Source organism: Myodes glareolus, chromosome 16, assembly GCF_982192425.1.
Source record: "Myodes glareolus chromosome 16, mMyoGla1.1, whole genome shotgun sequence".
NCBI classification, from domain to species: domain Eukaryota; kingdom Metazoa; phylum Chordata; class Mammalia; order Rodentia; family Cricetidae; genus Myodes; species Myodes glareolus.
Window position 1 is genome coordinate 20732934 of NC_142041.1, and position 72089 is coordinate 20805022.

Sequence of the window (72089 nt, forward strand, 5' to 3'; positions counted from 1 at the left end):
GCCGTCCATCACCCGGGGAAGTCAGGGTAGGAACTCAAGGTAGGAACCAGGAAACAAGAACGGAAGCAGAGGCCAAACAGGGATGCTGCTGACAGCTTGCTCTGCATGGTTTGCTCAGCCTGCTTTCTTCTACAACCCTGGACCACCTGCCCACGGTGAACTAGGCTCTCCTACATCAATCATCAACGGAGAAAACCCAACTACAGGATTGCCCGCAATGCACTCCGGTAGGGGCAGTTTCTAAATTGAAGTTCCCTCCTAGATAACCCTAGCTGGTGCTTTCTATTGCTGTAATGAAACACCTTGATAGAAAGCAACTTAGGGACCAGAAGGTTTATTTGCCTTACAACACGCCCCTTTCACTGTCCGTCCTGAAAGGAAGACAAGACAGGAACCTGGAGGCAGGGCCGGGAACAAAGTTCATGGAGAATGCTGCTTCCTAGCATTCTATGGGGCTCTCCTCACTCTGCTTTTTTTATACCAGCCAGGACTACCTGCCCAAGGATGGGGTGGTGCGGCCTAGAGTGGGGTGCCTCCTCCCACTTCAATCACTAGTCAAGAAAATGCCCTTAGGGATGTGCCCACAGCCAGATCAATTTGGTGCAGGTTCCCTCTTCCCAGATAATGCTGGCTTGTGTTAAACTGACAAGAAAACCAACTAGCACAATGGTGGACTGTACCATTCGGAGCCAGAGCGAACTGAACCCCCTCTCCCATAAGTTGCTGTTGTCTGGATAGTTGATCAGAGCAACAATAAAGTAACTGGAACACACGGCTTATGGAGATGGAACAACTTGCTCAAGAGTTTACAGCTAAATGAACAGCTCCTTGGTGGTCAGAACATTCATCCCTTCGTTTCAGGGGCTTGGAAAAGGAAAGCCGCTCACCTATTTTATTCTTTTATTTACTATGAAAGGGGAGGGTCACAGAAGGCTTCAAGGATATAATTAATTTGTTACTTAAAATCCTTTATCATTGATTTTTGGGGGGAGGGAGCCAAAAAAAATCCAGGCATGAGATACGGTAAAAGAGATGACTCAGCAGGTAGAGCAGACTGCGCATGCCTGAGAAACCAAGTTCACGTCCCCAGTACCCATGTGAGACTTAAACACAGCGGCACACATCTGTAGTCCTAGGTCATCCTGTACGGGGCTCTGGCCGTGGGAAGCGTCAATGCATTGGAGGAGAGGGAGAGCCTGTGAAGCTGGGGAGAGAGAAGGAATAGCTGGCTAGCCGGCCTCGAGACTGAAGCGGAACCGGTGGGAAGGCGTGTCCAGAGGAACAAACGTCTGAAAGGCTAGTCCTGTTTTTCTGACCCTTGAAATACACCCAGATCGGGGCTGGAGAGATGACTCAGCGGTTAAGAGCAATCACTTCCAGAGGACCCGGGTTCAGTCCCCAGCACCCACATGACAGTTCACACCAGTCTGTAACCCCAAGATCTCACACCCTCACTCAGACACACATGCACACAAAACACAAATAAATATTTAAAAAAAAAAAAGAGCGAGCGAGAGAGAAACACACACAGAAAGACTGCGATTTGCATTGTATGAGTGTGGGGATGGGGGATGGGGTGCACAGTCTGAGCCCACAGCGAGGCCTAGTTCCGACTTCCTGGCTTGTTGCAAGCCCAGTAGTATTGCTGGATGCATGGAGATGCAGGAAAGAGCAGCAAGTGTCGGGTTCGCTTTCCTCAGCCTCCTCCCACCCCTGCCCAACAGCTGCGTCTCCCTGAAGAATCAAGAGTCTAGAGAGCGCTATTGCTCCAGCTGGAACACAGCCCTGGGCTGCGCCAGGGATGGATAAAGGGAATGAGGGGCTTTCAGTGGGATCACAGGCCTGACGGGGGATCTGGTCGTGAGCTCTTGCCCACTCCACCAAACGGAAGACCCACCCCCTGGCTGCATGCGATCTGAGTCACTGTGGGTGAGTTTTAAACGCGAGCGAAGAACAGGTTAGCTCTCTCAAATTGACAGCCAGCTTACGGCAATATAAACAAGAGAGCTGTGAGGAAGCCAGCCAGCGTCCCTTAGACTCCAGATCTCATTAGCCCTCTGTGTGCTCTTCCCTCCGGGCATGTGTCAGGGCAGAGGTCTAAGACCATCTCAAAGACTAAAAGGAAGACCCACTGCCTCCTTGACCCCCACTCCTCTCCACAGATCAGCATGAAGTGGAGGCCAGGAGCCAGGGGTTCTAATTAGGACAGCCAGTGCACACAGCTGGCTCGCTCTTTCAACTTGGGTTTCCTTACGCAAGCCAGGGCGGTCTTCAGCTTGCAGCGCTGTAGGTCCAGTTCCACCACCCTTCCACAGTAGAGTCTGGGCAACCAGGCTGCTGTGTGCCAGGTCTTCAGGACAGCATCCTTCCTCTAACTGATAACCCCCGCTCTTCCAAGACTCCAGAGCAGTCAGCTCTCCCTCACCTGTCTGGGCCTTCCCTATGCTCCTCACCTGAGAGTCTGCGAAGCTCCCCCTCACCACAAGGGGGCGAGACAGGGCAAAATAAATAGTTTTTCTCCCCTTTTCCAGGTGGTTGTTTTAACTTATTAAAAAAAAAACAACTATCTTTTCTCATTTTACATGCCAGATCCATTTCTCACCCCTCCCCCCCTCCTGCTCCCTCTACCTCCCCGCTCCCGCCCCGTTCCTTCCCCCCATCCACTCCTTAGAGAGAGTAAGTCTTCCCTTAGGAAGTCAACTAAGTCTAGGCATTGCTTTGAGGCAGGACCAAGGTTCTCCCCACTATATCTACGCTGAGCAAGGTATCCCTCCATAGAGAATGGGCTCCAAAAAGCCAGTACCAGCAGAAGGGATAAATCGTGGTCTCACTGTCAGTGGCTCCACAGTCTGCCCCTGCCATACAACTGTCAGCCACACTCAGAGGGCCTAGTTTGGCTCGATGCTGGTTCCCTCGCTGTCCGGTCATTGTTAGTGGGCTCCCATTAGCTCAGGTAAGCTGTTTCAGTGGGTGTCCCCATCATGGTCTTGATCTCTTTGCTTATATTCTCACTCCTATTCTTCAATTGGACTTTAGGGGCTCAGCCCAAAGCTCCACTGTGGTTCTCTGAATCTGCTTCCATCAATTGCTGGATGAAAGTTCTATGGTGACATTTAAGATAGTCAGTCTGACTACAGGGCAAGGCCAGTTCAGGGACCCTCTCCGCTACTCCTTAGGGTCTTAGCTGGGGTCATCCTTGGGGATTCCTGGAAATTTTTCTACTGCTACGTTTCTTGCTAGCCCCATAATGGCTGCCTCGATCAAGATGTCTCTTTTCTTGTTCTCCATCTCTGTCCTTCCTCCATCTTGACCATCACATTCCCTCAAGTTCTCCTCTCCTTCCCCTTCTCCCCCTCTTCCTCTCCTTCCACTTTCCCTTCTACCCCAACCCCCATGCTCCCAATTTTCTCAGGAGATCTTGTCTATTTTCCCTTCCTGGGGATTCTATGTATGTTTCTCTTAGGGTTCTCCCTGTTACTTAGCTTCTCTGGGGTCATGGACTATGACTCCCTATACTTTGCTTTACAGCCGGTATTCATCTAAGAGTGAGTACATACCATGCTCATCTTTCCGGGTCTGGGTTACCTCACTCAGGATCGTTTTTTCTAGTTCCATTTATTTGCAAGCAGATTTCAAGATGTCATTGATTTTACTACTGAGCAGTACCACATTTTCTTTATCCATTCTCCAGTTGAGGAGCATCTAGGTTGTTTCCAGGTTCTGACTATTATGAACAATGCTACTATGAACATAGTTGAACAAATATCCTTGTAGCGAGATGGTTCCACCGTTAATGCTAGGCTCACAACCAAAAACATGAGTTCGGTTCCCAGCATCCAGATGGTTTTCATCAGCACTGAGGGTGGTTTAGCCCTCTTCAGCGTCAGACGAACCAACCCAACACAGTAGCCATTCAAAGGCTTCAAGTCACAATCCATGGGGTCCTCAGCACCCCACCCCCACCCCGTGTAACCGAAAAGGCAAGTTTTCATTTTCTACTTTGACACAGTGTCCCTAAAACCAACCATGGAAATAAAGAACTGTGATCAGAGGTGTGGCTGTCCCTCATAGCAGCAAGGGAGCAACCCTCTACCAGCACTAGACACCAAAGTCCCCACGGAGCCTTCAGTATTCAAGTGGGATCTTAGGGGCGCATAGGAAGGAGTTCATCAGAGAAAGGACCTCAGGAGCATTTCTGGGCGGGAGTGGTTAGTATGTATAAACATGGTGGAGCGTACAAAGACCTGGATGAATAAGCCCGGGCCAGCGTGAAAGTATGCACTGGATCAGGTTTGTGATGAAGGTTGAAAGTCAAGCAGTGAGCGGGCATGTGGCTAGGCAGAGAGAAAGCTTGCTTACCTGCACACAGCCCTGGGCTTGATCCCATGGACCACGTTAGCTGAGAGTGGCGGTGCACACCTGCGACCCCAGCCATTGGGAGGCTGAGGCAGAAAACCCTGAGTTCAAGGTCATCACTCGTACACAGTAAGTTAAAGAGAGGACACAGCGATGGAGACTTGCAGAACCCAGCAGTGCGTCCTAGGGACAGAGATGACCTCCACCAGGAGGGAGACAGATTTAGTGGCCCATCTTAAAAAGGCCACCAATGAGACACTGCCTTATCTATTGCAACACGATGTCTCCTTGCTTTTAGTGAACCATGATCTATCGCATGGACCAGAATTCAGATCAGATCATGGATGGCAAATGAGATTTTTTTTGTTGATCCTGGTTTAAGTAAAATTAGCTTGTGTCACAGGCAATATGATCTAAATTTTAAAAAATTCCAGGTCTATAAATACTGCCTTTCTAGAGCTGTTTGGACTTAATTACCAATGTCCAACTTTTCACAAGGATGGGAAATGCCACCTCAGAACCTGTGGAAGCTTGGATTTTAGTTACATAGCTACTTATATGGATCTGGAAGGTTCTCGCCAGTATCTCAGAAGCAAGACTTGTTTCAATTTGTGTTTATTAGACAAAAGAGACTATGGTTAACTTTTTTTTAAGTGTCTGCATTGCCTTGATTATGCCAATTTAATTAGAATCCTACATGCATCCAACCCCCCCACCCCCACCCAGGAACACAGGCATTGAAAGGTGCTGCCTTTCCTTACTGCAGTACATTCCAATATGGTGTGTACGGTACCAAGGAAAGAATATTTAACACTTGTCCAAAAAGAAAATGACTAGGAGTGGGGGAGCCTAGCGGAACATTTTTGAGGTTTTCCTGCAGGTGGGAAAGGAGGGTCCTGTAGCAGGGAGCATCCCAGGGGCTTCCAGAATCCCATCTTCCAGCAGACTTCTGAAGACAAGAGGTAACATTTCATTTTTCTGGGTCATTTAAGTCTGAAATGGAAAAGTCATCACCTGCCATGGCAACTCTCAAACTTCTGGGTCCTAGAGCTCTCCTGCCCTTAAAATTCACCGAGAAACACGAGGTTTTCGTTTGTGTCAGTTTTCTTACCTATATTAAACAACAAAAAGTGTTGGTTTTTTGTTTTGGTTTTTGGAGACAGTTTCTCTGTGGCTTTGGAGCCTTTCCTGGAACTAGCTCTTGTAGACCAGGCTGGCCTCAAACGCACAGAGATCCGCCAGCCTCTGCCTCCTGAGTGCTAGGATTAAAGGCCTGCACCACCACCGCCCGGCTATTTCTTTGTTTTGAAACAGAATCCAGGCTGACTTGGAATTCCTAGTTTTTAAATTTAATTCTTAAAATTTAAAAATACCTTTTAATATATTTTAAAGTACCTTTTAATAAAAAGTAACAACTTTTGCAGGGGCTAGAGAGATGCCTCAGTGGTTAAGAGTGAACACGACTCTTACAGAGGACCCAAGACTGGTTCCCAGTACCCATTTTTGTGACGGCTCATAAGATCTCACACTTCTGGTTTTCTCAGGCACCTACAATCCAATAAACTAACCTCTTTACAAACAATTTTCAAATAATGGGAGTGAAGAACGGCATTCATTGTATTCGAGCTATCTCTCACCCTCCTAGCTCCAAGGATGGCTGAGGCTCACTTCTCTGAGTCTGCTCAGAGAACTGTGACATCACCTCACTAACCTCTGAGTTATATGCTAAACTATGAGTGGCTCTAAAGACAGCTCAGAGCCTTGGTGTTCTGACGCTGGCCCTGTGGACGCCCCTAAGAGGAGTCCTCACTTCCTCCTCTGTAGGAGCCACTGTCCAGCAGTAGCTGAAGAAGCAACAGAAAGTGTAAAGACATGCCAGAGAGCTGGAGGCTGAGCTCAGAGCGTGCAAGGGACAAGAACTACAGGACAGCAGTGATGCAAGGGATCAGAAGCCAGTCCACTTTTGTTTGCCCCCAGCTCTGCCATGTGGTAGCTATGAAGCTTTGCCCTGGCTCACCTCAATGTGTCTGTCCGTAAAATGGTAACATTACTGCCTATAAGCAAAGCACTAAGCACAAGGGCCTAGATTTGTAACCATCAGGAACCTTTCGTGTGGTCAGAATGAGACCTCATGATGACAGTGTTTTAGTGGTGAAAGGCTATCGGTCTGTGGTGGCCTGTATTTGCTTTTGGAACAGGAGTGAGAGGTTGACCCAAATGCATGGAAATCTTGAAAACCCTGCCATTACCATACACCTACCAAGAATCTATGGCCTCTGTGCAATGTGACTGTTCAGCTAGCAAGGCCAAATTGAAGCTACATTAATAGAGACATGATTCCCAGAACAAGGAAGGTGAGAGCTTCTGCACTCAGACCTGCCCTGGGTATTCATCAGAATGGGGAAGGGGTCCTACAAACTCAGCTCTACTGGACCAAGTTCTGGTTTTTCAACATGGGAATTTGACCAGCAGATAGCAAGTAGTCACAGAGAGACACCAGCACTTTCCCAAAACCTCATTTCTCTTAATTTGCATGTATGGAGGAATGGGGGTGCGGACGTCCATGACTGTACACACATGTGGAATTCGGAAGACAGCTGGAAGGTGACCATTCTCTCCTTCCACCATGTGGGTTCTTGAGATTGAACTCGGGCTCAGCAGCAAGCTCTCCTGCCACCTGGCATTGCTCCTCTGGTTCTGTGCAGAGCAGTCTGCAAAGCCATCAGAGGGCATGCGGAGAAGACAGAGGCAGGGCCAGCCAGTCTGCTGGGTTCTCCAAGTTCCACGTGGTGGCAGCTGAGACTGGTGGTGCGGCTCAGCCAAGAGCTCTGTACTGAGACTGGTTACCTCCTCATGGAGGCAGCAAGCATCTCAGCCCTACTACCACCTTAACGGGCTGATTTCTCAGACCCCACTCTTCCAATAGAGCTTAGGTAGAAAAGGCGAGGAGTCCAAGGCCACAGCACAGGCAAAAGAGGCCATACCAGACACTGCCATCCAGGATTGTACTGTAGAACTCTAAGACAACTCTGAGGCCTCTCAGCCTCAGTGCTTTCCCCCCTCCCCTGGGAACCAGGAATCTAACAATTACCCACACACGTACTGAAATGTTAAAAACTCACCATCTCCCTGAGTCTTTGTAAATGTTCTCCAGATAAAACTCAGTTATTAAAATTGGGGCAAGATAACCCTTTAGATGTTAGTTAACTCAGTTCTCGATGTTTTGACTCAGTCCCTGGGAAGGAGTCAAAGTAACCCACAGATGTTCCCTCTTACCTCACCTGATCTGGCAATCGTTCTCCAGCCAATTATTGGTAATAGTCCTTTGAATAAGCCAATCCCAATAGTTGGAAAACAACCCCCAGAATCCCCCCTTGTTTCTGTGGCTTTTTGTTTAAAAGTAGCCTGTACCAGCTATTTGGGGGTCTTTCTGGCTTCTCAAATGCTGAAAGACCCTGTGGCAACAGAATTAATTAAATCCTCATGCTTTTACTTCAACTATGGTGTGAGAGTGGTTTCTTGGGGCAATTCCTCCTTGGTGATTGGACTCCAGGGTCCAACAGTATGAAGTCTCCTCTGTGTGTTCTTGACTGACTCGGTCAACGCTCCATTGAAAGGCATAGCATGGACTCCACAGCAATACCCAGGCCTCCCTCTTCTATTACTGCGTATTAATGAGCTGAACAATAAAGCTTTGGAGTCAGGGTTTACTTCTATGGTAGGCACTGCCATATGGCATTGTCACGGGAGAGGTGGGGGCCCTGGTGGAAATGATAGGAGGGTCAGGGAAGAGCTCCCTAAAGGGGTCATTTGACATATTTAGGTATAAAGAGGTGGGTGCCACTCTGAATCAAAGTGACTGGCTATGAACCAGAGAGTAGATTCTGAGGACTGACTCTTCCTCAGGCGGCAGTCACGGTGGAACAGGAGGATCTGGTGCAGCGAGAGATTCACCAGGACTGGACAAATCGGGAGTATGTTGAGACCATCACCAGCAGCATCAAGAAAATCTAGGACTTTCTCAACTCTTTCGCCATGTCTTGTCATTTAATACCCACAACACTAAATGAGAAACTGACAGCCCTTGAACAGAGAATCTGGCGCATTGAAGTGAGGGTGACCAAGGTGAGACTCACTTAAAGCTGTGGCAGGCTCATGGGAAGTCGCTGTACAGAAGACTGACTGGCCATGTGGGAAAGGCACCGCAGCCTCCTGTGCCTCCTCCCCCTCCCCTTACAGATCAACAGGGCTCTTTCTTGTTTCTCTTTTTTTTTTTTCAAAAGTGGCTTTTGGGCTCTGCCCTATGCACCTGGGATGTGATGTGGTATGGGGAAGAAGTCCAGGGCACCTCTTGGAAACAGCTTTAGGCATTTCCCCTTCTCAGCAACACTGTTAGGAACTACTTGCTAATGTGTGAGGTGTTCAGAGGAGAAGGCTGGGGTTGTTAAGCTCCTCCCTGCCTCAGTATCTTTCTCTGATTTCCCTATAGCCCCACTGCCTCTGCACTGGTTGTCTCTTTACCCGTGACAGAAGGTGGAGCAGTCCTGGCTGAGACTCTCATTTCCTGCAGTGTGACTGGCTGCCAGAAGATGATGTTGTTAACCTACCAATTTCTTGTTCTGGGAGGTCAAAGCCAGGCCCCCAGTTGGCTTGATAATAAATACAAATGTACTGGCCAATCAAGGTGGCAGAATGACAGCTGAATGCCTAAGAATGGCACACAGGGGAGCTGAAAATTCTATCAAGGACAGTGGTGGACCATTACCTCATTTCACTATGCAAGGAATTCAAAACACACAAGGAAAAAAGCTGGATTTAATCTTGTGCTATTTGATTAGAATGCCATCAAATCCTGCACTATTGATATGTGACATATGTGTGTATAGACATATTTCATACATGTGCAAATGTGCAGTTGTCAATATGAACACGGGATGTCTCTGAAGCAGAAGGCTGCAGTAACCACACAAAAAGAAAATGTTTGCTTTCTAAGCAGATTCTCCAGGAAAAGAAACCAGAGCTCCTGGGGAAGGGGCTGAGTCCAGGGTTCTGATGCATAAAGCGCCTCAGATTTACAGCTGTGCCTGGGATTTACAGCCACACCAGGCAGTGAGGAACTAGTCAGAGGAGCTAGGACACAGTACAACACAAAACCCAGCTTTAAGGCACACCATGCCGGAGCCAGACAAATCCAGAGTAACAAATTATGTATTATGAAGCAAAACAGGAGGTCAAGACCTGATAAATATAGATCAATGGGGGTGGGGTGGCCTTGGGGGAGATGCAAGAATGCAGGACAATAACTACTAACAAATGTACTAGGTCTAAAAGTCACCAACGGCAACCATCACGGTAATAAGTGATCCAGAAACATTAGTAGATTCCAAAACTAGTGGGTGACAAAAAGGTATCTATAAAAGGTCAGCATACTCCGCCACACCTTCTGCTAATCTGTTAACTACAACTCAGGTCAGCTTTTCAGGGCAGAAGCCTGGCGGGGTCACCTCCTTCAAGCAAAAAAGCACCCAGAGAGACAACCTGGTCATTTCACAACAGCACTCCTGGTTTTTCCTCCTACAGGTGTGTTCGAGTCTAGTGACAAGGACATCTTACAGCAGCTGCCTTGGAACAGGAAGCATTGGAGTGGCGACGATCAAAGAAGAGTCTGCATTGGAAAGGATGAACTAAAACAGCTTGGCTGGGACTCTGGCTATAGTGGACATTAGTGCAGTAGTAAAACTGAAAAGGGTTCTCTAAAGTAGATAAGAGGTTATGAGAAGTCTTTGTTCAGTTCTATTTTTGCAAATTAACTAATTATTCGTTATATATCATTAAACTATTGTTTAATCATATATATATATATACACACACACATTTGGTACTGCATTAAACAATGGGGTAAATTATAAAAGCCACTTAGACTTGCAGTCGTTAAGAATGAGTAGAGTCATAGGCCATGGTGGCGCATACCTTTAGTCCAAGTACCAAAGAAGCAGAGGCAGGTGTATCTCTGAGTTTGAGGTCAGTCTGACTTACACAAGTTTCAGGACAGCCAGAACTACATAATAAAATTTGTCTCAAAAAATATAGAAGTGAAACTCAGAATGACTAATTGAGTAAATTTTAATTTCTTTAAAACTAGAGCAAGTGTATGAGCCAAAATGATCAAACAAATCTAATTGACCAAAAGAAAAATCTAGGAAGAAAAAGAAAACCCTCAAAACTGTACGCATGAGCTCTTCAGAGATGATGTTCAGAAGCACTCATTATGGTCCTTTGACATACCATCATAGGCTCTCCTGCAATACAGACTCTAACAAAAGCAGGCTGTCTCAATCCCCTGACAACAGGATTGTCTACCTTTATACCAGAAAAGTTGGAAAGCACCTAAATCCGCACATGGTGTGTGCCCAGGCAGAAGTCCTTATGAGACTGTCTGAGACAAAAAGCGCATGTCAGCAGGTGGGTCCCGTGTGCCAAGCATGTCCATGAAAGGTTCAAGCGGACTTTCCTTACTGAGGAACAGAAACTTGTTATGAAAGTGTTGAAGGCACAAGCACACAGCCAGAGAGCAAAATAAATGTGCAGCTTTTTTAAGTAATAAAAGTCAAGGTTTGGTATGAAAAAAAAAAAAGAACAAAAAAAACCTTCACATGAGAAAATGCTGGGAAGTTCTCCCAAGCTCAAAAAATAACTAAGTACAGCAGCCCACACCTAAGTTTAAGGCATCACTTCCCTGTTTTGAGGTCACATCAAGTGCTGCTATTTGTACCAGTCTCTGTAACACCTTGAAAACGTTTTTCGGAGCCAGGCACTGGCTGCCTTTAATCCCAGCACTCAGGAGGCAAAGGCAGGGGGATTTCTGGGTTTGAGTCCAGTTCTGGTCTACAGACGTAGTTTCAAGACAGCCGAGGCTACACAAGGCTGGTCTTCCTGCCAGCTCATCCTAAGTGCAGCATGCACCTGAATGGAAGACAGGCCTGTGCAGGGACAATCTGCTTTCCAGCTTTCTCCAGCTCCTATCAGCACTACCACTGAAGCCTTGTGCACCAGCAAAACCCAACTGGAGCACGCCAGCCTTTTCAGGCCTCTTGCCTTGCTTCCCACCAGCTTTCCTGCTCGCCAGTCTGCAGACTTTCTCATATCCATCTCTCTCAATCTAGCTTACTGGTCCCATGCTTCTGGAGAGCACTGAATCACACAAGTCCTCTGAAGAGGTACGGGGAAGTAAGGGCGAAGTCTCCCAATCTTTGAACCATAGCAAAATAACAGTTGGTCCTGAGTCCACGATTCCTCATCCACACTCACAACTAAGTGCAGATCAAAAGTATTCTAAGCTGGAATAGAGACAAAGCCACCCCAGACTACACATCAGGTAACAGGCCGGGGAGGCTCATTCCTCACCCTCATCTGAAGTACACCCGAAATGACCGTGTACATTTGTCACCTAATATTGTAACAACTACTTAAAGACCATTGTATTGGATATTGCAAGTCATCTGCAGATAAAACATGGGCACTGAACAATTTATACAGAAAGACATTCTATGAGGGGTTTGGGCATCTAGAGACTGTGGGATCCTTGGGGTAGGGAGATCCTAGGAGCAACTTCCCATGGGTATCAAGGAAAGACTTGTGTAACACGCACAGGGAGATGCTACCTATCGAATCCCAAGGAAAGAAGCTCTGAAAACAAAGTTATTTCAAAGCAGTAACAGGAAACAACTGAGGCAGGAGGCACAAGCCTGGATGACTCACCCGTTCTGTTCTGGAGGGTGAGTGTGGATGGCAGAGACCACACTACACACTGGTGCCTGTGCTGTGAGAACATGATCTCAGATAACTGTGCAAGCTAACTAGGCTGACAGGGAAGTCATGAGTCTCCTTGCAGGGCCTGCTCTGTTCCCACCTCATCATCGCCCCTACCATTTCCTCAGCAAACTGATCCTGGGAAAAGACCCAGAAGCCTGGATCACCAATTGTTGTCTTTCTCCCATCCTGTAACCCCAGGCCTCCAATTTCCTGATGTGCCCACTAACATACTTCATTACGCCAGTGTGTTCTGGACTAATTCTCATTGCCCTACTCCGAGAACTATATAGCGATGGGCAGAAATTTCAAAGCAGCCCGAGGCCAGAAGACTAGCACAACAGCAAGAGCTGATCCAGGGGAGAAGGCAGGGCTTTAGGAACTTGTGATGTCCGCATGAGAACCAAACTAAGTGAAGACCTGAAGTCAAGTGTCCCAGCATGCCAAGGTGGGAAGCAAATACAACGTGGCAGATGAAGCATGGCCTGAGAACAGGGAAAGCTGACCACTTTCTGTGCCAAGCCAGGAGCTGCTTTCGGGCTTTGTAAGCTTTCAGTCTGTTCAACCCACAGCAAATCTCATCTGCAGACATAGCCACTAAATGTGCACAGCAAAACTTAAACGGGACAACGAAATGTGAGCATTTCACCCCACAGAACTGGACTTTTAAATTGTTTAAAAGGTTACACAGAGGAACTGTCTCGAAAAACAAAACAAAACATAAAGGACATAGCCAGGAAGTGCTTGCTCACTCACCCATTTCTTCAGAAAGCGACCACTGCTTGCCCTCTGGTCTCTTCAGTCTACCACACTTAGGCTGGGTACTGGAAAGTGTTTTCACGAAACTTCAGTCACATCCTGTTAGGTATCCCAATGTTGTGTCCATGTGCTGGCTGAGAACCAGAACCCTGCCCCTAGACTCCAGAATCACACCTACCAATTCCTGATGAGAACAAGTGCCTGTGATGGAAGCTACGTCACTTCCCATTCATACTTGCTGTAAAGAATCTTAAAAAGTGAGAAATGCCATGTTGGGTGGGTTGAAAATACTTTATAATCAAGTCCCTAGAATCCTAGTCATCTAGTACAGGGAAAACAGAACAGGGTAGAACATTTCAGTACTATTAAACAATGAGACAAAATATTTGACTAGAAGACGGTAAAATAACTTTACAAATGTAAATTCAGGCTTCCTCATATTTTCTACAGAGCAGCTGAACAATAAAAATACTAAGGAGACTAAGACTCAAAATTCAATAGTCACATTAAGAGATTTACCCCAAACTACCTGTAATTTTAATAGTAACAGTAACAGCAACAGACTTGAAAGCCCACTTCCCTCATGTATGGTGTCTTGGTTGAGGAAGAAACGGTCACACTGGCCCAAGCTTGTAACATGAGGGGAGCCTGCTTTCCTGCCCTGCCCCCCAGCTGTTTAGTGCCAGAGAAAAATCACATTGAGATCTCTGTAAGTTATAAATGCTGATTGGCCCATTAGGTCAGGCTACTTATTGGCTAACTCTTACATCCTGATTAACCCATTATTCTGATCTATGTTAGTCATGTGGCTCAGTAACTTTTTCAGTGGGGCAGCTCACATCCTGCTGCTTCGGTGGCCTGGGCAGGAGTGGGAGGAACCAATTTCCTCCTCCTCAGAATTCTCCTGCTCTCCTTGCATCATTTCCACTTCCTGTCTGGTTTTCCCATCTACACCTCCTGCCTGGCCAAACAGCGCTTATTTAAAACATGATTGACAGAATACAGACAATCCTCCTGCACCACAAGCTGTCCTCTGGAAATCATTACTCTTACAACTTGCAGTTTTGTGTCCAAGGACACAAGTTCCACGTCACTTTCCAGAGAATCAGCAGCTACTATTTTTTCCAGTTCCATGGCCAGTCTTACACGAATATCTTGAGCCACGAGGGAACAGCCAGAGAATGTTGTGAAGCAAAGGGAAGCGTTCCCTATCCCACCAGAAATAAGTCACCCTTCCTCCCCAGCCCACTGCTGAGCCTGGACACAGCAATGCACTTCCCAGCCCTGTTTAATTCTCCTGAGAATTCACACATGATCCACTGTAAACCACACCAGCAGTACACCTTTCAAGAGTCTACCACATTTACGGAGTAAATACATGAAAATTAAGCATGGCAATTTGTGAAGGAAAATCACGGTTTCATTTATTTTCATGAAACAGGTTATGAGCGCATGAGGAGCAAGCGAATCACCACCAAGTGGTGCTAAGCACACTGCAGGACACTGAGCAGGGTCTGCAAAGCCATCTTCCCACATGGAATCAGATGGTGGGAAACATTACTTCTTTCAATGCTTTATATTCAGGAAAAGAAGATTTGACAAATTCAACAATATGACACGTGGCCCCTCTTTATCAAACAGCAATACTAATAGGCGGGGTTTCCAAAGAAAATCAGAGATGAGCAAATTCTAAATAAAAGTCAACACTGTGATTGAGATTTTTCTTTTAATATGCCACGAGATATCTTGATTGTATATTTTCCAAAGTTTTTTCCAGCTGTATCTCCCAATCATACAAAAGTTTTTGTCCGTCTTTAAATGCAGTAACCTTTTAAAAATGCTTTTCTAAATGCTGGATTATAGCCCCACCCATCTCCTCTCTTTGAAAGCAATGTAATACTAATAGATTTAATGGTAATACATTCTTATCTAATAACAACATCCACAAGTATCAGAAGCCCAATTTTGAAAGATTTGTTAATTTTGAACTGAATCAGCATTTTGTGGCTTTTTTTTTTTTTAAAGACAGCAGTTTGACTCATGACCTGCTGATCATTCCTACTGAGGAAAGGGAGGGGGAAAGAGACTGAATGATGCATTTCTTCATTGGCCCCAAAAGTGCTAATTTCACAAAGGGATACATCAAAAGCAAACATGCAATGGTTGTTTTAAATTTTTTACTGCAATACAACAATGAAGTAAACAGTAATTAGATACCTACCAATCTCCCCCAAACAAATAAAGAATGTAAACAGGAAAATAACTCTGCCTATATGTGTACAGCTTCTCAAATCATGTTAGAGGGTCTCACATTCAATAATCAGGAAATTTTAAAATAGCAGTAATTATTTTCATTTTAAGAAAAAGTCCCCCTCTACCCTCCCTACCCTAAGTACTGAACATGAAGAATGGGCTTCCTTTTGCATCAATTTCATATTTGTGTGAAGCAGCAACAATGACCATCAATAATTTGGCATTTCTGTTTACAGATGCTCCAATTTTTTTTTTCCATTTCAAAAAGCCATTATCCAGTGTTGCCATTAAACAGACTATAGATTCTAGGTAGCAAAGATTCAGAAACCAATGTTAAGTCAAAGAAAAGAAAAAGCAGGGCATCACACTAAATTTCTGGATCTAATACACTAGAATGAAACCCAAGAATTGTTACCTACTGTTTAGAAGAATAAAGACCTGCCAAGGCGGATGTTTGGTTGTCTAGTATTTTACACTGTGTGGATCTGCAGCATCTGCTAACTGAAGCAGACATGCATGGTATGTATCCCTGCCCTGTGTCCTAGCTCCCTCCCTCCCACCCCCACCAACCTACTACCGTATACCAAATATTGTGGATATGAGCCCAAGTCACCCCAGACAATCCAGTGAACAAAGTTAGTGTAATGCACTGGTGTGAGTGAGATACAAAAGAGTCCCTTCAATCTTCGTCAAAGTTCTGCTGTAGAAGAAAGTTGGCAGCCAAATTCTCATTCTTCTCACAAGCAAAATAAGCTTGAATCACAAGTCCTTCAGGAAATCCTAGTGCCTTTAACTGGAAGAAAAAAAAAGCAATTAAACATACAACTCATCATGTCTACTTTGCTTCCTATACTAGGACTGTAGCATTACCAATCAACACCTCAAACAAACAGTACCACAGAAAACGCTCCTGAAAAACTCACAAAGATTTGAATCTAGATCATTGTTCAACACTCAGAGGGTGGGAGAACATATTTAATAATGCCTACAATTTTTTTACACATTGTTCCAAATTCATTAGATTAAATCAAGAGGCACAATATGTTTAACACCTTCTGATACTTACTAAAAACCAGTAAGTAAATGTCCTGATGTGAAAGTAAATGAGCATGCAGAAACCAGGGCATCAAATGGCTTTAGTAAAGGAAGGGTTGAGAAAGAGGGAAAGCACATGAAAAGGCCTTAACTTGCACATCAACTTTTTGTAAAAATGAATACTGCATTTCTTAACATAGTTTGTATCTTTAAACACTTTATATTAGAAAGTGGGTGACCAACTACAGCACCACTGCACGATGTATTCTGCAATAAAACACACAGTGTTCCCTATTCGTATGTACTTAAATTTGTAGCATTTCTGAAACACTAATAAGCTATTTAGTCTTACACTCTAATTAAAATTACCTGAGACCCAATACTCAAACACTCAAGTCAAATAACAGCTTACTTTTCCACATACGATTATTACTTCTTAGTCAGATGAATACCTTCCCTAACTGTAAACAACTTTCTATTACACACTACTTAAAAGATAATCATTAAAGAAAAAAAACCAAAAACCAAATCAATCAACCAACCAAACTAATTGATTTATAAATCAAAGTAGAAAAACTAAAACATGAACTTTTTTTTTTTTTTTAAATCACGGCTTGGCCCATTAGCTCTAACTTCTTTTTTTTTAACTAATATTTTATTACTTTAAAAATAAATACCAATCCAAATTTCCACTGAAAGAAGGGATCTGGGAGGAGAAAATGTAGTCTGGATGTATTAGAGCATATTTTCAATAAAAAGCACTGAAAGATCAGTAACTGACAAATTAAAATGGTCAGGAAAAAAATTGAAGATTCAAATTGCTAAAGTAAGGGATAAAATTCAGCAAACATTACGGTCTTTCGACAATGAAAACTACACAAAATGAAATATGTAAGCACAGAAACTCCCCCAGGGACACGGAGAATGAGATGGTGACTAAGTCTATCAGCTCTTCACATAATCAAGACCAATTCTTAAATTCTTTCCAAAAACACCCTCCAATCATTCTGTGGAGTCACAATTCCCCACAATACAAGACACCTATCACCAGGAAACTATGAAGCAGCAGCTGTTTGAATATAGGCCTAAAACCCCTCAACTGAACCCCAGAAGTCTGAATCAAACAACAGTATCTAATGGTTAGTGAGAATTGGTCCAAGAATGCAATGTTGACTCAATATACACAATAAAGTACTTCTTAGAAGACAATCACTTGACAAACTGAGAAATGCAACAAATGTACCACTTGTTATGACAAAAGTTCAACAACCTGAAACCACAGAGGAACATCTTCCTTAACCTGAAAACGCCATGGAAACAAACTAACAAATGAATTCAGTAAGATTTTAGAAATCTAAGATCAACACACAAAACTGTTCTTCTTTGTAATTACTAATGAACATTTTAAAAATAAAAAGAGTAATTCCCAACAGCATAAAAAAGAATAGATATTAGGAATAAACTCAAAAGTAGTACAATATTTTTATTTACTCCAGCTATAAAACACCACCGAACTGTCTTAGTAAGAATTAAGTTGTTTTGTCCTCTTTGTTTTGAGATGAACATACTACATAGTCTAGGCTTCCAATTGCACCTCCCAGGAGCTGGGATCACAAACTGCTCACCACACCCACAGACTTAAGATTGTTAACAGCAATCTCAGAGGGCTCAGTGGTGTATGCTGCACTCCCAGCACTTGCAAATGCAGGCAGAAGTTGACTTCAAGTTCACCCTCATCTACATATCAAGTTGAAAGCCAGCACAGGATTTGAGGCAACACTGCCTCAAATGACAACCCCCACCACCCCAAAAAAAAAATCAAAGAGAAAAAAGACACAGGACATTTCTCAAATGCATCTCCCAGCTGAACATATAAAGGCTCTAAACTCAGCCATCTTTAAAATTTTCAACCCTAGAAACTGGACAAGCTGATTCTGAGATTTACACAGAAGGATGAGAGATCCGGAACACCCACAACAATTTTAGAAACAAAATTTGAGCACTCAACACCTGATTTCATATTTCTTAGAAACCTGAAGTAAAGGCAACGAGAAGTGAGGTACTGGCCTCAATGGCATATGGATAAAAGTGGACCAAAGGATTAAAACTAAGTTAAAAAAATAACCCTGACACATCCATGGACCACTGATTTTTTTAAAGAAACACATGACTTCAAGTCTTTTCAGCAAATGGTTTTGGGATACATGGATATGCACATGCAGTCTCACTCATATACATTAATAAAAGAACACAAAATAAATCACAGACCTACACATAAGAGCAATCTGTTAATTCTTTCTAAAAATTAGCACGTCTTACTTTCACTTGGATTAAGCAATGCTTATCTACAATGCAGAAATGAGAAACCAATTTAAGCCTTGACTCAAAAGAAAATGAAAGCCAGGCACGGTGGAGTACCACACCTTTAATCTCAGCACTGGAAGGAGGCAGAGACCTCATGTAAGTGTAGAATTCCATCTGATTTCCAGCTCAAAATACTTTGTAGCAATAAATGGGCAAGTATGGTATTTTCCTGTCTACAAATTTAAGAATGAGGGAGAGCTAGGTTTACTGATCACAGCATAACAAAACCTAGGTTACTGCATTGCTCAGACCTGCACTGGTCCATTGTTGAGGACAGGTAGTTAAAATAGGTAGTGTCTGATGCTTAATGTGCACCACTCACATTAAGTCACATAGAAATTTATTTAACATTTTAGGGACAGTAGTGAAGTAAAATTTGAAATTATTTTGAATTAGGTATAATGCTTTAATATTAATAATTTAATACTGGTGTTTTACACCAATGAGAACCATAAATCCATTAACATGTATATCTGATTTATGCAAGAAGGCCCTTTGCTGAAGAAGGGGAGGGCACAAACACAAAGCGTAAGGGATGGAGCTAAGAGTCCTTATTGCAGTCCCTAGGGCAAGGAAACAGAACTGTTTCTGGTGTACGGAAATGCTGCAGCTGCATCCCAGCAGGAGCCACCAGCCCAAGTTCTCGGGTAACCAAGGAACTCAAATCTACTTTGACTTCAACTCACCCGTTCTATAGCTTCTTTTTCCTGAGGTGTTACTTGAATGTAGTTCATGTGCCCACTTCCAGCATCTGCAATTCCTCCGCTGCCACCTCCACCACCACCTCCGCCACCTCCGCCTCCTCCACCTCCTCCACCACCTTGACTACCTGCTTCCTGAACCGGTTCATTTAGCATCTGGATAAAGTGTTCCTGGTGTTGGCTAATTTGCTGTAGTGATTTGAAAAACACAAGCAAAAACACACCATCAACACACCAATCATAACTGTCTTTAGGAAAAAGACAAGTCAAAATAAAAACAGAAAAAGCTCAGCAAGCATGGTGATTCACTGAGGCCGAGACAGAATGATCACTGAACCTTAGGCTTGCCTTAATCCAGTAACAAATTGAATTTAGGGCCAGTCCTATCTAAGTCAGAAGGGGGAAAAAAAGAAAGAAAAGGAAAATGACTTTTTACATTACCATTAAAGAAACAAAATAGTTCTGAGAGGTAAATGGAGAGAATGCAAATTCTGTAGTACAAAAATAACACAACATTACATCTCCATTTTCCAAATTAACAAGGATCATCACCTGCAGCAACTGAGGGTTCTCTCGACCTATCTGCTGTAGCAAAGCTGGAAGCAGGGAAGGATTCTGCTGGATAATTTGTCGCATCTGTTGAAACTGAGGTTGATTCCTTAAAAATTCAAGGGGGTGACCTGAAATACATTTTAAAATAAAAGTGGTAAATACGTAACAAAGAGGGAGTGAAACAATACATTCAGACAGCAAATACTTCAGATGAAAATGACTTGAGTTCTCAGGTGCAGGAGAGAAAATAAGTCACAAACTCTCTAAACGCCATGTGCTCCTTCGCTCTGCGGAAAGTTTTACTACTAGCAAAAGAACAGAACACTAAAAAGCAAATTCACCCACAATGCCCTGTGAACCATTACAGAGAATACAAGAAAATGGTGTCCTGAATCAAACGGTTATCATGCTACTGTGATTGCTCACAAGAATATACACACACATCACATATATGCATATTATTCCTATTATGTGTCATATTAAAGTGAGACTCAGAGACTAAGCTACCTAGCAGGTGATGAATAGAAATACTAAAATCTGAGCCAGAGCTGTGCCTCCTCTTTTCACTATATAACAGAGTCCTAACTGACTGCCAAAATGAGAGCATGAAATTATCAACACAAAGCCTTTTCAAAATTAGCAGTCTAATCACCAAGATTTTCGTAGCTTTGAAATTGTAGAGTCTTTTCCCCGCTTGTATCCTGGGGCCCTCTGGGAACTCTGCTGTGTAGACTAGGTTCCCTCAAACTCAGAGATCTGCTTGCCTTTGCCTCCCAGTGCTAGGATTAAAAGCACACACCACCACACCCTGCCTGCATCGTAATAAAGTGAGCCTTCCATTCTGAATGAGCACTAAATCCAAACTGTGAAAAACTAACTAGTGAAGTAAGCTCTGACAACACAGCAACCCCAGTGTGCACTACCACACACGGGTCTCTCTACTGTGAGTGAGGACACGACAGAAGACGTATCCAAACACCACTGAAGTGTTTCAGATCAAACGTTTGCCATCAGAAACAAGTCACTACCTCCAGCACTAGTTGCTGTCGTTGCCGTTGTGGTCGCTGCAGCTGCTGCCACTGCTGGAGACTGAGGAGTTCCAGTACTCACTGCCTGGGGAGGAGGATCAACCACAGCCTGACTTTCTCTATCTCCCGGGATTCCCTGCAACACAATTTCCAAGCTTTCAGACATCTCACAAACACACAGGCTAAATATTATATACAGTAAAACATATGTGGCTTATTGAACATCATTGTCTACATGTAAGATAATGTCTATGACACCAAACATAAAAGGTTATTAATCTTAGATGCTGTATGCATGAACTGTACAGCAGCACAGTTCAACAGGATTTTCTACAGTAATAGATGTACTGTTCAGGAACAACCACAACCCACGCCAAATTAAACTCTAAGAATATTAATAACTAGGCATTCCCTCTGTACAGGGTCCCAGATGACTTTCCGAAGTCATCACTCAGCGACACAGCATTTAGGATAAGATGGTGACAGCTCAAGTGACTCCTGGTGGTGGAAGTGTCTGACAAATGAATACCAGGCAACTCTGGCCAAGAAAAAAATGTCTCCTCTACTGACTCATCATGTTTCTGAGCAAAGCATCATCTAGAAAGCGCCACATATAAAATTTCAAAATTGGCATAAAATAAATTTCAATAGTTTAAATTTCAAATGATGCTTTTTGTATGTTTCAAGCACTTGTTTTTTAAAATTATTACAGCTTAAAAGTACAGAGTTTTTATTTTGATGAACAAGATTAAACAAATGGCAGTTATAGCTATTTAAAAATCCACCAGTCTTAGACTTTAACAAGTGGTGGTAAATCCATTTCCTATTACACACAAGGCAAACCCACTTTAGGAAAGAAAGCAGGCAGTGAGCAGCGGCTAACGCTGCACCTGCACTACAGGTCCGGCTCCTGATGTGGAGTCACTGAAGGCTAAGACTATTGGCAGGTCCAGGGTCCAGAATTTCCATCAAATTGTCAAACAGAAATGGTAATGGTTCTTTTGCTCTAACTCACATCAGATTATGTGAGCAACTAAAATCTACTAAGTGTCAGTCTACTCTATTAGAAAGACACCCTCTCCAGAGCTCACAGGAATGGGAGGCACTACCCAAAGAGCCACTTCATAACTCAGCGCAATGGCATTTTCTAATGAAAATCGCTTCAGAATCTTTCCAAAGGTTACATTTTATCAACACAAAATGTTAACAGCAAACTATCTAGCATGTAGTATTTGCCACCAAATTGCTAACTCATCTTTTAAAATCTTAATTTCTTTAGAGTTTGATATTAAAGAGAGAAAATGAAGTACGCTTCTCACCATTAGAAGATATTCCACAGCTCTGTCGGGGTTGTTGAAACTGGCTCTCAGGGCCGCAATTACTTGCTCTCGTTCATAGCCCATTGACATAATCTCAGTTATCATATTCTCGTAAGATTGACCTGTCACTAAACAGGTGTGTGTGGGACAAGGAAAAAGTACATGAACATTCAAAAAACATTCTCTCCACACTTCTTAACATGATGTCTATAATGTTTCATATACTATTGTGTTGAGCAAAGATAACAAACAGTATGAAAGTCAACAAGTAGTCAGACGCCCTTCCATAAAAAAATGTCCATGCTCTAATCCCCAAAACCTACAAAACACATAGATTATGTGACAAAGGGAAGTGGGCCTGCCTGTCAGCTGACTTTCCAGATGGGCCTGATGTCATCAACAACGGTTCTTAAACCATTGTTTAAAAAAAAAAAAAGTGACAGAAAGGTAAGAGACAATGAAGACAAAAGCAGAATGAGAGCTCTGTTGTTGTCTTTGCAGGTGGAGAAAGGGTCTGCAAGCTTTCAGAATCTGGAAGTGATAAGGAACTAGATTCTCCCAGCCTCCAAAAAGAAAAAAATAGACTTATTGACTTCTTGATATCAGCCAGCAAAAACAGTGTCAAAAATTCTGACCTACAAAAATGGCCAGAAAATTAATTGTTTCGTACCACTAAGTTTGTGGTAACTTACAAAAGCAACAGAAAATTAGGTGGTTTTATAAGCACAGTAGAAATATCAGCTACAAATACAAGGAAGGGTCAGAGAAGGCAACCTGTCCATAAGACAAAAAACAAATGGGTTGTGCTTGTAATCTTACCATTTGAAAGGCTGCTCTGAGTTTAAGGTCAGCCTTGTCTACAGAAGTTCAATGGCAGTATAGGACATAAAGACAAGCTCTAGCTCACAAAAACCAAGAAACAAGTCATTTTTTGCACATATTTCAAACAATCAAGTCTGGTGTGATAAGACTGACTTTTATTTTTTTCTTTTGATGCTTTGTATTTTCAAACTTATGGGGAACAAGTTAGCAAGAAACAATTTCACATCCAAGAATGGAATTACTTGTATTGTAAGTGAGCCACTGGGCAAAGGCAATCACAATCTTCCCAGGTGGATGTTATCTTGCCTTAAAGAAAGCCATACCCACTCTCAATCCACCTCTATCAAAACTATCTTCTTTTCCATTTATGTTCTGGGTACCACTGCCTTTCTTACCACCTCCTAATTCTTCACCCCCAACTCTGCCCTCCAGTTTAAATGACCAGCAGCCATATGCCACCAGTAAACAACAGCAAGCACAGTGGTGCAAGGAGTGAGGGAACAAAGACTTTTGTAGAGGCTGTAGATTTCCTGTTTGGAAGTTTAAATAAACAAGTCTGCAAGTTCAGAGGAAGCTGAGTAGCACAATTATAGTGGGGAATCCCTACAGCACACACGGGGTATTTAGCCATTCCCATAATCTAAATGTTTAACTGTGGCCTAAAGCAGAACCACAGATAACACATAATTATAGTCAGGAATAATGAGACTTTACTAGAGTGCTTGAGAAAAATGGTTCAAGATACAGACCAGGAAAAAAGGTATCACAAAAGCCAAATGGGAAGCTAAAGTGGGGACTCAACAGAACAAAGACTGCAAAGCAAAGAGATTCTGGAATTACAAAGCTGAGAATGATCTAGGTGACATAAAGACATAAATATAAGGGTGCTAGCATTCCTATCTGTTGACTTCTTGACCAAGTCATAAATTATTCTGCTTCCTACACCCTAAAACATGAGCAAAATAATGTTATGCCTCTCCTTAAAATGTATTTAAGTAAAATCATCAACACCACCACCAGAAGCTTAGATGTAGCAGTATCAGCAGCAAAGGGCATAATTTACTTGGCTCCTGCTCCACAGCACCAAAACACTTATTGTGGCAATACTGGTAAACAGCCAGAATCTCCAATAAACTTAGAGACAAGTGTCAAGGGGCTCTGGCTCTGAAGCTACAAAACGGTTATTCATTCTCTATGTAATCTTCTCCAGTTCTCCCATAATCTTTGTAACAGTTCTCTACAACTTACGGCTTTCCATGTATGAAATAGTATGTCTTCAGTCTCATGAAGAGATGCTTTCTGATAGTATTTGGTGGCAGTTTTGTCTCAAGGTGGTCAAAAAGATGAAATTCTGAATATGGTACACCCAGGAAATCTTAGTTTGACTATTTAAAAATCTACATTTTTTTCTTGTCACTAAGTACAACAAGAATTCCAAGGAGTTAAAGCCCAACTAGCTCAGAACCAACTTGTAATCCCAAGGGTTGTTAGTGCTGTCGGAATGCAGCTGCTGCTGGGGAGCCAGAAGCCAGTCACACAGGGGAGTGCACCTATCCCAGCCCCTCCATCTACATATGAACAGGGATGCCAGCCAATAAACATAAAAACATGAACTGTACCAGAGGTTTAATAATAGGAAGAAAAACAGCTGACAGATTAGAGATGAAAGGAAAGAGGAGGACTTTATTAACTAGTCAAATCAAAGGTTGGGGCAAGAAGGCTTTTTTGCTATTTGCCCATATAAGCAGCAGGATGCAGCTAGAGATATAGAAAGGCAGCACACGGGATGAAAGCTGGAGGTGAACAAATGTGAAGCACATAAAAGAAACCAGCAAACCCTTCCAAAGGCACTTACTTCTGCAATAAGCCTATACACAGGCCAAACTTGTTAAGACCACATACATAGAAAATTCATAATGGGAAAATAATTAGCTTCAAAGGAGTGTACTTAACTGCAAGAGATTTTAATGAATTTAACACGGAAACCAAAGTCTCTAGTACTACAATTAAATGACGAATGATCTAAATAAGTCATTTGCAAGTGACCATGAAGCTGATTACAGTGTGATTCTGAAGGTGAAACTGCACTGTCTGAAGACTTCTTTTTTAAATTAGACACTCACCAAGGGCACTTGTTGCATCTTCAAAAAGATTTGACCGGGAAGAATCTCCTGGTGTACTGTAAAGGGTTTTTAGAAAAATCACATTTCAAAAAGTATGCAAAATCCATTTAAATTATTATAGCAACTAATTTCTAAAGAATTCTTTAAGTATTAACGCCTACAGGTAAGTCAGTCTCTTAGAGATTATACCCAAAGCTTTACCTGTAGGATTTATGGTTAAGGAAAAATTTTCAATCGTAAGACTACTTCTGAGACTTTGTCATTCTAAATAACATTAAAAAGATATAAAACAATGCCTTTAAAGAAAGTGTGCTCTAAGCCGTATGAGAATAACCCATAAATCAAGTCACAGCAGAAGAAATACCAAAAGCAGTACATGATAAAAGTAGCCACCTGTAGAAACCAAAATGAGGCTGGTGAGTCTTTCACAGTGAGGTTCTCTTGAGTAAATTTCCAACAATGATAAGAAAAGAAAGCATACAAGTTAAGGAATATAGCATACACAAAGGAAGAAAATGGCAGGTGGAGGTGCAGTTCTTTCTAAACAACTGTAAAGGTATAAGGTCCTGGGTTAACCCCAAGCAATACACTCACATGCACATGTGCATCCCTATGTTTCTGTTTTGTTGGGAAATCAGAATTAAGTTAAAATAAAAGGCTGTCAAATAAGACTCTTAAACATCACAGAGATTCTGACAGTTGATACACAAAATCATGTATGACGAAGTAGAGGTGAAGCCATCTAGCGGAATCTAGAGGAATGAAGACAGAAAATGGGAGTAGCAATGAAAGGGGGGTGGAGTTATAGGACAGACCTGCCCAGTATACAATATATACTTATGAATACTAATTAAGTAACAAAACAACTGCAATTTTCAATTTATTTTAGTGTATGTGTGCATCCCTAAGTGTATGCACGCACGTGCACATGTGAAGTGCCTTGGAGGTCAGAAGAAGCATTAGATCTGGACCTGGAGTTACAGACAATTGTGAGCCACTATTATGGGTGCTGGGAACTGAACCCCAGATCTTCTGCAAGAGCAACTAGTGCTCCTCACAGCTAAGCCACCTCTCCAGGTGTGAGATCAGTCGTAAATTATTACATACACGTGCTCCATATATTTATACTGCATTCCAATGTTAGCTTTTAAATTACATTTTTTAAATGGACTTGTGTGTAAATGTGTATTTGAGTGAGCAAGTTAATCAAACTTAGGTTGTCTTGCCTGGCAACGACTGCCTCTACCCACTGAGCCATCTCATTAGCCCTCATACCAATTTTAAGAAGAAAAATATAGTCAGGCATAGTAGATCACAAAAGTTGGAGGCAACCCTGGGCTACATAGTTGAAAAAAACATGCATGCAGACACATGTACACAAAAACTATAATTCAGCTCCCGTACACACACACCACGACTTAGTTCTTATAGATGAAATAACTCACATCCCAAGTTAAGACATTTCAAGCTTTGATTTCATCAATACCATAAGGTCAATAGTATCTCACATACACTCCAAGTATTATGGGTACGGTTACTACTAGTAACATACTTAAGATAGTACACAGCATCTTAACACCCATTTTCGTAACAGAACTAAAACAGTAATATGGTATAATTTTTAAAGTTTCTTAAAACAATAAGGATGTGAAGAAGGTAAAATTTCAAAAGAATATATAAAAACTAAAATAATTTTCCCACCCAAGCCCTTATCCCCAGAGACAAACAAAAAGATACCAGTTTCTATTTTAAGGAATAACTCTGTTTTAGTTTTTTTGTATGGGGTTTCATGCTTGTTTCATTTTTTATATTCCTTAGGGAGGACTTGAACTCTTGATTTTCCAAGTGCTGGGACTATAAACACATATCATCATCACATATACCCTTTCCCTACTAGTTTGTTTAGTTTAACCTAAAATGTATTCTATGTCAATATGCCCAGGTCTAAATCAGTATTTTCGTACAGGTGCATACTCCATCTAGTGGGGCAAACTAAACTCAATTAAGCTCTATGTAGTTCAGTTAATAAAAAAAACATTATTTTAAGCTGGGTAGTGGTGGGGCACGCCTTTCATCCCAGCATGTAAGGGGGGCAGAAGATAGATCTCTGAGTTCAAGGCCAGCCTGGTCTACAAGAGCTAGTTCCAGGACAGGCTCCAATGCTAGATAGAAAAGCTGTCTTAAAAAATTATATATATCAAAAACAAAACATTACTTCACTAGTTTCTAACTTTAAAATATTAAACATTAAAATTTTAAAAATAAATCCCTTTAAGCACTTAAAACTGTAGTGTACTTTAAACACCATTTCTCATCCTTGATTTTCTCACTTCTCCTTCCTAAACCAGAAACAATCACTCATCAATGAGTGTATCAGAACATCATCACATTTTTTCTATACATTAAAAGGCATGTCCAGACACTAGAGATGGCTCAGAGGGCAGTCACTTGCCTGTCAAGCTGGAGAACCTGAGTCTGATCCTTGCATACCACATGGTACAAGGAGAGAAACCTTCCATAAGCTATACTCGACCTCCACACACATGCCATGGATGTGCATGCATGCACACAGATCTTTCTTAATGTTGTCCTATAGCCTCTGTCACATAGTGGAAAAGTCCTGACTGGGCGTGGCAGAACACTGCTATAGTTTCAGCACTCAGTAGTAGGCCTGCTCCAAGTTCAATGACAGTATTGGTAAAACAGATTTAGGGTTGACACAAATGTCTCATTGACCTCACAAAGCGTAAGTGCAGCTTCCTTCCTTCCTTCCTTCCTCCCTCCCTTCCTTCGAGATTTAATGTATTTTGTCTACATATATGTCTATGTACCACACATAAGCCTGGTGCCTCCAGAGGTCAGAAGAGGGAGTCAAATCCCCTGAGTAAAAAGACGGTTGTGAGCCACCATATGGGAAATGGGAAGTGAAACCAGGTCCCGTGGACATCTCTCCAGTCCACAAGTGCAGTTTCTTTATGGCAATCATCAACAGCACCCTCTGCACTGTTCACAGGTAGTTTATCAAGAACAAAACTGACATGAAAAAACAAATTATAGGAACAAAATGTCTGGCCAGCAGTGATGGAGAAGCCTTCAGTGTACCTCTTGACACCTATTCACTGAGTTTTGTGATTTAAAAGGACACATTTATCTTGCTTTCTTGACCTCCTGTCACTCTTTCCGAAGTTACACTATTTTGAGAAAAAGAAGAATGGTCAAGTGTACATTTCAGTGGTGCAGAGAAGAGCGTGGCCCCTGCACAATGGCATGCCAATTCATGAAGTGTTTCATATTTTAAAGAGACTGAGCAACTAGTGTATAAGTCTAACTAAGAAGTCTACAGTTAGCCAGACATAGTGACACACACCTTCAGTACACTCAGGAGGCAGAGGCATGTGCGTCTTTGAGTTTAAGACCAGCCTGGTCTACAAAGTGAATTTCAAGAGAGCTAGAGCTACACAGACAGATTCCATCTCAAAAAACCCAAACAGATGAAGTCTGCTTTCCTAGATCACTAGCCATTCTTTTCTAACTTATTGACTCTCTGGAGACCTAAAAAGTTAATTTAAAATTTTTATTCTTTGGCAATTTCATGTGTGTGTATATTCACTGTATCATGACCATATCTACCCCTCTGCTATTTCACACAATCTCATACACATATAATATGTAGTTAATGTTTCTTGATTATAACCACTCAACTCTCTGCTATTACCTGTCCCTCAACTCTCCCTCTTCCACCTTCACGTCCCCGCTAAATTCCTTTCCCACAGACAGACTTCGACACAACGGTTGAAGCTGATTCTGGTGATCTTCCACTGTGTAAGAGCAGAATGCATTCTAGATGTACACGAGGAGAAAGGGTTTAAGCCAGACAATGGTGTCAAAGATGCTGGGGGTGGGGGGGGGAAGTGTTCTACGTTAACACAAGAAATATATTCCCTAAGTTTTGTGCTATTTCTTAGCAATGGGCAGGAGATTTTACACTCTCCCAAAACACAGCTGATTGTATTAGATATGGTATCATAAGATATTTTATTACACCGTGTAAAGATATGTTACTGTGATTGGTTTTTTAAAAAAAGCTGCACAGCCAATAGCTAGGCAAGAGGTATAGGCAGGACTTCCAGGAGTGGGAGGAAGGAAGAAATGGAGAGGTGCCAGGAGACACGAAGATGAAACAGGAGGTGCAAGATGGAAGAGAGGTAATGCTACATGGCAGGACATGGATTAATAGAAATGGGTTCATATAAGTTGTAAGAATTGGTTAGAACAAGCCTAAGCATAGGCCAAGTTTTCATAATTAGAAGTCTTTGTGTTATTATTTGAGAGCTGAGACAAAATGCTAAAACAAAGTGTCGGGGTCCGGTGGTAGCCAGAACCATAAACTATTTCTCTGGACCAGTCCCCAACATAAACTATTTTTCTCTTGACTGGTGTGGAGGCGCAGGAAAAGACACAACTCACAGCTGTCACATAGGCTAAATTAGCACCTCTTTTCAGGCATCCTCCAAATTACAAAGACAGGAGTAGAGCGACAGCCTGTCAGGAAGGTACGTGACCACTTCAAGAACTATGGCTCGATAGCCGGGCTGTCACACCATGTAGAAATATGGGTCTACAAAAAAGGGGTCTCATGCCAAACCCATCTTCTAAAAATACGCAAACCTTCAGGAAGAAGCATTCAAAAACAGTTTCAAGCTGTGCGTTACTCTGAGCAGCATGATGAAACACTGTGAGCTACCAGCTTCCACCCAAGTCATGAACCCACCTTTTTGTTCACTGTTTCCATGCTATATTCACTGGCCTGCCTACCGGTCCCTCAAACAGTCTCACTCACTAAAGCCACTGTAAGGTGTCACAGTACAGTGTTCATGAAACCTTTATTTTAATAATGTCCCCCAAATGCAAGAGTAGTGATGCTAAGGAATGAAATATGCTGGAGAAGCTTTCTTTAGTAACTGAATGAAAGCTCTCAATTTAACAGGAGGAGAAGGGCTACAGAGTAGCAATCTACAGGACCATCATAAATTTTAAGACAGTACACTTCAAAGACTTATTTTTGGAGACAGGGTCTCTCTATGTAGCCCTGGCTGCTCTGGAACTATGTAGACCAGGCTAGCCCCAAACTTAAGAGATTCACCTGCCTCTGCCTCTGCCTCCGAAGTGCTGGGATTAAAGGCGTGCCAACTACACCTAGTTCAAGAAACATTTTTCTTTCAGACATAATCTTGCTATGAAAGCCCATTTTGCCTTTAAACTTGCAATTTTTCTGCTTCAGCCTCTAAAGTGCTCAGATTAGCCATGACCATAACAGCTGGTTCACATTCTAATTTCATTAGTAATTAATCTCTTACTATGCCTAATTTATAAATTAAGCTTTACCAAGGGCATGTTTGTTTAGGAAAAAACGCGTACATACAGTTCCCTTTTGTGTGGTTTCAGGAACACATCCCTTGTGTACGGAGCAAACCTGCACATACTGCCGGAAACCCCACAGATGGTTCCCATGCTTTCAAAGCATTTCCAATCACTGCCAGTTTTCCGCAGTGACTGGCTCTGACTCCTAGTTCACATAACTCCTTCTACTCGGGTTCCAAGTTATAGCTCAGTGCCAGTTTCAGATTGGCTGTAATAGAACTCATATTTTAGATAGCCCAGGAAACCCCTTTGATTTCCAGACAAAATTACTATGACTAAAGCATTTGCTCTGGCCACAGTATTATCACTGAAGGAACACCACCCCAAATCACCCCACAATCCTAAAAAAAAAAAAAACACCTGCAATTCCTCCTGATTCTTCTCATTTGATTCACCAGGTTTCAGTGAGGAAGCAGCTCTAGTGAGGAGGCTGAAGCCAAGAGTCTTTGCGAAAGCTGCAGGTCCCAGGCATCTATCTCCTGGTGTTTCTAGGTGCTTGGCCAACAAAGGAGGAAAGGAAGCGGGTGACAGCAACTACTGCTGATCTCACCTGGCAGTCACCGCACCTGGGCCACTTTCCACCTCAGACTATCTTAGTGTGACCTCCATTTTATAGACGAGGAAATTGTCCAGACCTTAATGCTGTTCTTAATTATAAGAGCTAACAAAGCTGAGAACAAAATACAATGCAACACAGCAACTCAGTTATTTACTGATATGGAAGGGTGCAAATGTTACATATATAACAATGGCCACAAACAATCACAACAAATAAAAATGATTGGCTGCCAATGTTATTTACAATTATTATGTTTTTGTAATTTATATTTCTTAAACATCTCCACTCAGAATGAGCTTTCCAACACATATTTAAAAAAAAATTCAAAACACAGAAATCTGTTAGACAGAATGTATGCCTATATTGTTAATAGTAAACTATCAAAGTAGTCACAGACTGGCTGGGAAGAAATCTCAGTTGATAAAACTGCAAGCACAAGAAGAACCTGATTTTAGATCTCCAGGATCCACGACAGCAGGGTGCAGTGGCATGCTCTTGTAACTCCAGCACTGTGAGGGTGTTAATGGGTGGATCCCAAAGGTTTACTGGACAGCCTAGCCAAATTGGCAAGCTCTGGATCCAGCCAAAGACCCTGTCTCAAACAAACAGGGTAGAGAGCAATAGAGGAAGATCCATTACATCAACTTGTGTCCTAAACACACAAGCATGGCACATGTACATATAAGCAAGAAAAATAGACATAAGGATATGATACAAAGTTCACTTAGAAATAAAAAATGTGGGCTGGAGAGATGGCTCAGGGGTCAAGAGTACTAGCTGTTCTTCCAGAGGACCTGAGGTCAATTCCCAGCACTAACACGGCAGTTCACAACTTTCTATTACTCCTGTTCCAGGGAACCTGACACCCTCACACAGACATATGTGCAGGCAAAACACCAATGTACATAAAATACAAATAAGTTATTTAAAAAAAAAGAAATAAAAATACAACATAGTTTGACTTTTACAAATTCAGAAATATGGATACTTTGCTATTTAATTTCTTAAAACATAGTCCTTACCTGTCAGCTGGTGCTGGGCTGGTAACCACTGGTGACTGCGCTGGCTTTTCTGCAGCTTTCTCAGGCTGGGTTGTACTAGCAGGAACGGGTTCAGAAGATGCTGTAGTTGAGGCTGGAGTAGTAGATGCAGGTGTAGAAGTGGGAGCTGAAGCAGGGGTGGGGGCTGGAGCCTGAGCCACAACTGTTGCCGTGGAGGAGCTAACTGCAGCCGTGGTGGGAGCATTCGATGGCTGAGTTGTCGCTGGCACTGGGGCTGTCACTGCTTTGGGCTAGACGTGTTAAAAAGCAAAGTAAATATAACGTATCATGTGATCACTCACTGGACGATGGCAGCAACAAGAACAGTCTAATAACTAGTAACCTAAACATCATTTTGTAACTGGATGATAAATGATCAACATTAGCAAATGAAAGCGCTTCATTACTCCTCAGAGTTCCTAGGATAAATTACATTATCTTAACTACCAATGCATTTAACATTAGACTCATCTCTGTCCTTATAACAATTCAGTATATAAAAAAAAGCAAAGAAATCACTGTCTTAAATATAGAACACATATACCCAAAAGTACCATATAGTTTTCTAGAGCTTTACTTATGCACCTTGTTTATAATTTTAAAGACTATATTGCCACTTAAAAGCATTATCAAAAGTTTTTGACACTGAAGTTAAAAAACATACAAACACACACACAGAGCAAAATGATGTATATACTCTATACTTCCTGAATTAAGAGCACAGTCACAAAGTCTTCCAAGCAGCAAATACAATTACACATGAATAAAAGTCATACTGAATTTTATTCTACCTAAACCCTACGTTCAGTCTATTCAGTCCATAACTTTTCTGTAGACTTTACTATTTTAACAAAAGATGGGTTTAAAATCTCCCACAATCTCAAGTCAGTAAACTACAAAACCAATGTGCTGAACTGTGTCTTGCTTAACTTGAGCTGTTGGGTGAAGCTAACAAAGTCATATGCATTTTAAAACACTGCTAGAATATACTCCCTTCTCTTTTTCTAATTCTTTCTTTCCTCATTAATCAACTTACTTACTTACTTACTTATTTATTTAGGTTTCCAAGGCAGGGTTTCTCTGTAGTTTTGGAGCCTGCTCCCTTTTCGTTTCCTAATCCTTCCTTCCTTCCCTTATTCATTTATTTATTTATTTAGGTTTTCAAGACAGGGTTTCTCTGTAGCTTTGGAGCCTGTCCTGGAACTAGTTCTTGTAGACCAGACTGGCCTCTAACTCACAATGATCCATCTGCCTTTGCCTCCTGAGTGATGGGATTAAAGGTGTGTGCCACCACCGTCCACCTCTTCTAATTCTTAATTGCAAACAGAACATTATTCTGTGTGTATTTTCGGAGAGGGTCTCAACTATCTCAGCTTCCCGGGGCTAGTTATAGGAATTCACTGCCATAGTCACACCCCGTAAGGCAATTATCAAAATAATATAATCACATGAATTACATGTGGACACAAGCATTTAAAATGCTATACTTTGAGATAGCAAAGGACTCACATGATACGTGGACTATACATGTAAGCTAATTCACATGAATTTTATCTTTGTTATTATACTTTTTTCTTGTTTTTTTCTACATGTTAACTATACTCACATGTATGTTTACATATATACATGTATATATAATAGGCTATCATCACTAAGGGAGAACATGCATTTTTTCTGAGACTATGTGACCTCACTTAAAATCTCTATTTTCCTGAAAATTTTGTGACTTTATTTTTCCTTAGAGATGAATAACATTCCATTTTATATGTACGAGATTTTTTACCATCCCTTTCACTATTTCCTACTGCTATTATTACTCTGTAACTCTGGGGAAAACTCCCTTATTCCACTACTAGTCTTTGATGAACCAACTCCAACCATCCACCTAAACATTACTTTCATTATTACAAGAAGGGTGGCGCTTGCTGTGCTTGCTCCCTCCTGATCTCAGGAAATTTAAACCCTAAAGTTATTTGTTGTTGTTTTGAGGTGGTCTTTGGCTGACATGAAACTCACTAAGTAAACCATGTTGGCGTAGATCTCAGAGATCTGCCTGCCTCTGTGTCCGAAGTGCTGGGATTAGATGTGTGTGCCACCATGACTGGCACAAACCCTAAAGTCTTATGATAAACCAATATGAAAAGGGTAGAAATTAAATCTGACTATGATATTGGTGGTAGGGCCTTTAAAACTAGATCACAACAGTGCTTTCATGACTAATTCTGGTGACTTTATAAGGACAAAAGAAAAACTGTACACAGATAGAAATATAACATATTCCCACCATGACAATACAGCTACAAAGCTACAAGAGGTCCTTGCTACTTGGACTTCCATTCTCCAAAACTGTCAGAGCTAGTAATAAACCTTTTACTACAGTGTACTTCTGCCTTGGACATTACAGCAATGAGAAGATGACTGCTAATACACTGCTCTCTCTCAGGTTACGTGTCTTTAAAGAAGCAAGTATACAAAGCAGTCTCTTTAAGAATTTGATGTGGAATTCCCCGCTATTTGCTATGAATACCACTGGTTAATAAAGGACTGTCTTGGGCTTGCTCAGTTGCAGAATAGATTTAGGCAGGAAAAACTAAACTGAATGCTGGGAGAAAAAAAGGCAGAGACAGCGAAAAGTCATGAGCTGGAGACAGATGCCATGACTTTACCCAGTAAGCCACTGCCTTGTAGCAATACACAGACTAATGAAGATGGGCAGATGTGACCTCTCAAAAGCCATCCACCTTTTATTTAAAAAAGAAAAAAAGTCTCTCATTGGCCTGAAATTCAAGTTTGCTAGACTAGAAGGACAGTGAGTCCCAAGGCTATGCTTAACTCTGACTCCCAGTGTTGACCTTACAATAAGGCATGTGACGGCATGTTTTTAGTGAAGGCTCTGGAGATAGAACTCAGATTCTTAGGCTTGCAAAGTAAGAAAGCACTTTACTGGCTGAGGTTGTGTCCCTGCTCTCAAGCTCTACTTTAGGAAAATAAATAAACAAACACACACACAAATAAATAAAAAGCTTGCTTTTATAAAATTATCCAATATATTTCAACATCAGTAAATCACGAAACAGCTCTTGCTCAAAACTACTTACAAAAATCATCCCATCATTTCTTTAGCTGTCTTTTTCTTTATTTCTTAAAACTCTTCTCACTGAAAATTAAACTCGCACTCAATTCATGTTTTTCTTTCCTGCCCTGAGTTTGTCAGGTCAAGCATAAATATCTAGTGCCTGAAAGGCAATATATTGAAAGCTACAGAATGAAAGACATTAATTTGATTGCCAAGCATATTTTTAAATAACCACACGGTGACTTAACTATTCTAACACCTCTTATAAAGCAGAACAAACATAGATTAAGGAAGGATGACAACTCTTCACAGGCTTTAACGAGTAATGCCCCTTTAAAAAATAAGACACATTGTTTTATAAAATGAGTTTAGAGCTACAGATACCTAATTATCAGTCTTACAGGGGACCATGGCAGATCTGCCTATATTCTGGAAGGCAGTTAAGTACCCACACTGTGTACTACACATGCTGTGCTACAGAAATGCATACACCTTGTCGACTGTGGACATGGCCACTGCTTGATGATTGACATGCATAACGGTACAGTGGGAACGGTACAGTGGGAAGACAAAACTTACTTTTGTCACCATAACCACCACAAAGTTCTTCTCATCAATTTTGTATTCTTTGAGAGCAGTGTCATCACTGAGGATTTTGCCTAATAATTCAGAGGAGAAAATGTTATTGAAAAGTACATTAAGCTGTCTTACAAAAAAATTTACTTCTAACATTAACTCTATCAAGTAAAATGTCCAAGAAAAACTTTAGCATCAAGCTAATAGACATATAAATGGACATGTACCACTTTAAAAGTGTAAGCATCTGATGAAAAAATGTCTAACATCTTCAGCATATAAAACACCAACTGATTTGGCTTTTAATTTATTAACTATTTATTTGAAGTCAGTCCTACAAACAGGGAAATCATAAAGACAAAGAAAATCAAACATTTTCAATTGCCTTGTCACGTTCTGAAAGAAGGGATGAGCAACTTCCTATTTGAAACACTAGATACTTGATGAATCAGAAATGTTCCAATGTTATTTTTAAAGATTTATTTTTTTAAATTATGGATATGGGTTCTTCCTGCATGTATCTCTGCAGGCCAGAAGAGGGCACCAAATCTTATTATAGATTGTTGTTAGCCACCATGTGGTTGCTGGAAATTGAACTCAGGACTTATGAAGTGCTCCTGCTCAGTAGCGCTCTTAACCACTGAGTCATCTCTCCAGCCCCATGTTCTAATGTTTTAAAAGCAAAACAACTACAAACAAAACAAGTCAAGTGAACAAAACCTTTCATAAAAACAGCAGAACGCACAAGAAAAGAGAATAGTGAAACTCAAGTCAGCATAGGAAGACCAAAGTTATCTATGCTCACTCAGGTCAGGACTCCTAAATGGTTCCTTTCGCTTAAATTTAGTTCCCTATTCTAATGTATTAAAAACACATTTCACTGGGCTGGACAGATGGCTCAGAGGTTAAGAGCATTACCTGCTCTTCCAAAGGTCCTGAGTTCAATTCCCAGGGGTTAAACAACCATCTGTAATGAGTTCTAGTGCCATCTTCTAGCCTACAGGCATACACACACAGAGAATGTTGTATACATAATAAATAAACAAACAAACATTTCACCGATATCTACAATGACTGATACCTTCAAGGTAACAAATGAGTTTTCTCTACTAAATTTTGCCATCAAGTCTATTTTTAACATATTTTCCTGAGTGCCAGTGAGGCTAATTAAAATTGTAATCTCCTAGTCGTACTCTTGGGTGCTTTTGTATTGGGGCTTCTTTTTCTTATAAATTTAAAAATACTCTATATAATTTGCATTACAATTTTAAGGGGGGTTCCTATCATTTAACCCTATTATGAAGATCTTCTGATGTATGAAACAAGCCTTCATTCTCCAACTTTCGTGTATATATTAGTCCCCTAGTGCACAAGTTCTTCACAGACTGAGAGCTCATGAAGGACACAGAAGTCAGTCACAGTGCTCACAGTCACTCCATGGGCACAGACGGCAAATGTGCAGAGAGAAGGCTGAATATCAAACCATAATTTAAAAACTACTTCCACTACTGTTATCGATATGATCATGTTTCTGACAAAGTCAATTCAAAAATACTATAATTTCTAAGATAACAATTTTCTTTCTTTCCTTCCTTCCTTTCTTCTTTTTTTAGACAGGGTTTCTCTGTAGCTTTAGAGCCTGTCCTGGAACTAGCTCTTAATAGACCGGACTGGCCTCGAACTCATAGAGATCCACCACGGCTGGGATTAAAGTTGTGAGCCACCACAGCCCGGCATTAAGATAACATTTCTAAAACTAAAATGTCAAATATGCAAAGCATTGGAAATTGATTTCAGAATTGCATTTATACCTGCATAGATTAGCTTCTGACCCGCTACTGGAAAGGCGTCTTTCCCCTTTTCAGATTCAATCTTCTCTTTCAGTGCCTTTACCTATAGGAAAAATTTAAAAAAAAAAGAATAAAAAGAAAATTAAGCCTAAATTTAAAAATTAAAATATACACTGAAAACAGAATGCAAGATGGAAATTCTAATACATTTTAATTAGTGTAGGAGGCTGGAGAGATGGCTCAGCAGTTAGGAGGCTGCTCTTCCAGAGGACTGAGAGGTTCAAATCCTAGCATCCACATGGCAGCTGACATTTTAATTAGTGCTTCAAAGGTCTTGTCTTTCCAATTTTTACTCAAAGATCTACCCTGAATTATTAGGTGCCTCTGGCATGAACTTTATATCATGTTCCACATACATAGATCTAAAGAATGCATGATAGGTAGATTCAATCCCCAACACCAGAGAAAAACCACAAACAACAATAGTCATTTTTTATTTAGCCAACTTAAAATAAAAACTCCAAGATTCTGAAGCTTTGTGTCAAAAAATGTAAAAGCTTTTCACTTAGATTAAGAAAGGTCTAAGACCAGGCATGGTGGTGCAGGCCTTTAATCCCAGCACAGGGAGGCAGATCTCAATGAGTTCAAGGCCAGCCTGGCCTACAAAGCAAATTTCCAGGACAGCTGTCACACAGTGAACCCTCTCTCAAAACATAACAGAACAAAACAAAACAGAAATGCCTTCTTGCAGGGCATTGTGGTAAAGCACTCTGGAGGCAGGAGGATCGCTAGGGGCTTGACCAGGCTAGCTTCATGTCAACTTAACCAACAAGCTGAAAGGAGGGAACCTCTATCAAGAAATGTCTCCATAGGCTTTTTCATAGTGACTGATGAGGGAGGAACCAGTCTCTTGTGGGTGGGGCATTTCCTAGGCTGGTGGTCCCAAGTTCTATAAGAAAGCAGTCTGAGCAAGCCATGAAAAGCAAGAGAGAACAGCATTCCTCCATGGCCTCTGCCTCAGCTCCTGCCCTGACCCCCTTAGACGATGGACTACAATGTGGAAGTGTAAGCCAAATTTATAAACCCTTTCCTCCCCAGCTTGCTTCTTGCTCATATTCATGACAACAGAGACCCTAAGACAAAGCTCAAGCCTGCTCTACATAGTGAGTTCCAGACCAGCTGGAGTTGCATACATAATAAAGCCCTGCAGAGAGAGAGAGAGAGAGAGAGAGAGAGAGAGAGAGAGAGAGAGAGAGAGAGAAGAGAGGCGAGCGCCTTCTGGGGCTAGCAAAATGACTCAGTAGGTAAAAGCTCTTGCAGCTAAACCTGAGTTTAATCCCCAGGACCCATGAAAGGAGAGACATGACTCCCATAAACTGTTCTCTGAACTCCTCATGACAAACATGCAAACGAAACAAAAAGTAAGTGCGATCTAAAATCTTTTAACCTAAGAGTTCTAAGAAATAAAATGTTTCAGTTAAAATAAGAATCATCTATGTTGTAGGCAAATGTATTATATAATAATTCATTATAACCAATCAGAAGACCAAGGAAACATAACATCATTTCCCTAGCACAGGTTTGGTTTTTGTTTGTTTGTTTTGGAGTTTTTCTTTGTGTGTGTGTGTGTGGTTTTGAGACAGGTTTGTAACTTTGGAGCATGTCCTGGAACTCACTCTGTAGACCAGGCTGGTCTTGAACTCACAGAGATTCTCTGCCTCCCAAGAGCTGCCACAAAAACAAAAAAGAAACAAAACCAAAAAACAACCACCATCCAGGCCAAGCACAGTGGTTTTGTTTTGTTTTGTTTTTTCTTTTTTTTGGCTTTTCGAGACAGGGTTTCTTTGGAGTCTGTCCTGGAACTAGCTCTTGTATACCAGGCTGGCCTCAAACTCAGAGAAATCTGCCTACCTCTGCCTCTTTAGTGCTGGGATTAAAGGTGTACACCACCAGTACCCAGCTCAAGTACAATGTTTTTAAGCCCACCTGGAGATGTTTCCAAGTTCAGCTAAGGCTGAGAGCCACTGGGCTACTTAAATGATTCTCAACAAGTAACTTGACCTCCTTTAGTTTCAGTCGCATCTGTAATGGAGTTCTGGAATGGATGAACTTTACGGCATTTCAACTCCTAAAATTACGTGGCCACAGGCTCAAGAATTAGAAAACGAATCTAACCAACTCCTTGACCTGACCAGAAAGTAGAGAGACTTATGAGTTAGACAAACATGGCTCTCCTCATACCTTAGTGGAACTATATTACTTTAAAGACACAAAAATCAAGGACAAGATCAACCCGAAGATTCCATTCACTTCAATTTCCTAGAATACTTTTGAAAACTGTCTAGGCTGGTGATCCTTTGCTTTCTACGAAAACTCATCTGAGATAAACAAAGAGTTCCTTCGTGCAATTTATTTTTATGTGTAATAGTGGTTGGTTCACCTGCATGTATATCTGTATACCATATGTATGAAGAACTCACCAGAGCCAGAAAAGGGCACTTAAGAGTCCTTGGGGGCTGGAGTTAAAGACTGTTGTGAATCACCACGTGGGTGCTGGGAATAGAATCCTAGTCTTCTGGAAGACTAGCCAGTGCTCGTTACTGCTGAGCTATCTCTCTAGTACTCTCTATGCAACTGAAGTGAAGGTGTGACTAGAGCCAGGCACAGAGGTGCACACCTGTAATCTCATCTGGAATCCTGTCTGCTATCAATTAGTTGAGCTGCATTTCATCACATAACAGCAATGCGACCTAAGACAAAATGTTAACCCACTGACTGAGTCATCTTATTAGCCCAAGAAACTTTTTTGTTGTTTTGTTTTTTGGGGACAGGGTTTCTCTGTAGTATTTGGAGCCTGTCCTGACCTTGCTCTAGACCAGGCTAGCCTCTAACTCACATAGATCCACCTGTCTCTGCCACAGAGAAATCTGCCTACCTCTGCCTCTTGAGTGCTGGGATTAAAAGCGTGCACCACCACCGTCAGGCTAGAAACTATATTTTTATTTCCTGGATCAACACAATATTTAAAAACTAAGACCATGGAACGTATTTTAAAGGCCAAAGCAATAAACCCCTTTCTAATTTTGTATATCAAAAAAACAAATCCCGAGAATTACAACTAAAAATATGCATATACACCAAAAGAAGGCTCATTATTTACTGCTAAATAACTTTCTGAAAGACATCAAAAATATTAAAAATATTAAGAGCCTAGTAGCAAGTTCTGTACAAAAACACTAAACTGCTTAGCTGTAGAAAGAACTGGAGTAAGGCAGAGGCAGGAGGATTTCTGTGAGTTCGAGGCCAGCCTGGTGTACAAGAGCAGGCAACAAAGTGACCCAGAGAAACCCTGTCTCGAAAAACCAAAACAAAACAACAAAAAACCAACCAACCACCAACAAAAAGAACTGGAGTAATACTAAAGACTTTCATCATTCAACAAAGAAAAACTGACCATCTGAGTATGCAACTCAAGCAGAAAAATAAGGAATGCAAATGAAATGGAGAAGCGGTACAATACAGCACTCCACCTGGAAGAACAGCACAATGACAGGGCAGACAATGTGGGTAAGCTAGTGAACCTGCCATGAGTCAGGGAAGAGCTTTACAACTAGACAGCCATTTACACCTGCAGGTTCCACATACAAAAATTCAACAGTGACTGAATAGTTGTTTCTACTCTCAGAGAACACAGTATAACCACTACTTACAGAGCATTTATCAAGCAATCTTTTCAGTACAGGGAGAATGTTCATCAGTGAGACTTATCTAAGGAGGAACTTATGTACTGGAGAATTTTTGTTTGGGGCTAGGGAGTGGTCTGGAACTGTCTGCATATAGCTGAATTATGATTACTATTAGCTCTTCTCACCTACACTACATCTCCAGTTGTGCTAGCTAAATGCCAGCAAACCATCACACCCAAGCAGCCAGGAGAGATATGTATGGGATATGAAAAGGAACTGAAGTTTCTAGTCAACAGTAAGCATCAAAAAGTTAGTCATTTGAGGCAGCCACTTTGGAAGGAATCCTCCTCTAGTGGGCAAGTACTCACATGGAAGGTATTTGTGGACATGCTGCTAATACTTATGACCACTGACACAGCCATTTTAAAGGCAATGTACCTGCCATTAAGCCAGGAATTCAATGCAAATGAGATTCTCCCATTGTGTTTCCAAAGCAGTCATATACAGTTTTGTCACTAAAACCTGAAAACAAATTTAAACACTCATCAAGCTGGAATAGTAATTATTACAAACATTCATTTGAACATTGTGCAGTGTGAGTAAATGAGAAACATTTACAAATTCGTGAAAGGAAAAAAACCTAGTAGCTGCACAATTTATTTTTGAAAATAAACCTAGAGCTAGGAGGTGGTGGCACACACCTTTAATCCCAGACTCAGGAGATAGAGGCAGGCGGATCTCTGTGAGTTTGAGGCCAGCCTGGTATATAGAGCTAGCTCCAAAACAGCTAGGGCTGTTGCACAGAGATATCTCAAAAAACAAAAGGAAAAAAGAAAAAAAGAGAAAAAAAGGAAAAGTAAAAAAGAAAACAAACCTAGTATAGTGATAATTACTACTTGAAAGAGATTCTAAAGAGGTTACTCAACTAAGGACAAAAGCTTTCACCTTTTTACTATAAGCCTAGATTACTTAAAGAGAAAACTAGGGCTGGAGAGATGGCTCAGCAGTTAAGAGCACTGCTTGCTCTTCCAAAGGTCCTGAGTTCAATTCCCAGCAACCACATGGTGGCTCACAACCATCTGTAATGAGGTCTGGTGCCCTCTTCTGGCCTGCAGGCATACACGCAGATAGAATATTGTATACATAATAAAAAATATATTTAAAAAATAAAGAGAAAACTAAAGCTTGAAATAAAATGCTATATTGTTTACTAATACTTATTAACAATATACAAAAAATACTGCATCTTTAGATTAAAAGATGATGTAGGCGGGGCTGGAAAAATGGCTCAGAGATTAAGAACACAGGCTGCTTGTTCTTCCAGAGGTCCGGAGTTCAATCCCCAGCAATCACATGGAGGCTCACAAGCATCTGTAATGAGATATTGTGCCCTCTTCTGGCCTGCAAGAATACACGCAGGCAGAATACTGTATACATAATAAATCTTAAAACAAAACAAAACAAAAAAACAGAGTAGGCAAAGGGGGAAACTACCACTATATAATCTAAATTAAAATAGCATTAAATGGTTCAGAGAGTAAAAGGACTTGCTTGTTACACAAATATAATTTGAATTCGAACCTGACGATGTGAATTTGGATTACTGGAATCCATATAGAAGTTCTACTTTGTGGTCACATGTCTGTTATCCCAGCACTCCTATGGTAAGAAGGGGCAGGTAAGAAAATTAATCCATCTTTCTCTCTCTCATGTGCACGCACACACACACACACACAAACACGAACACTTACAGGCCAGTTAGCCTGAGTGTGCTACCTCACTGCAAATAGTGCAGGTGCTAACACACCTGCAAACAGTAGGAAACCCTGGCTGGGCCAAAGAGATAGCTCAGCAAATAAGGATGTAGTGGTCAACCTACATCTCAGAGACTCACAAGGTAAGAGGACAGAACAAGTTGTCCTTTGATATCTACATGCACACCAGGGCATGCTGGTGCCGACTAAGACACACACACACACACACACACACACACACACACACACACAGAGAGAGAGAGAGAGAGAGAGAGAGAGAGAGAGAGAGAGAGAGAAGAGAAATTCCAAAGCAAAATAAGTTTACAAAGGACTTTAAATTTATACTCAAATTTCTTTGGATGGTATCCTTGGTATCTCAAAAACCTGACACAGACACCAAAGATTGTTTCCTAAATTTCTCCTCCAAAGCAGATTCTAAATAATTATAGAAACAAAACTGATTATAAGATGTCTATTAACAAGCAATGATCTCAGCAACTGGGAGGCAAAGACAGATGATCTCAGAGTTCAAGGCCAACCTGTGTGTGTGTGGGGGTGACCCTGTGAGGGGATGAGGAGGACGCAGTGGGGAGTTGAAAAAAGGAAAAAAGAAAAGTGTCTACTAACTGCAATGGAAACAGGAAAATTGCATCACTAAACTCAGTGAGAGACTCATAAAACAGCAACTGATACTAGAGCATTATGTGAGAAGAGACAGTAAGCAAAAACTGTAGAAAGTTCTGCTACCAAACAGGGCAAACTAAGTTTGATTCCCAGAACCCACAAGATGGAATTAGGAGGAGAGAACCAATTCCCACAGCTTGTCCTCTGACCTCCAAATGAGGCCTGTGGAGTTTGTGGAAAAATATATAAATGTAATTATTTTTAAAGGTAATCTTCATTGGAGTTATTACCCAGAGGCCATTATTTTAAATCCTGAATCCATTATTTTTCCCACGGAAACTATGTAAAATGTTCCTAAATCAACCTATACACATCAATTTAATTTGCTTTTAAAATACATTCCAGATGTTATAACTTTAACTAGATCAAAGCAGATAGAAATGAGAGTGTATATAAGGTTAATTCCACACTAGCTATAGCATTTAAAGTTTCTAAAAGGGCAAAAATAAGCCATTTTATTGTATGGGTCAGGGGAACCCGCCTGCCTAACCAAAGCAGAGAATGAGAATCAGCCTTGCTCACTGTAGGAGCATCATTATCTGACTTACATTCGTCAGTCATGAGCAGCAGATCCACCTCCACTGCCTGGATGAGCCTATGCGATGTTATTAAAGAGTTTACAGAATTCATTCACAGTGAGACTGGCTTCACTGCCCAGGTGTTTATAACAAACAGGTGGTACAGCATTCATTTGGCAGGGTTTACCCTGCTATAGGAAGTCTAAGTTTAACACATTCCTTTAAAAAGCAAATTTCATGCATTACCTATGGGGGGGAGGAAATCTAATTTTCAAGTTGAAATGGCAAGACCTTGGTTCCAGCTTATCCCTTTCAAAGCCACTGACAATGTAAAGTTGAAAGAGTATCATTTACACAAGTTTTTTCATCGAAAAGATAACAAAAAGACTGATCAAAATAAAATTCATGAAAATGGATTTTTATTTTTAAACATAGCACAACTTCTTCCACAATTTCATATATATATATATATATATATATATATATATTTTTGCACCAAATTACTTGACTTTCATATCAACTCTAAAGCAAGCAGGTAATTGATGATATTCCCTTTCTAAAGATTCTTTTAAAAACACTGTACTCAACGACAAAATACAGTGGACAAGAGGAGAGCAAGACTAAGACACACTTCTCTAAGAACACTATCTAGGGCACTACTAAGGAGAGCAAGACATGAAAACAGTGAAACAGAACACGTTTTATTGTAAGGTGGAAACCAAGAAATAGAGCCACAGTTCAAAGGGGATAAGGGGAAGAAGAGTTTTATTATGATGAGGATGGACATCTGCATACTCTAAAACTGAAAACCCAAGGAAGCAGAGATGCTGGGGTCAAGTATGAAATGCTCCCAGAAGGTTCACATGTTAAAAAACAGTCTGCTACTGGCAGCTATCTTGGGAGATTCTGGAAGAGAGGGAGAGGGGAGGGAGAAAAATCACTGGGGGCATTCCTTTTAAAATCAACCTGCAATTTCTAGTCTCTGCTTCCTGATTCCATGAGGGGAACAGCTTCCTCCTCCACAAGCTCCAGCCACCATGACGTTCTACCCAAATACACGAGGCCAAGTAACCGTGGGACGAATCCTCTGAAACCATGAAGGAAATACCTCACCTGTCCCTTATGCTGCTGCTGCTCTCTTGAATATATGTGGTCACAGTCACATATGGTGCCTAATATATGTGTCCTTTTCAGAAAACGGAGAGAGAGCACAGTGGGAAAAAAATGCAGATTAATCTTAAGCGGTATATCCATAATAGACAGGCATCTAGACAATTTAAAAAGAAAACCACCAGTAACAAGTAGGTAGTTGTAGTAGGACCTTGTAGATGCACTGTCAAAATTATCAATAAGAAAAAAAAAAAAAAACAACTAGGGGCTGGAGAGATGGCTCAGAGGTTAAGAGCATTGCCTGCTCTTCCAAAGGTCCTGAGTTCAACTCCCAGCAACCACATGGTGGCTCACAACCATCTGTAATGAGGTCTGGTGCCCTCTTCTGGCCCGCAGGCATACACGCAGACAGAATATTGTATAGATAATAAATAAATAAATAAATATTTTTTAAAAAAGAAAAAAACTAGTATTTTCAACTGAAAATAATGAATAGAAAATGAAATCTTCCTGCGGCAGTGGAAGACGGAGTGGATTACAATGACTGTCAGGTAAGAACTGATGTTTACATTCAAGAGTCTGAGACAAGTTCATGCAACTAAGTATTTGTCTGACTTCACAAGTCCAAGTGGAAACATCAAAGCAAATTTTAGAGCTTCTGTAATTCCCAATCAAGAACAATGATGTAGGAGTAGGACCATACTGCCCAGCACTGTTGACATCAAACTGTATATACATATTATTTCAAATCCACGGCATCTTCAAAAGGCTATCGGGTACACTTCTGGTGCTGTTGTTCTCATTTTACAGAGGACACAGCTGGGTGACCTACTCAAGGTCACAAATCAGCTACCTGATGGTGTCCCAACTTGGTCTGGGCGCTGTGCTGAGTCTTCCAAGCATGTGACCCAACTCTTGATAAGCAATCATAGAAGTGACAAGATAAAGGTCTGAGAGCCAGTGAAAAGGAAATTTCAATCAAGTGCCTTTAAAAAAATCTCATTAGAGTTAGAATCAAGAAATCAAAACAGAGTAGATGGCTAAAAACACTCAAAACGTTACTGGGTGTGTGGTGTTGGCTGAGAAATGCCCAGTATGCTCAGATATTTGAACACTTGGTCCCCAGGCGGTGGTACTGTTTGTGGAGGAACCTTGTGGAGGAAGTACATCTCTGGGGGTTGCTTTAAGAGTTAGCATAGCCTAGGCAGGCGGTGGTAGCACACGCCTTTAATCCTAGCACTTGGGAGGCAGAAGCAGGCAGATCTCAGTTAAGACTGAGGCCAGCCTGGTCTACAAAGGGGGTTCCAGGATAGCCAGGACTGTTATAGAGAAACTCTACCTCGAAGGCGGGGGAGATTTATAGCCTCATTCCATTTCTAGTTCACTCTCTCTCCAGGCAAGGGGATGAAATGGGGTCTGTCTTTCATTTTTCTGCTCTGGCCTGCTGCTGCCAGGATTCCCTGGCCACTTTGAACTCTCCCTCTAGAACCATAAGCCAAAATACTCTCTCTCTTCCTTATGAGTGTCTTGTCCCAGCAACAGACAGTAACTAATACACTAGGTTTGGGGGAAATGGCAGTTACCAAGAATGTGGAGAACTAACTTCTAATAATGGGACTGAAGTTGAGACAAAATACAGACCACTGCATACAAGACAAACGAATAAAAGGCCAAGGTACAAGACATCTTTCATAGATAATCAAACTAACGTCACTTACTATTCATGATATATGTTAACCACATTTTTTCAGCAATCTGGGTTTCCTTTTAAAATAATGCCTACGTACTCCATGTTATGAAGCTGAGAAGTACTATGTTCAACTTCATGTTTTTAAAACCACAAATTAGGAAAAAGGATAATTGCAGAGATAAATAGAATACTATCTGTCCATTGCTACTACTCTACTTCCGCACGCGACATCCACTTCAATACAGCTTCTAGCTCCATTTCTACCAGGACACTACTGCTCACTAAGGTCAACAAAGACCTGCAAACCACCCAAACCAAAGATCAGGTCTGTTTTTATCCTTTTCATCTCTGAAACAGATATAACTGACCCCTTTTTCTTCTTAAAACTCTTACATTAGCCGGGAGTGGTGGCACACACCTTTAATCCCAGAACTCCAGAGGCAGAGGCAGAGGCAGAGGAATTGCATCAGCTGTAGGCCAGCCTGGTCTGCAGAGCTAGTTCCAAGACAGCTAGGGCTGTTACACAGAGAAATCTGTCTCAAAACACCAACTCTTAAAATTATTCCTGTCCCAGACTTTTCTGAGAGAGCTTTATTCCTCCACATATTAAGACATGCCAGAATCCAATCCTAAATTCCATGCTATTACTTGCAGCATTCTATCAGTCACCAAAGTACAGAAGCTAAATGACTTACAAAGGATAACTTAAGGATACCGCTCACATTTCTCAAAGACTAGGCTCTCAATGACGACAGAGCTTTTATCTACTCACATAAATTAAAGGAAGGAGCACAATGGCCATCTCCCATCTAAAATTCTCTGTAATCCAGACTCAACAAATGACATTTCCTCCTCAATCTTCCTACTCCAACCCCCAATTCTGTTCTTTTCAGTCTTCCACATTTCTGGAAAGAATAGAAGCATTCACACAATTTACATTACCAAATTAACAGTGTCAACACACCAAAAAAATTTTCCCAATTCTACCTTGCAAAATATCAAGATATCAAGTCCAGCGGGGGGGGGGGGGGGGGGGCGGGGGGGGGATGGCGAAGGGACACAACACACACCCTTAATCCCAGCACTCAGGAGGCAGAGGCAGGCAGATCTCTGTGAGTTCAAGGTCAGCCTGGTCTACAAGAGCTAGTTTCAGGACAGGCACAAAAGTTACAGAGAAACCCTGTCTCGTAAACCAAAATAAAATAAAATAAAACATATCAAGTCCATCTCCAATCTTGGTCAAAAGTTCAATTGCTTAAAATTACTGCACAAGCCCCCCAAAAGCCCCCACCTTGCTTTCTTTTTTGTCCACTCCACTTCCCATTTCCCACACAAGAACAGATAACCTTTAAAAAGAAAAGAGAGAGAGACATATGACTCATGATGACTCACAACATTCAGGTAGAATAGGATTGCCATAGGTTTGAGGCTGGATGAGGCACAAAAAAAAAAAAAACAAAAAAAAAACAAAAAAAAACAAGAGGAAACCCCACAATTTTTCAAAATGCTTCTCATCTTTGAAAAATCCCATCCTACAACACTGTAATTGCTCTGAGCCCTTGTCTCTCAGTTCCTCATCATTACCTCAAAAACACTGGGCCTTTTATATTCCCAACACATTCTTAACATCCTAAAGTCTGTAATCTAAAGGTTCTTCATTGAAAAGATTCCTTATTTTGCAGCATGCTATGGTCAGATGTCAGCTTGTTGCTCAGATATCACCTTCTGTACTGACTGTGAAGCAGCCACCTAGTCCAGGACCATCAATCACATCATCCATCATCTCACCCAACTTCAGTTTCTACAGAGCACTTATCACACACATAGATGTCAGCAACTTCAGCTACCAGTAGAATGCATCCACCAGTGAAAATCTTTACTGAATGCATAAGGAAAATAAAAAGCGTACTGTGGGCACAGAAAGTAAAAGCTGTGAGAAAACCCAAACCAGATTTTGTAATCTTACTGTATCTTCCCTATCTATATGCTAAAACCCTTGCAATATAATTTAACATATTTACTATTCATGTCTAAATAACCTAGAAAACACTGACTATTGAAAAAATAAACCAAAACAGAAATCACTAAAAAGTAATGGCTAGCAAATATTGTATACAGAATAAAAACTAAAGCAGTTATTTTATAACAACCTCAAAAATTATGCAATAACCACAAAGGGAGGTAATTCTTTGTAAATCACTACAAAGCAAACTACCGATTTAGAGATATAAATATCTTTATTTTAACAAAAGTACACAAATGCTGGCAAAATGGTTCAGCAGATAAAAGCACACAAGCCTAGTGACCTTGAGTCTTATCCCTAGAATAGAACCCATAAAAGTAGAGAACCAACTCCCCAAAGTTCTGATCTACACACACACACACACACACACAGTGAAATGTGCACTTCCCCATGGACACACAATAAAAATAATTTAAAAGCCCAACACAATGTGTGTACCATACATAAAAAACAAACTGAAAAGCAAAAAAATACAAATAGTTTTATTATTACTTATAATGTACTCACTCACATTAAAGTTCTGATATTTGAAGAACACCACAGATTTAAGTCCTTCTGTCCATGCACCCTACCTCATCTTACTCAAAATATTTAACTAGCATCAAGCATAAGCAGACTGCAATATTAACTTGTATATTATAAACTGTCAACACTTAGTGATACATTAAGACACTGCACCAGGGGCTGGCAAAAGGACTCAACAGACAAAGATGCTTGCTGAGATCTGATGATCCATGCTGGATCCTCAGGACCCACGTGGTGGGAAAAGAATACTGATTCCTGCTGGGCAGTGGTAGTGCATGTCTTTAATCCCAGTACCTGGGAGGCACAGGCAGGCGGATCTCTGTGAGTTCAAGACCAGTCTGGTCTACAAGAGCTAGTTCCAGGACAGGCTCCAAAGCTACAGAGAAACCCTGTCTCGAAAAAAACCAAACCAAACCAAACAAACAAACAAAAAAGGTGTTACTCTATCTAAAAAGTTGGAACTTCTGTAAAGGTGATGGTGAAGACAGTAGATCCAAGTAAATGGCCCAAAATGGTAAAAGTCTGGTGGGGACTCGGTGGTGACTCAAGGGTTACCAGATTTCAAACTCCAACACCTACATGGTGACTAAGTCCGGAACTCCACTCTAGGGGACTCTGATGCCCTCTTCTGGCCTCCACAGGCACTGCACAAAGGTGGCACAAAGAACATGTGTAGACAAAACACCCACACACAAAAATTAAAACTTTCCTAAATATTTTTTTAGTCTTGCCACTTTAAAAAAAAAAATCAGAGGTGCCTTTGCCCTTTAGCCACTGATTCTCAACTAGGTGATAAGACTCCCAGAAAACCCATACCATGCTTTCACTATCCCTGCTCAGCATCACCAGCAGAGTTCACTCAGCACTGACCAATCACTCCTTGGTTGAGCCCTTAGCTCTTAATCCTTTCTCAGTTTGCTCATGTTCACACCATGATGCTAAGAGTTTCTCTCTTTTTGGTCTTTGGAGACAGGGTTTCTCTGTGTAGCTCTGGTTGTTTTGGAATTCACTCCATAATCAGGCTGGTGTGGTGGAATAATCTTTTTCTATGAATGTGTGAATGTGTCACTCAGACTGGTCTAATAAAAAGCTGAACAGTCAATAGCGAAGCAGGATTTTTAGAGCAGATGATGCTGCGAAGAAGGGTGGGAGAAACCAGACACAGAATGAGTTGGTGGTACAAAATGGGACAGAGGTAAAAGCCACATGACGGACTGCATATCAATAAAATTATGGATTAATTTAAGTTATAAGAGCTAGTTAGCAACAAGCCTAAACTATTGGTTAAGATTTCATAATTAGGGGCTGGAGAGATGGCTCATACGTAAGGAGCATTAACTGCTCTTCCAGAGGTCCCAGTTCAATCCCCAGCAACCACATGGTGGCTCACAGCCATCTACTATGAGATCTAGTGCCCTTTTCTGGTGTTCAGGCAAAAATATGCAGCCAAAATATTGTATACATAATAATTAAATAATAATTTTAAGAATTTCATAATTAATAAGTCTCTGTTTCATGATTTGGGAGCTGACAGGAGAGCCAATAAAATCTGACTAGAGGCTGGCCTTGAACTCAAAGATCCACCTGCCTCTGCCTCCCCAGTGCTGGGATTAAAGGTACCATGCTTGGCATTCCCAAGAGTTCCTAAATAAGGCACCTTAAATTACTTAATTCCCTCAGTCCCTTCTAAATAAAAACTAATTAAGGGCAAACCTGAAACCAGTTCCATGGGCAAATGTAAATTGTAGAGATTCCTAAAATCCTAACTGTAAAACATATTCATTCATTCATTCATTCATTCATTGGGGTGGGGTGCCCAAGTGCCAAAGTACCCAAAACAGTGAGCAAGTTGTCAGAAGAAAACTTCGGGACTCAGTTCTCTTCTACCACAGACGTCCAGGGGTTTGAATTTAGGTCATTAGAAACTTTTATCTGTCCCATCTACTCATAAAAATCTCTGGTCACATTTTTGAAACAAAGTATTTAGTATCATCCACTGTTAAAATAGTCTTCACTTTTATTTATACTGGAATTCTAAAACACTGTATCAAAAAAAAATTGAGCTGTGTGTGGTGGTGCCCACCTTTAGTCCTAGAACTGAAGAAGCACAGAGCCAGGCAGAACTCTGTGAGTTCAGGTACAGTCTGGATTACAAAGTGAGTTCCAGGACAGAAGGGGTTACACAGAGAAACCTGTCTAGAAAACAAAACAAAACAAACAAACAAAAAGTATCAACTATCTCTAAACCCTACTGGGCACTGGCCACATAGCTTTAATCCCAGCAGAGGCAGAAGCAGGTGTTTTTCTGTGTGTTCCAGGTCAGTCAGGACTACATAGTGAAACAATGTCTCAAATACATGCATGAATAAACTAACAAATAAACAAATGAAAGAGAAAACGTGTGTCTGCTAATCAAACTCACTACAGATGGAAATAAAGAGGCCATGGTCCAAATCTTGTCTAGTGTGCATAAAGCCCAAGGCACCTGTACTGGATTCCCAGCACAAAGAAAGCGTGCGGCACGAAATATGGAATCAAAACATGCCTTAAAAAAAACTTTTTTTTGCAATACTGGTTTTTATTACATTAACATCAACAAATTATTTGTTCTAGTAACCAAAGTTGAATAAGTCACTAACAACTCACCAAACATGTATTTCTAAAAGTGTAAAATATTACATCCCCTGGAAATAAACTTGTAAATAATAAGCACAGTTAGGAATTTAATACTGCACTGCCTCCATGATAATAGTAGACATGTGGAAGGCCTAAAGTGTGGCACAAATTTTATACAGTGTGTGCAGCACGTTTATTTCAGTAGTGTGAAGTTACTACGAAACTACAACAAATTCAGGTATAAAAAAATAAAGTAAAACCTATTTCTCTGCTTTAGTGATTCTGGGACAAATTAGTATTTTAAGCTCAAAAAAGCTACCATGACTTATCCCATCATTTATCACCCCCAATGAACAAAAGCCAAGTAGGCATTTTACATATTTTGCTTAACATCATTGAGTTGACAACTGTGCTGCCATGTTTTTCAAGGTCTGGTGATGGACCTGAGGGACTCACACACACTTGCATCTCCAGCCCTGCACTTTCATCTCTGCTTTGTTTCGAGGCAGGGTTTTTCTGTGTAACCGCTCTGGCCGTTCCGAAACTTGCTCTGCAGAGGAGGCTGGCTTCCAACTCACAGAGATCCGCCTGCCTCTGCCTCCTGAGTGCTGGGATCAAGGGTATGCCACTGCTGGCCTTTTCTTTAATGCTATGTGCATTATTGGCGTTGGCCTGCATATATTGTGTGAGGGTATCAGAGCCCCTGGAACTAGAGTTACAGACAGTGTGAGCTGTCATGTGGGTGCTGGGAATTGATCCTGGAAGAGCAGCCAGTATTCTTAACCACAGAACTATCTCTCCAAGCCCACACGTTCATCTTAATTTACTATTCAGTACGCTCAGTAGTAAAGGAACATTCGATGAGAATTTTATTCTATGGGGCCACAGTCCGCTAGGTTATAACCACCACTTCTGAAGAAACGGCAGAGTTCTCATATGTAACTGGTACTTTCTGTACCTTCAAGACTTACTGCATATAGAATCATTTTGTGCCACAATTTCAAAAATGTCTGAATTCTCGGCTTCTTATTAAAGATGTAGAAGACTTTAAGAGTATTCGATAAGTAAAACCTAACACTGTAACTTCACAGACATGTATCTATACTTTAATTACATAATAGACCTCATTTATGAACCAACTAAATGCCATTTAATCCTCACATCTCTGCTGGTACTATTCCTATTTCAGAAATGGAGCAGGGTAATTTGTCCACGTCGTAGTAAACGAGCTACAGCGCCACAAACAGAACTCGGCTCTATTTAATTAACACCACGTCAGTGGATCTTCAACCAAAATAGGATCAGTCATTTATAAAACAAAACAAATATGCAGTTATTTGCTGGCTTACTACAATTCCATAGCACGTGAGGAAATTTACACGCATGGCATTTATAGATTCCTGCCAAAGTTGTATCAACTTCAATATAGTACATCTTTTTTTATAGGCAGAACTGGAGACAGCATCGGAATTTATCACGTGAACTCGTTAAGTGTAACCGGCTTTAACCGCAGAAAACAAAGTTTTTATATATTTTTTCCCTCCCTTCAAATACTACTGTTCAGAGAATCCGAGGAGCGTGCAGGTTCCCAAGACGACGGAGAGACCGTTTAAATCCGGATCTGAAGGTTTAATGCAAAAATTCTTCACCACCAACAAGGCCTCAGAGCGTGATCTACCTGTGGGGGTGGGTCCGGCGGATAGGGGGAGGTACGTAAAAACTATCCAAGCTAGACATAAATAAAAGCGTTTCTTCTAAGAGGCGAAGAATTCATCCCCCCCCCCCACCATCTCTCCTTGGAGCAGACAAAACCAGGCACACTTAAGGCCATCACCTTGGGTAACCAACCGATCCCTAGATCTCCGCACCCAACCAGGTCGTGGGAGGGTGGTGGCGACGCCTGGATCGCCCTCCCCCACCTGTGTGTGCACTTCAGGCCAGGCTCCAGCGCCCAGGCCGCCAGGCCTCCCCTCCCCCCCCTCCGGTCCCACGACCACGCGCTCCGGGCCGCTGCCTCCAGTGTCCATGCGGGCCGGTGCTGCTCCACGCCATCTGCCTCCAGGCCTTCCCGGTCCCCGGCCCACAAAGCCCGCGGTGACCTCACGCCCCACTGGGGGGCCCCTCCCGCGCCACCTCCGACCCGGGCCCGCGCTCCCCTCGCCCTGCCGCGCGTACCGTCTCCTCCGGGTCGATGTCGATCTTGAAGGTCTGCTGCTGAAGGGTCTTCAGAGTGACCTGCATGGTGCCTGCGCCGGGGCCTGGACGCCCCGGGGTGGCCGCGATCCTCGAGCTCTCAGGAGGAAGGCGGTGGGGGTGGGGGCTTGTCACATTCGCCCCGCCGAGTCTCGCTCTCCCCGGGCCCCTCGTCCCCTAGCCGCGCCGCCGGTCCCGCCGCCTTCCCCACAAGCTCGGCCCGCGGTGCTTCCTCTCACGCGCCAGCCACCGGGCCCGCAGGAGGCGCCAGGGACTCCCCGACGACCGCAGAGAATCCGCTACCTCACCACAGGATGGTGGCCGCCATCACCGTGACTCGCCGAGACGTGCCCCCTCCCCCACCAGGAAAACCCGGAGGATGGGGCCAGACCCGGGCGATCTGAGCAGGCGCGGGGTGCGGCGACGCAGTGCGCAGGCGTCAACAGGAACTCCGCCCGGGAATTGGAGGCGGGGCGATGGGCGGGGCTGGAATGCCGGCGGCGCGCTGAGGACGTGCGCAGGCGCACATCACCTTGCCGAAGGGCTCGGGGCGGCCTGGTCCGGTCCGCCCGCCTTCGGTCGCTCCGCCTACGTCCAGGCTCCGCCTAGCGGCCCGAGTTGCGCAATACGTAGCCGGGGAACGGCTACGTGGAGACCGGGCTGAGTAGCTGCGGAGCTTGGAGCTTGGAACCTAGAGGGCAGTGGAGCGGGCGGAGCCTTAGTGGATGGATTGCCTGGGGCCCGCCCTGATGGGGTGCACGCCGCGGGCCGGACGTGTGTAATGCGGGTTGCTTCTCTGATCCTGGCACACTGACTCCAGCGCCGGACTGCTTGCTTGCGAAATTTTGCGTGCTCTCACTAACCTTGGGATCTCCGACCTGTAAAGAAAGGCGGATTTAAGAAGGAGGCCCAGCTGTATCACGCCTTTCACTGCTTCGTTTTCCCGTCCCTGTTGTGGGGTTATTGGTGGATATTAAGCAGTTGCTCTCCGTCTCACCCCCAAGCGGTTTCCTTTGCATTTGGGCCCTTCTAATCTTTGCTCAGATGTCGCCTTCTTGATGAAGTCTATCCTGCCTACCCCACTTAAAGTAACAGCGTCTCCAGAATCCATTGACCAAATCTACTTTGCTCTGTAATATTATCGCCTTCTGATAACTATACAGTGCGTCTATTTAGCATGCATGTCATCCCTTCCTTTACCCTAACCCCCAGGCTGCACAAAGGCATGGATTTTGTTCTGTCCAGAGTATACCCCCCAGAGCCTACAAAACGAGTCTAGCATGTTGTAGTAGGTACAAGGTAAACAGAGGAATGGGTGGACATCTCAGACAGTAAAAGTGAGATGTCACTCATCTCGCTAGTGACAGGAGAGAGTGGGATGGTGCGTGTAAATCTTAGTGTTAAAGTTAAGTACATAGCTTTCGCCGCGTGTCTCTTTACACAGAGATAAGAAGACTGGAGTGCAGAGGTGTCAAGTATTAAGCACCCAGCCACCAGAATAGTGACACCATAGGTGCTTGTATGCTGCTTCCTACTAGCGCAGTGACCGTTGTTAGACTTAAAAAGTGAAGATGAATTCAAAGCAGTCACAATCAGACCAGAGTGAGGACAATTACAAACGACCTCTCTGAGCCAGCATCCTCGAGACAGTATCACTATTCGGATTTTCATGGATTCTAGAAGCTAGGCTATAATTCTTCCACGTCCCAGCACTGTGGTAAATGTGTAATTCTCTGCCTCCTGTCTTCCTGTGGATGTAGTCTTAGTCACCAGGTGATCTCAACCCTTGCTCTGAAAACCTGGTAGCTGGAATCTCTGCCTTTAGCCGTAGGGTTAGCCAAAGGCAAAAGCAGAATTGTTTGCAGTGGAATGGGATGCTGGGGGGCAAAATAAAACAGCATTTGACTTCCTTATGGACTTTCCCCTGCAAACCTGTTTCTTTTCTCCTAGTGTCCCCGAGTTCGTGACATATCCATCTCTCAAGGTACTCAGACCAAAGCTTAGACTCCATCCTTAAGTTCCTTTTGTTCCTGGCTCCTGCTGCCTAGCTACCACATCCAAACCATTGTTAGTTTACTCTCCAATCTGTACCTTCAAGTTCAGCCATTTTTCCTCATTTCTGCTTCTACAACATCATCAGTCACCAATCTCCTAATGAGTCTTTGATTCCAATTTCTACCCCCCCACAACAATCCAGCAGTCAAAGAAGCACCCAATATCCAATATGTTAAACTTCAGATTTTTTTTTTGTTTTCTTCTTCTCTCTCTCTTTGGTTTTTCGAGACAGGGTTTCTTTGTGTAGGCTTGGTTGTCCTGAAACTCTTTCTGTAGTCCAGGGTGGCCTCGAACTCACAGAGATCTGCCTGCCTATACCTCCTAAATATTGGAGCTAAAGGCATGCACCACCATCACTTTGCAGTTTGGCTTTGGTTCTTAAGACAGGGTCTCAACTACATAGCTGAAGCTTAACTGAAGCTTGCAATCTCCTGCTTCAGCCTCCTGAGGGCTCAAATTAGAGGGTAGACCACTATTCCTGGATCAGAATTGTCTTTTTAAACCACAAATCAAAAGCCAGGCAGTGGTGGCACGTACCTTTAATCCCAGCACTCAGGAGGCAGAGGCAGGCAGATCTCTGTGAGTTCAAGGCCAGCCTGATCTGCCAGAGCTAGTTTTAGGACAGGCTCTAAAGCTACAGAGAAACCCTGTCTCGAAAAACAAAAACAAATGAACAAAAAAAACCATAAATCAAATCATGTCACATTTATTCTTAATCTCTGTGTTGGACTTCCTGATAAGACAGAATGACACAGTAATCAATTTAAGAGGAAAGTTAGCTTTTGGTTCACAGTTTGAGAGGTGTCAGTCTATAGACACTTGCTCATGTTGTTTTGGGCCTGTGGCCACACAATATATTGTATTGGGATTGGGAGCTGGCAATGGAGCTGCTGCTTTGCGGTATACAGACTCTAAGAAAGGGAGGAGATGGGGTCTTCACTGCCTTCAAGACCATACCCCCAGCAACCTAACTTCCTTCCACCTCACACAGCTCCACTGTCTTAAGGAGGAGACATTTAAGATTCAAACCATACACTCTAGAGGCAGAGGCAGGCAGATCTCTGTGAGTTCGAGGCCAGCCTGGTCTCCAAGAGCTAGTTCCAGGACAGGCTCCAAAGCTACAGAGAAACCCTGTCTCGAAAAACAAAACAAAACAAAAAACCCCACAAGATTCGGACCATAACAATATCTAATTGTCCGTTAGACTAAAATGAAAGCTCCCCTTGGCCTTTGAAAGCCCTCATGGTCTGACTCTTGTCAAAGTCTCTGAACCGTGTCTCCCTCCTGTTTACCGCCATCCTCCAGACCACCTTGCCTTCATCTCTCAAATAGCTGTTTTTGCCCTCTGGGCCTCACTCAGTACATGAGTTTTTTTCCAGCTGGAAACTTTGTCTTTCCCAACAGTTAAATGGCTATGTTTCATTTTCAGATTCTTCTCTAGCTTGGATCACTAGTTCTTTATTTTTCAGCCGAGCAGTGGTGGCACAGACTTTTTTTTTTTAATTGAGCTATACATATTTCTTTGCTCCCCTCCCTTTTAATCCCTCCCCTCCCCTCCTACCTTTTTCCATGGTCTCCATGCTCCCAATTTACTCAGGAGATCTTGTCTTTTTCTACTTTCCATGTAGATTAGATCCATGTATATCTTTCTTAGGGTCCTCATTGTTATCTAGGTTCTCTGGGATTGTGATTTGTAGGGTGGTTTTCTCTGCTTTGTATTTAAAAACCACTTATGAGTGAGTACATATGATATTTGTCTTTCTGAGTCTGGGTTACCTCACTTAATATGATGTTTTCTAGCTCCATCCATTTGCCTGAATATTTTAAGATGTCATTATTTTTTTCTGCTGTGTAGTATTCCATTGTGTAATTGTACCACATTTTTTTTTTTTATCCATTCTTCGATCGAGGGGAATTTAGGTTGTTTCCAGGTTCTGGCTATGACAGACAATGCTACTATGAACATAGTTGAGCACGTGTCCTTGTCATCTGATTGAGCATCCTTTGGATATATACCCAAAAGTGGTATTGCTGGGTCTTGAGGAAGGTTGTTTTCTAATTTTCTGAGAAATCGTCACAGTGATATCCAAAGTGGCTGTACCAGCTTGCACTCCCACCAGCAATGCAGAAGTGTTCCCTTTACCCCACAACCTCTCCAGCATAAGTTGTCATCAGTGTTTTTGATCTTGGCCATTCTCACAGGTGTAAGATGGAATCTCAGAGTTGTTTCGATTAGCATTTCTTTGATGACTAAGAATGTTGAACATTTCATTAAGTGTCTTTCAGCCATTTTAGATTCCTCAGTTGAGAGTTCTCTGTTTAGGTCTGTACTCCATTTTTTTTTTTTATTGGAGTATGTGATCTTTTGGTGTCCAATTTCTTGAGTTGTTTGTATATTTTGGAGATCAGACCTCTGTCTGATATGGGGTTGGTAAAGATCTTTTCCCATTCTGTAGGCTGTTATTTTGTCTTGTTGACTGCATCCTTCACTTTACAGAAGCTTTTTAGTTTCAGGAGGTCCCATTTATTAATTGTTTCTCTCAAGGTCTGTGCTACTGGGGTTATATTTAGGAAGTGGTCTCCTGGGTGGCACAGACTTTTAATCCCAGCAAAGGTAGGCAGATCATTTGAGTTCTAAAAGGTCAACCTAATCTACAAAGTGAATTCTAGAACAGCCAGTGCTACCAAGAGAAACTTGTCTCAAAATAAAATACAATTTTTTGTTTTTATTTTTGTGTGCATGTATTGCTGGCTTCAGAGTCCAGAAGAAGATGTAAGAGTTCATGGAGCTGAAGTTACAGGTCATTGTGAACTGCCCAACATGGAGGCTGAGAACCAAACTCAGTTCCTCTGGAAGAATAGCCAATGCTCTTAACTGCTGAGACATCTCCGTGACTCATTGCTGTTGCTGTTGTTTAGAGAGAAACTCTGCAGCCTGGCTGATCCTGAACTTGTGCTGCTCTTGCTCAGCATCCTGAGTTACCCCTGTTAAATTTTGTGTGTGAGTAAATTTCTTGATTTCTAGAAAAACTGCATGTTACAGTGGTCAAAACCTTCTGAAAAAGAACTGCGGCTGGCTGTCAAGGAAAGCCTCTGAGAAGAATCTGATTGGTTGGCTAGAATGTCAGTCCTGTAGAGACACAGGAATGTTATCTTGGGATGTTGGACCAAGTTCTGGCTGTCTGGAACAGCCATTCCTTGCCCCTCTATATTGGAACCAACAACTTATGGAAACAGATAAAAGTTGTTGTTTTGTTTTGTTTTGTTTTGTTTTTTTGAGAATCTATTGACTTAGGAGGCAGCTAGTTTCTACCTATACAAAAGCCAAGAATGCCACCAGATAGCGTCTTGAACCTGTAGAAGAACGCTCACTGTCCCTGCCTCTCAGATGTACCCACCAGTGTACTTTAAATTTGTCTTGAGTTATGACTTACTCAGTTCTCTAAAGCTATAAAAACTTCATGAAACGATTTCCTTTTTGGAATGTGGGGACCAGAGCAGCCTGGTCATACATGGGGCCCAGGCCACACAGCTGCCCTAGCAGGTAGCACCAGATTCCAGAAAAAGCCATGAGCTGGCATCACCCAGGAACAGACCATCCAAAAGAAATTCCTAACATTCCAACCACTGTAGACAGGATCACCTGACAGAACACACCCATCGCTTTTCATCTACCTTTGCTACTATAAAAACCCAACCCCAAATGAACTCAGGGCTCTCCGGTCACTCCTATACATTGGACACACAAAGAGTCCAAGTTTGCAACCTTGTGTAAGAATAAAGGCTCTTTGCTTTTATATACAGGACTCGGGCTGGTTTTCGGGGAACTCCATGATCTGGGCATAACAGGAGCATGACTACAGTCACTCAGAATGGCTCCAGGATAAATTATTTCGTATTCCCTTTAAGATGAGAGCTATAGCTGGATGTGGTACACACTTTTAATCCCAGCACTTGGGAGGCAGAGGCAGGGGGATCTCTGTGAGTTTGAAGCCAACCTGGTCTACAGAGTAAGTTCCAGGACAGCCAAAGATACACAGAGAAACCCTGTCTGGAAAAACAGAAAACAAAACAAACAAACAAACAAATAAACAAAGATGAGAGTTGTGTTTTTTATATTGACATTGCAAAGACCCACTCTTAACCCAGGAGCAGAGGTTGAATATAGGATATAGTTGCCCAAGCCCAGAGTACCACAGCTCACAGGCTAGAGAGTAAGACGTCATAACACATAGGTCACTAAGGTGAGATACTTGTCAGCAAAGCCTCACGACTCCCTTCTGCAGTTATCAGGCTGAAAAACAGAAAAGGGCATCAAAATGAGGGATTTCATTCGTGTTCTTGAGGGCAGCTGTGGCACCACGATACCCTCAATCCTGCAGCACTAGCAGTTTTGGAAGTCACTCAGTTGGTTTCAGAGAACAGAATTAGTAAGAAGATAGATAGGTAGGTGAGTTATTCCATTTTGCCATTGCTGCAGTGAAATGCTTGAGGCTGGGTAATTAGTTTTTTGTTTTGTTTTTTTTTTAAAAAAAATGGTTTGTTTTGGCTCCTGTTTGTAGTAACATAAGGTCTAGGTGCCTCATCTCGCAGGGTCAGGAGTAGCACAAGGGATCACTAGAAATAATGAGTGAGTAGGTGGGTGTACCTGTGTTGGTCTTGTTTCTCCTTATGTAAAGCCATTAATATTCGCTGGAGGCCCCACCCGAGTGACCTGATGGATCCTAATCACGTGTGGGATGATGCACACCTGTCGTTCTAGCGTTTGGGAAGCTGGGACCCGTGGATTGTGAGCAGCCAGCCAACCTGGGCTAAGCAGGAAGACCCTGTCTCAAAAAGAAAGGTAAATATACATAGCTTAGTGGAGATAGTTTCTGACCCTCTTAATAATACCTCAAAATGAGAACTAAAAGTGAACGTAAGAACCTTAGTCAGACACATTCGAATATACCTAAATCTCGGTACTGTCCGTGAAGCCCAAAGAACTGTGAGTCATTTCTATATGAAGCAAAGTGAAGCCGGGCGGTGGTGGCGCAAGCCTTTAATCCCAGCACTTGGGAGGCAGAGGCAGGAGGATCTCTGTGAGTTCGAGGCCAGCCTGGTCTACAAGAGCTAGTTCCAGGACAGACTCTGTTATTCCTTTGGGTCACTTTAAGAGCTAGCCACGCCCTCCCCCAGCCACTTCTGACCCCCCCCCCCCCCGCCATCTTCTCTCGTGTGTGTGTGTGTGTGTGTGTGTGTGTGTGTGTGTGTGTGTGTGTGTCTTTGTTCTCTCTATGTTTTTCTTATGTCTCTCTGTTTTTCTCTTCTTTAAGCAATAAATGTCTCCCTCTTCTTTAAATAATACTATGTCCTGTGAGCCTTTTATCCCCTGTAACTGCCCTCCTGACTCCCCCGGCTGCATGGCGCTGCCATCCTGGAGATCTTACAGGGACCCACAGTCATCCTTGTCGGACTAGAAGCTGCTCCCATCATCCCAACATCATATTTCTTTTTTAAAAGAACAATAGGCTCCAAAGCTACAGAGAAACCTTGTCTCAAAAACAAAACAAACAAACAAAAAAAAACAAACCAAAACAAAACAAAACAAAAAAGCAAAGAGGAAGTTTTCTAAGAAAATGTTTTTGCTGGGCTTGGTGGCACAAACCTAATTTGATTAACAGCAAATTCAAGGACTGCCAGAGAGCTACGTTACAAGATTGTCTCCAAAAACAAACAAAATAAAACAAAACTAAGTTTAATAGAGGATTAACAGCCCTGATTGTCCTGGAACTCCCTTTGTAGACCAGGCAGGCCTCGAATTCACAGATGTCTGCCCGCCTCTGCCTCTCAAGTGCGGGTATTAATGATTCATCTTTAAAAAATAAAAATCTTTTTCACTGTTAAGGATTGTACCTAGAGCCTATCTATACATGTTTGACCCTCTACCACTGAACTACATAACTGCACTGCACCCCAAGAATTACCTTCTAAGTTGTTTGGGTTAAGGCTTCACCCCAGCCCCTGGCATTCATTTATTCAAAGAATCTGGAATGTTTGAGAGGAAAGTTTCCTCTCAAGCCCCCTCCCCTGGGAGTTGTCTCAGTCCAGACTCCACCTCTGAGAAAGCCCACCAAATTGTGAGCCCTCCCCAGAGATGCTCAAGACCACGCCCACAAGGTATTTAAACTGCCCCCCTAGAGAACAAACACGCAGTCTTTCTGGTCTTCCTTCTCTGTCTCCTCTCTGAAGTGCTGGAGGGTCACTTGGAAGCGCTGGGATTCATTAAACCTGGACTTTTTCTAATTCGGTTTGATTTGGTCTGATAGGAATTATTGCATCGCCGGAGTGGTTTATCAAGGTGCAGAAACTTTTCATAAGTGTTCTAATATAATATAATGTATCATATATATATATATATATGAATGAATATGTTCAGGGAGCTTTGTGTTGTAATTTAATAAATGCCACCAAGTGAAGTCATGCCACATAACAGGACTCACATGGGAAGTTTATTGGAAGAGGAGAGAGAAGGTACAGAAAAGGGGGTAGAGAAGGGGCAGAGTCCGGTTCCTAGGGACAAGAGTAGCAGAAAAGATAAAAAGAGAGAGAGAGGGAGAGGGAGAGAGGGAGGGAGGGAGGGAGAGAGGGAGGGAGGGAGGGAGAGAGAAAGAGAGAGAGAGAGACCCACCTTTTAAAAGGGAATGTAGCTCAGGTGCACAGGGGCCCTCTTAGTGGCTGCAGCTGAGGACATATCCTATCCTATCCTATCAGGACCCCAAGGGCAGACTGTACAGATGCCTGAATACTAACCCTTTGAAAGTGTCATTGTTTAAAGGAAAAAGACCAAGTAAAATGTTTCAGTCCTCTTCTTTTTCTCTACACTACTTTGGTAAATGAGTTTGTCAGATGGTTTATGAAGTGAAGTGCATAGGTCGACGGGCTGATAAGATAAAAACACCGGTCAGAAAAGTTTGAAGAAACTCTCACTCCACATAAACCACAAGGAAGTGAAGGCAGATGTGTTTTTGCTGTAAACAGTTCATGGTCTTGCTTGTGGGGTTTTTATTCTTAGCCAGCAAGGTGAGGTGCTCCTCTCTCTCCCAAGTCCCCTTTGTTCTCTGTCTTCAAATACCAGGATGAAAGTGTGAGGCCTGAACAACATTCAGTCATTTAACACAGTGTTTGAGTTTCTTTGTGCCAGCAATTGTTCTTCGAGGATATAGAGAGAGACTAAACAGTCATGTCAGAGTTATATTGTAGTGGGATAAAAAGAAAAGTCAGGGGGCTGGAGAGATGGCTCAGAGGTTAAGGGCATTGCCAGCTCTTCCAAAGGTCCTGAGTTCAATTCCCAGCAACCACATGGTGGCTCACAACCATCTGTAATGGGGTCTGGTGCCTTCTTCTGTCCTGCAGGCATACACACAGACAGAATATTGTATACATAATACATAAATAAATAAATAAGTAAATATTTAAAAAAATAGAAAAATCAGATAACCCAGAGAAAAGTATATAATGCATCAGGTGATTATTGAGTACGTGAAAAGGATCAGTTGTGGTCAGGAAAGGGAAAGTTACTACATGATGTTCTGCCCATGGTTCATTTCTTCTCCAGCCCCCCAGCACGGTTGCCACAAGAAGATGGGGCCCATTTAGAATATCTCTCTTTGCTGGCAGTGGTGCCATTCCCCTTTAATCCCAGCACTCGGGAGGCAGAGACAGGTGGAGCTCTGTGAGCTTGAGGCCAGCCTATCTACAGTGCGGGTTCCAGGGCAGACTCCAAAGCTACATAGAGAAGAAGCACTATCTCGAAACACCCCCTACCCCCCCCCCCAAAAAAAAGAAAGAAATGAAAAGAAAAAGAATACCTCACTTGCTTACTGAGGCACATCCTGAGAGTTTTGCAGGATGTTAAATTTAATTCACACAGTGATCAATTTAGCAGAGGAAATTTTAAGACAGCATAGCATTTAGGCTTTGGCATGGATATTACTGGCTGAATTTAGCCAGCTTTACAGAGAGAATTAGTAGCAAAATGCAGAGTAAGGTTTTTGTGTGTGTGTGGGGGGTACAACGACAGGGATATACAGTTAAACCAGGAAAGACTACTTTGAGAAGGGACTCATAGGTAAGTGTTTAAGTAGTCAGCCATCCAGGCACTCAGAGGTTGGCTTCAGGAGGCCTAGCTACTGCTCAAACTAACCACAATCTTGTCATTATCCAAGCAGTGCATTTGGCAGGCATGCAGAATACGAGAGCCACAGGGTCATAAGGCTGCCATCTACCTTTCCAAGGAAGATCTGTCAGATCAAGCAACGTACCGCAGGGTCAAGATCTCTGAAGGAAGCCCTTACAGGCTGGCATACAGATCTGTGAGGGTAACATCTAAGCTACAGTGGACCCCCCAAGAACATGGAATGTCTGTCATGAAAGCTATGGACAATGAATAGAGTCCACCTATGACAGAGGCCATGTGGGCTGTAATTGACAAGACCATAAGGATAAGGCTGCCACAGCCTATTGGAGCTCACAACATTCTTTCATATGCCACGGATATTGCATATTGAGCTATAAAATCTAATGCTTGCCTTGCTTGGTTTTGTGTGTCAACTTGACACAAGCTAGAGTCATCAGAGAGGAGGGAGCCTCAGTTGAGGAAATACCTCCATGAGATCAAGCTACATAAGGCATTTTCTCAATTAGTGATCAATGTGGGAGGGTCCAGTCCGTGGGGGTTAGTGCCAGCCTTGGTCCTGTGGTCCTGGCTCTATAAGAGAACAGACTAAGCAAGTCAGTAAGCAGCACTGCTCCATGGCCTCTGCATCAGCTCCTGCCTCAAGGTTTCTGCCCTGTTTGAATACCTGTCCTGACTTCCTTCAGTGATACACAGCAATGTGAAAGTGTAAGTCAAATAAACCCTTTCCTCCCCAATTTGCTTTGCTTTTCTTCTTCTTCTTCTTCTTCTTCTTCTTCTTCTTCTTCTTCTTCTTCTTCTTCTTCTTCTCCTCCTCCTCCTCCTCCTCCTTCTCCCTCTCCCTCTTCCTCTTCTTCTTCTTTTGAGACAGGGTTTCTCTGTAGCTTTGGAGCCTGTCCTGGCACTCACTCTGTAGACCAGATAGCCTCGAATTCACAGAGCTCCACCAGCCCCTGCCTCATGAGTGCTGGGATTAAAGGCGTGCGCCACCACTGCCCGGTCAGTCATGGTGTTTCATTGTAGTAACAGAAACACTAAGACACCTTGCTCGATTTCTATCTTGTTTTGGTCCCATTTCTCCTGTCTATGCTCCAACTGTTCCCTATTAGAAAGTGATTATTTACATTGTGCTATTGTGTCTTCTTTTATTTTGTAGACAGAGTTGCACATCGCCCAGGTTGGCCTTGAGCTTGCTATGTGGTGGAAGATGGCCCTAAACTCCTGGCTTCCTGTATCAGTCTCTCAAGCTCTAGAATTACAGACATGCACCACCACACCCAGTGATTGTGCTAGAACCCAGGGCTCTAGGCAAATATCTACCAATTGAGCTACATCCCTGACCCTTGTGTCTTGGCACTATGTAATTTTCTTTTCTTTCTTTCTCTTTATCTCTTTCTCTCCCTCCCTCCTTCCATCCATCCCTCTCTCTTTCTTTCTTTCTTTTCCTGTGGCTCACAGCTGAGAGATTGCCTTGAGTCTCTACTGAGACTTAAACTCTTCAACAATAGACTTCTTAAGACTTTGGAGACTCCGAGGCATAGACTAAACACAGCCACATTATGAGATGACCATGATGCTTTGGAGATCTGCAGCAGACTGTTACATCTTAGATATGAAATGTTCCCATGGACTCTCGTTGAATGCTTGGGCGTAGTCTGGTAGTTCTTTTTTGAAAGGTGATGGAAATTCTGGGAGACAGGGCCTGGATAAAGGAAAAGTATCGCTTGGGGTGTGTCATGCAGGGTCATTTCTTGCCCTGGCTCCTTCCTGTGTCTCTGCTTCCTGTCTCAGTTTCAAATCTGGGACAAATGGCTGAGGTGCCTATTTAACCTATCAACGGGTGTGTGTGGGGGGGGGGGAAGGCTGGCTGCCAGGTTCTCCCTGCAGCAGTCCCTCAGTCCCTTCCTGCTACTTCCACATTCCCCCTCCCCCCCCACCTTCCCTACCCCATCTGACCTAATCACTCCCTGCCCTGAACTCTCCAGCTTAGGGGCTGGGGTACCCTCCCTGCAGCAGCCCCAGCTGCCCTTACCTATATAATCCAACCATTTTGGTTACCTGACCCTTTTGACTACTCTCTTGGGCCTCCTGGCTGCTGCCCCTGGTTCCCCTTCTATGCTTTCTCCCTTTCCCTCCTTCCCACACGGCTCAGGTGCCTCTCTGAACTCTCCCGGATGTCCCTGCCTCTGCCTATGTTCTCCCGCATATCTTCACCACACCTAGGACCAATCATCTTCCTCATGTTCCTTTCCTTATTCCCTGCTACCCCCAATTTGTTGTGCTAATCCCGAGATTTGACAGAGAAAAACCAGTTCCACCATTCTGCGCCAAATTCAAAACAAATTTTTATTAAAATGTTAACTATTGACCGCGATGAAATTTGGTCCACCAGGATTTGAGCAGCCATGGTCGTACATTTGTGCCGCCATGCTATTATCTGCCTCACCCCAGGCGCGGAACACAGGGTCACGCAATCGGAACACAGGGTCACACAATCGGAGCACAGGGTCACACGATCACAAACTGAGTCCTCTGAAAACACGAGCTAAAATTCATCTTTTCTTAACTAATTTTTCTCAGCTAGAGTGATAGTGATGACAGAACTCATTCAGTTGGCAATGCGGTGACGCCCAAAGTCTGAGCGGATTCCCTTCTGAATCCTAGCGTCGCTTTACTCAAGCTCCTTCAGGGGAAACGGAAGCGGAGCTGAATTCGTTTAATACGCCGGCTGCTTTGTCAGGTTTTTAGGCCTGATGTAAGTTATTTCAAACCCAGTTACGTCTCTTCACCCTCATTCTCCTTTAAAACTCCCCCTCTCCGTGTAGCCGTATGAATGGAAATTAGTTCACTTGTTCCTCATAGCAGTGGCTCAAAAAGCCTGCTTCCTATAGCCAGTGGCCACACTGAAACCTAAGGATGCACTCAGGGGTCCTGGAAACAAGCCCCTACCCTCTGCATGATCTTCTTTAACAAATCCTTGTGGGACTGCTTGAGGGCTAACACTTGGACTATACAAAGGTATAGATAACCCCACACGCTACCATGTGCCTACCCAGCTCAAGTGCCCCCCAACTTCCTGTTGGTCTTCTGTTGGCACCCAGTCTCTCCAGATCTATAAATAGCAACTTTCCTCTGTTTCCTGCATTTTCATTTGATCTCGTTGTATCTCACCTGACCAACACACCTGGACTTGAATCCTCCTGCCCTCAGGGTTCTTCTAGAGAGTGGCTGCTTTGGCTTGTGGCCGCTCTTAGAGCGAGACTCTTAGGGCAACCTGGCCACACATAATGGGGCCCAGACCATGTGGGGTCCAGAGCAGCCTGGCCACACGTGTGGCCCAGACCGCAGATCTGCCATGGTTCCAGGAGAAGTCATAAGCTGCCACCACCCAGGGAGGGCCAACATCTAAAGGGAAGTAAGTGCCTGACATTCCAACCATTAGATAAGACCACCAGATGTCCCTGAGCCCGGGACTCACCTCTTCTCCTTTTGCCAAGACCCCTAGACAAATGTCAGTCAGCCAATCAGGGCTCTGAACCCTGGAAATCTTCTGACCCCAACCTCTGCTCTGATAAAAACTCTACCCCGACTAGGCTTGGGACTCCCTGCTCTCAACTGCTGCTTCAGACAGACCTGGAGAGACCAAGACTCTTTGCTTTTACATACAGGACTTAGTCTCCTAGTTAGTTTTTGGGGGATTCTGTGATCTGGGCATAACACTCAACACTAAGTAAGATTTAAAACACAAAAAAATATTGTTATTGGCAAGAATAATAACAATCAGATGCTTAGCCATTGAGCAAAGGCTCCTTTCACAAGATGATTATTTATTAATGAAATACATTTTATAGACATAAAGCCTCTTCTCAAGTTCTAGACTGAGGAGTGTCACAACTCAAAAAGGCATTTAAAAACAATTTCAGTTTAGCATTAAAAAAATCAGGGTTGGATGATGGTGGCGCATGCCTGTAATCCCATCTCTCAGGGAGGCAGAGGCAGGCTGATCTCTGTGAGTTCGAGGTCAGCCTCATCTATAGAATGAATTCAAGGACAGTCAGGTTTACACAGAGAAACCCTGTCTCAAAACAAAACAACAAAACAACAACAATAACAAACAAACAAAAAAAAACACTCCAACCAAACAAACAAAATTCTCAGGCTAGGTGCAGTGACACATACTTGTAACTCCACAGAGGGATTAGCTGACCCCTCCAAGAAGATTGCCACGATGGAAATGCAGCCCTGGTTTCTGGATGTGGCAGGTTGGGCATTCATAGCTCTGTCAGGTTGCTGAGGTCCATGCTGTAGGATCCCATGTCGTCTCTGTCACACCATGGCCTCTCTGCTCATGGACCTATCATGTTTTGCTTTTGTTTCCTAACTGTTCATTCCAAACACAACAGTTAGATTCTTTTTTGTTTGTTTTGATTTGATTTGTTTAGAGTTAGGTTTCTCTGTGTAGCTTTGGAGCCTGTCCTGGAACTTGCTTTGTAGACCAAGCTGGCTTTGAACTCACAGAATCCCACCTGCCTAGGCCTCCTTAGTGCTGGGGATTAAAGGTGTGCATCCTGCTGGTTAGATTATTATTATTATTATTTTCTTTTTTCTTCCCTCGAAGATTTTTTTTATAGTGTAAATCCGATGAATTAGCTTTCACTCAGAACCTCTAATGGATACCCTGAGGGTGTAAATCTGGAGTCCTTTAAATTGTCTTAGAAGGCCCACGAATTGTCTTTCTCTCTCAGCTCCTTTCTTTTCTGACTTTCAAGCTACACCTTTCCCAAGTTACCCTCCACAGTTTTCTGTCCCTTGGACCCTGTATACCCATCCCTACTGAGGATTTCATTCTTCCTTCCTTCACCTGCCATTTCCATTGCTAATCTTTGCTTAAATGTCACCTTTTCAGTCAGCTCTACCCTAAACCTTAATCATTTTGACAAAGGGCACAACACTTTCTCTCCAGAAGTCCCTAACTCTCTTTATCTTACTCTCCTCTTTCTCCCTCCATTTTTAAAAAATATTTATTTATGTATTTATATATGTATGTATGTATGTATTTATTTATTATGTATACAATATTCTGTCTTCGTGTATGCCTGAAGGCCAGAAGAGTGCACCAGACCCCATTACAGATGGTTGTGAGCCACCATGTGGTTGCTGGGAATTGAACTCAGGACCTTTGGAAGAGCAGGCAATGCTCTTAACCACTGAGGCATCTTTCCAGCCCCCTCTCCCTTTATTTTAGTTTCTTTGCAATACTGAGAATTGAACCCAGGACCTTCCTTATGCTAAGTAATCACTACCACTGATCTAAAGCCCCAGATCCTCTGCAATGGTGTTAATTGTGAACTTGACAGAATCTAAAATCCCTAAGGAGACAAACCTCTTATGAAGGATTATCTAGGTTAGATCTCAGGGTGTGTGTGTGTGTGTGTGTGTGTTGATTACATTAGATGGAAGTGAGAAGCCCCGCCCACTGTGGGCGGCACCATTTCTTGGCTGGGATACTGTACTGCTTAAGTGAAGAGAGGGACCTGGATGACAGCTTGCATTCATCAACTTCTGCTAGGATTAAAGGCCTGCACCACTACCTTGCTTTTTGTTTTTTGTTTGTTTTTTGAGACAGGGTTTCTCTGTGTAACAGCCTTGGCTGTCCCAGAACTCACGCAGTAGATCAGACTGACTTTGAACTCAGAGATCCTCCTGCCTCTGCCTCTCAAGAGCTGGGATTAAAGGTGTGCGGCCCCCAACCATCCAACTGCACCTATTGCTTAATATCATCTTTCCTGCAAGAACTCAGGTGTCTTGGTGGATTTTGCTCACTCACATCCTTTAAACACCAAGAAGTGGGCCTGGACAGAGAAAGGGCTCAGCTCAGTTAATAATGAAAAGAAAGTGTAGTCACTGGTAAAAGCAAGCAAATCCAAACAAGCTGGTAGTGTGTGCATTAAAATTAAACAGTTCAAACTTAATCACTACCAGTGATATCAAAGTGGATTGGAGTGTTTCATAATTTGGCAGTGAATTTACTTTTGTTACAATGTTTTGGGAAGTCATTGAGTTGTGCATATGTGTACAGCAGCCAGCAGAGTTATGATAGAGGCAAGGAGGTAGTTCAACCCCACACGACCAAGGAGCCACGGTTAAAGGTTTGGGAGTCTGACTCTGAGTCATTTATTTTAGCCTCATTGAAGCATAACACAACTTGGTGTCAGTTTTTCTGATAACTAACACTATCCCATGTTCACAATAAAGCACAAAGTAATCTCAATAACGATCAGCTGTGACTGCTTTGAAACTCTTTGCAAAGTACGCGATGTCTTCCCGGAGATGGGCTCTATAGACAGGCTGAGAAAAACAAACTCATGATAAGGGTATGGGGGAGGGTTGGGTGTGGTCTTCCACAGGCAGCCTAGAGGTCACTAGGCTTTTAACCAGGTCTGTTCCCAGCCTTCTGGGTGAATGGCAGGTTATTTATTCATCTCTTCCTTTGAAGGAGCAACCCACGTGACCAATGTTCCTAAGTCTCCTATTGCTTATCTATGAGTATACAGACCTCTGCGCTCTCTATATTTAGTCTCACAGATAGTTTGTCTATTTATTTGGACAGGAACTCCTGTGACTCGGGATGGCCTTGAACTTGTTGTGTAGCTGAGGATGACCTTAAAGAACTCTTAAAGTGAATGAACTTCTATTCGTTAGCTTCCCAGGACTGGGGTCACAGGGGTACACCACTGTGTCTGGCTTACACAGATGACTCTTAACTTCTAGAATCTCAGCTCTTATAATCACCAAAGCCTTGTCATGAATGTCCTGGAAACCACCTTCCTTGGTTTAAGCACCTAAATAAGGTTTGGTCAATGGGTTTGGGTTTCACGATGTTATCGACAGTTACCAGGGCAAAGGCCGGATATCCCTCCTTTTTATGTTTAAACAGTACCGTTTATGCAATTCAACATTCCTTTTTCTTATTTGAACTGATTTTCTCATCAGTTTTGCAAGAGACTTAAAAAATTATTAGCAATACATTGTGAAATAGATCTTTTGCTGAAGTTCAGTGTATTTAAAGAGTCTCCCTGAGACCCCAACCCACAACATTCCTTTTCCTCATTCCAAAAGTGTTCTTAGTTTTAGTTGAAGCTGACTTTTTTTTTTTTTTGGTTTTCCGAGACAGGGTTTCTCTGTAGCTTTGGAGCTTGTCCTAGAACTAGCTGTTGTAGATCAGGCTGGCCTCGAACTCACAGAGATTCACCTGCCTCTGCCTCCCGAGTGCTGGGATTAAAGGCGTGCGCCACCTCTGCCTGGCAAAGCTAACTTTTACACATTATTTATTTCAAATATACTTGGTTTATCTCTCTTTAGCTAAAAAACATACCTAGCCTTTTGCTTAAATCATGTGTATTTGCTAATTAATTTGTTCTCATTTAAGTCTCTAGCATTTTGGGGGGAGATGCGTGCACGTCGGCCCCTTATCAG

At 42.5% G+C, this 72089-nt stretch overlaps 1 protein-coding gene and 1 pseudogene across 2 annotated transcripts; one reads left to right on the forward strand and one right to left on the reverse strand.

Moving 5' to 3' along the window:
* The first annotated feature begins 10587 nt into the window (after positions 1-10587).
* LOC125390709 (large ribosomal subunit protein eL34 pseudogene) lies at positions 10588-10936 on the forward strand (annotated as a pseudogene).
* A 3700-nt stretch (positions 10937-14636) lies between these two features.
* On the reverse strand, positions 14637-54754 carry Rad23b (RAD23 nucleotide excision repair protein B). Of its 2 annotated transcripts, none has more exons than XM_048419827.3 (10): positions 54365-54754; positions 37605-37686; positions 35797-35876; positions 32124-32392; positions 25122-25177; positions 22177-22304; positions 20858-20993; positions 19830-19957; positions 19263-19466; positions 14637-15970 (listed from the first exon to the last, which is right to left on the reverse strand). In XM_048419827.3, the coding sequence occupies exons 1-10, from the start codon at positions 54428-54430 to the stop codon at positions 15857-15859; spliced, it is 1263 nt and encodes a 420-aa protein (XP_048275784.1). In that variant the 5' UTR covers positions 54431-54754; the 3' UTR covers positions 14637-15856. The 2 variants fall into 2 exon arrangements, with proteins under 2 accessions (XP_048275784.1, XP_087753244.1); XM_087897118.1 differs by lacking the exon at positions 54365-54754 and adding an exon at positions 48317-48364.
* Positions 54755-72089: the final 17335 nt, after the last annotated feature.

Excerpts from the sequence above, each read along its gene's own strand:
- Rad23b (XM_048419827.3), bottom strand. The coding sequence starts at position 54,430 with ATGCAGGTCACTCTGAAGACCCTTCAGCAGCAGACCTTCAAGATCGAC. Across the intron at positions 32,393-35,796 it reads TGGTGGTTATGGTGACAAAA|CCCAAAGCAGTGACAGCCCC; the intron begins GTAAGTTTTGTC and ends TAACACGTCTAG. Across the intron at positions 19,467-19,829 it reads AGAACCCTCAGTTGCTGCAG|CAAATTAGCCAACACCAGGA; the intron begins GTGATGATCCTT and ends AAATCACTACAG.